Raw genomic sequence first — 72,089 nt, forward strand, 5'->3', positions numbered from 1 at the left:
GGAAGTTCACTTTTAATGATTCTGTACTACCAGTCCTTCTATGATTTAAAAACTAACATCTTTAATTTTGCATGAAGTCAATGGTATTGTATACTCAGGTACAGCTTCAATCACGGGCTTATGTACAATTCTGACTTGTATACCAAAAAAAAAAAAATTTCCTAGAATTATTGGCATTTTTTAAAGGAGATACTCTACCAATGCATCATCAAGAGGAAATAGAGGCCCTACACACACCCCCACAGCCCCACACCCCCACACATACATGCCTGATAAGCACTAAGGGGAAAAACATACTGCGTTTATGATGTCAGTTTTAGGCAATCAGAAATATAAACAATAAACTATGTTTTGCTACATTATGGCACAGCGTTGTAAGTATAATCTTAGGGATTTAAATTTTGTTTTTAATACAATAGTTTGAGGTGTTTCTGTGTTGTTTATATTGACAACATTTTACTTCCAGTAAGTTTTAAAAAAGAAAAAGAAACTCACCTGACTTGCAGTTCAGAAAGCTCTCGATAAAACATAAGACCTCTTTGGGAGCACAGCATACATGAATCAGAACCACAGGAATAAATTTCCTGTTTCTTACAAATGGGATAAAAATTGCTGTACTTGGATTATGGGGAGTGTTAACAAGACCTCAGAAACTTCAACCTGCTGTCCCAAAGTCTTTTCTTAACATAGGATTAAGGTCAGGTTACAGAGTGGGTGGCTTTCTGGAAAGAACTTGGACTTTGGAATCAGTCTACTTCCAGTAGAGTACAGAAGCATCTGTATGTACTAGTTGTATAATCTTCAACAAATGGCCTTGCTGAGTCTATTCTCTCATCCACAAAATGGAAAAAAATAATGCATTTTTTATGAGATTATTTTAAAGATTTGATGGCATGCAACATATAGAATTACTGGCATAGAATATATGCTCGATAAATCTTAATTTTTTTTTCTTCCTGTCTTCATTTTTTCATTTCCCACAAAGCAAAATAAAAGATAAAAGTTTAAACTGTATCAGGACAGTAAATAAAATAAAATACATTTTATTTTGTCTCATCATTCTAAGGTTAGTCAACTAAAATACGAAGTCATCATACCAATATATAATATTGTATAGTGAAGTCACTTGATCCACAGATTTAAATTATCTAAATTCAGCTGTCTTGACAAAAGGAGAGAATAAGCAACTCAAAGAAAAAGGGAGAACAATTTAATAACTGCAGAGGATTCTTGCCACCATTTTAATAACGGAGTATGAATCTCCTAACAAGCTAGAGATGGAGACATAATTTGGTTTTTCATTCAGTCATTGCCTACCACTGTGTGAAGCACAATTTTATCATTTCAAGATACTTGGTTTTAGTACAACATGCCCTCTAAATTCATGCCAACCATTTCATCTGAAGGAAAGTACTGATTCACAAGTCTTGAACATGACCATTCTCTAAGAGATTGTTAATGGTCATACACACACACACACACACACGCACGCACGCACACGCACACACAGAGAAGGTGCAAAAAATGTATATACATTTTAAGAAAGGAAAAAACTGTGTTAAAATTATACTGATGGTAACCACTTTGAGCACCTCTTATAATTGCAGAAGTAAAATGTGACTTGTATTCATCTTTTATTACCGGAATATATTGAGTATTACAATTTTAATACAGTTTTCCTTTCTTAAAATGTGTATACATTTTTTTGGCACCGTGTGTGTGTGTGTGTGTGTGTGTGTATTTTTTTTCTCAGTGATTTTAGAGCGTAACTCACATGTAACTTGTCACTCCTCTGTAAGATTAAACTTCATAGCAGAACAAAACAGTGTGTTGTTGTTAAGGAGCACACAGAAAGGGGAAAATGCTGTATAAGCAGTATAAACAGATTAAGATACTTTTTACTTATTGTTATTGGAAAAAAGAGGGTGGAAGAAAATTTGGGCTGATGAGTGGCCAATTTTTTTCAGTTAAAGAAATGTTTTTAGATTTTGTGGTTTGGAATTAAAATTGAAGGAGAATGTAGCCGTTCAAATTAAATATTCATAAAAATGTTGAAATAATTAGGAAGATGCCAACTAACTGAGAAATTTCTGAAGCAAAAATCAAATGTATTTACTACAGTTAGAAGGTAATGGGAAAGTAAAATAATACTTATGCATTTCAGAAAAAATGATCAAAGAGAAACGCATAGAAAAATACTTGGAAAAATATGATAACCAAAACGAATCACCCAAAATAAGCATGCATACATCCCACACCCACTTACCAATTACTCAAGTTTTCATAACTAAAGCAACTGGATGATTAAAACAAATAACAGGGACAAAAGATAATACTATTGAAGTAGACCAAGGGTTAACTGAGGTGCTTGAACTCAATGAACACTCTTTGGGAGATTGAGACCAAAGATAGAACTTTCTTTGAAGTTTGTTATCAGGAGAATCAGACAAACCCCTTGTTTTTTCTAAAATCTAGGAACCATGTTGCGATTTAAGGCAAATGTCATTAAATAATAGTCTTAGCTTGTTCTGGCTGTTACAACAAAAATTCCATAATCCGGTAACTTAAGCCACAGACATTGATTTTTCACAGCTCTGGAGGCTGGGAAGTCCAAGGTCAAGGTGCCAGCACATTTGGTGTCCGGTGAGGACTGGCTTCCCAGTTCCTAGACGAGCATCTGCTTGCTGTGCACTTACGTGGTGAAAGGGGACCAGGCAGTCCTCTGGGGTCTCTTTTATAGGGGGCACTCTCCCATTAACAAGGGCTTCATTCTCATGACCTAAACACCTCCCAAAGTTTCCGCTTCCAAATACTGTTGGACTAGCTTTCCACATATAAATTTGGGGCAGGGACATAAACATTCAACCTATAGCAGTCATTAATCTTTGATATTTAGTAGCATAGATCTCCAGACTTTTTCAGATCATATATTTGGAATCATTTTCAAAATATAACTCCTTAATTTCCATTAAAAGTACAACAGGGAATGAGATATTTCACTGTTTACTAAGATTACTGTTGGCCAGCCAATAGTAATCCCATGTACATGGGATCCAAAGTATACCGTCCTTCACTTCACATTCAAATCTCAATTCCAAACTGAGCCATAGTGAGATGTGGGTACATAGATCCAAAAGAGAATAATGTGCCAGCACCCCTCTCTAATAACTTTGTCCATTTAGGGGTTTGCTATTTCTTCAAGAGGATTTGTGCAATATTGTAAGCTTCTGGGGCTTACAAAACTCTCTATTATCTACAATTCCTTATTCATGCAGGACAAGGAAGAGGGTTAACAGAAAAAGGTTAACAAATACCTTCAGGGATATAATGCCAAAGAATACAGGGCCGCAGGTAACAACCTTTTCATTTATTTTAAGGCTGGGAATTTGGAAGAGAAATGAGATTATGGGAAGTGAAATGCCTCTATACAAAAAGGTACCATAGAACGGATAGGCGAATCTTAGACCGTGGCTCAAGATATTGTCATGATGTCCTAAGATAGCTGGTCAAAGAATAAGTAGTACAAGAGCTGTTTAAACTGATAATAAAATGTGGGAGAAGAAATGGGAGAAATCTTTAAATCTAGTTATTATAAAAAACAAAGAATGTGAGTCAGAAAGATAATAGTGGAGAAGATGCCTAGTAATTCATAAAAAGAAAGAAAATGAGAAAAGAGGTAAAAATCAATATTTGACATCAATCAGCATAATAATACTAGGGTTTGGGGAATCATCAGAGTAAACTTACAATCTTAGTAGAGAAAAGTAAATAGTTACTATAAATATTTAATCAGTTGTGTCATATGTCCCTTGCTTGGAATCTAGAATTGAAAAGGGCCTATCTTAATGAAAAAGTCCATAAAAAGTATAAAAAGCAGGATAGATCTCTGTGTCCATAAAACATGAACTTGTGGGGAAATCTATGAATCAGAGAATGGCTGAAAGCTGACAGCATCTTACTGGAAGCAAAGAAAAGGAGGCATACAAATAATACTTATTTATGTAAAATACTTAAAGCCGTTCAGCCAGAGAAAACAGAAAATACGTTACTGACATATATCACAAAACATATATAAGCAAAATATGGTAAGGATGGTGAGTTTTGGTTTATCTGGATTTATTAGTTTTTTACTGCTGTGTAACAAATTACTACAAATTTAGTGACTTAAAAAATATCCACTTATTTGCGTGGAGTTCTGTAAATCCAAAACCTGGCATAATGTTATTCTGTCTTCTGCTCAAGGCCCTAAATATTAAAATCAAGGTGTTAGCCTGACAAAGTTTTCATCTCCAGGTACTGAAAAAAGATCTACTACCAAGATCATTCAGGTTTTGACCAAATTAATTTTGCTGTGGTTTTAGGACTAAAGTCCTTGTTTCTTTGCTGGCTATTAGCCAGTGGCTGCTCTTGGATCCTAAAAATCGCATACTACATGGCCCCCTCCATTTTCAAGCCAGGAATAGCTCTTGGAATTCTTCTCCTGCTTTGAATCTCTAACTTACTTGTCTGCGAGCACACAGAGAAAACTTCACTTATGGAGGGCTTGTGTGATTATGTCAGGCCTGCTCTATCTTTAGGTCAACTGTGTCATAAAGTAATCTAATTACATGAGTAAAATCCATCATATTCATAGTCCCAGCAACTGCTCAAGGAATGAACATGAGGGGTCAGGAAATCCTGGGGCCATCTTAGAATTCTGCCCATCACAGTGGGCATCTATTACAAGTCCTTTTTTTTTTTTTTTTTTAGTAGCCCAAGCAGAGCAAACAATCCTGACCACATAATAAATTCCTGACTACTTCTTAGGGGAGGTAATAATCTCCCTTTGCTCTGCTCTGTTTTAGCTTTAGGATGCTGCATCCATCTCTAGTGCCTCCCGTAAGAGGGGTATTACCAAACTGAAGCATATCCAGACATGGGAAATGTTCTTGAAACTGTGGGAAAGAAGGAATATCTGAAGAACTGAGACTGTGGAATGTGCAGGAGAGGAGTCATAGAGACACAATTAATTGTTTTAATTGGGGAAGTATTATCACAAGGTCAGTATTTCCTCTGTGTCTTTAGGGTATATGATAACAGTGGATAAGTGAAAGCAATAAGGAAGCATTCCCGTTCAATACAAGGACTGAAAAAAAATTTTTTTAAATCGCGTTTTCTTGAAAATATCTGGATGTTTGCATAGAGGGTGCCAGCTGCTTTAGTCAAGACATTATTCTTTAGAATACAAGTAAATAGGAATTAAGGAGAAAAATAGACGTGTGGTCAAATTTGTGTAGGAAATTCTAGATTGAGCACATAAACAATGCTTGCCTCTTACTTCAGGATTTCTCAAAGACTTTATTAATGAAAGGGTATAGTGTGCCACATTCCCTAAATTAATTGAACACCAAACTTTTTATTTCATCGAGACACTCTTGGGACTAGTGTCATCCAAACTTCCCTTGGTAAACTGTGTCTTATAGGGAAGTCATGCACTAAAGAATGGTTTCAAATAACCATTGCAGTTTCTCCCATGATCTCATGACACATTTGAGTACTTCTAGAGCTGGATAATCTTTACCAGTGTGAGCTGAATATATACACAGCAGCCATAGAAAATGAGAGATGTCTATTTGAATGTCTGAGGGACTTAACTGGATTATACATGTTCTCATAGAAATTGGTTGGAGAACAATGCTTGGAAGCTTGCCTCTTCAAAGCCTTAGCTGCAAGAAGATTGAATGAAAGATCACCTGGGCAAAGTAAATTGTGAAGCACTAGTCCCAGATTCAATCAAAGTTATTAACAATGAAGCTAGAAAGCAAGAAATTGTTGTGATCCGCTACTCTTGGTTAATAATTCAGAAAAAAAGAAAGAGAGAGAGAGAGAGAGAGAGAGAGAGAGAGAGAGAGAGAGAGAGAGAGAGAAGGAGCAAGGGAGGAAGAGAGGGAGAGAATGAGGGAGAGAGGGAGGGAGGGGGTAGGGAGGGAAGGAAGGAGGGAAGGAAGGAAGGAAGAAAGGAAGGAAGGAAGGAAGGAAGGAAGGAAGGAAGGAAGGAAGGAAGGAAGGAAGGAAGGAAGGAAAAAAGAAAAAAAAAGAAAGAAAAGAAAAAACCCTCAATCTTTCTGATGGTAAGTGGTTGAAAGTTAGTGCACTTTATCAACCCAGGCACTGTGTCTTTGTTTGTGGTCTTGACTCTGCGTTGAGGAACTTCACTATTATAAAAATGTTAGAGGTTCTCCCCACTGTTTCTTCCACTATTACTCAACAAGTCCATCGTCCTTCTAGATAGCCCTGTGACCAAATGCAATTAAAACTTTTCATATATCTGGTTGAATATTTCCTATAGTGACTACACTGAGATTCATTTTAGAAAATGCTGGAGTCCAATAAATTCAGGAGATATTGTTATTTTACAATTTTTGTTAAAAATCTTGAAGAGAAAACATAACTGAATGTTCACGTCCTAGTACTCCAAAAGCAGACATCAGTAGAAAGAAAATTGTAAAAGACTCTTTTCTGAAGGAATATCATCATTCCTGAGCTAAAAAAAAAACAATTTTTGCATATCCTTATTTCCAGCTTTTCAGGGTAAGAGAATTAGGACCAAGAAGATAGCAGTGACGTGACTGGAACTAGCCCTACTCTTAGTCCACTTCCTTTTATTAGATTTTATTTTTCATAATTTTGTTCTATTATCTACAGCCTCATTATCGGTTTTGTCTGTGCCAAATATTATATCATAAATGCGGTGAATTTACATCACAATACTCTGCTTATGTTTTTCTTCATAGTCAAATGTCCAAGAGAGACATATGTAGTCACAATATTTCTGGTAGTGAGCCTAGATGTCCCTAATCATAAGTTCTCCATATTTATGTCTGTTCACTTACTTTGAATTTGTCTACCACTTTCAATACCACAATCTATGGAAAAATCATTGTTTGAAAAATTCAATTTCAGACCAATTTTCAACAGAAAAGTACTCCAATAACTATTAGGTTGGTGCAAAAGAAACTGCGGTTTTTGCAATTATTTTTAACCTTTTAAACCGCAATTACTTTTGCACCAACCTAATAAGTCTCATATATATCTATATAAATGCCATGGATTTATGTCCATCTCCACTAAACGTTCTATCATATCTAGTAAAGTAACAAGGCTGTCAACCCATTAATTTTAATGAAGAAACAATTTCCCTTTTAATATAGGCCTGTTTTTTGGGTAGCATCAATGTCTGTAATGTATGTTTCTTAGTTTGAGATGATAAAATTTAATATTCTTCCTGTTAATTATTGTAGGTTTGGGAGAGGACCTGAAGAGGGGAAGGGAAATAAAAAGAGATATATTTTAATAAGAAAGTTCCAAATAGAACTTAATTAAAAAATAACTTGGCCACTACTATAATATCCTTAAATATAGAACATCTCAATTTATCCAAAGACAGATAATATCTGTGTAAAAATCTCATATTAACCCACAAATGTCCTTCAACCTGTGCTGAGAAGCACCAACTCTCAGGCTGGGGGAAGAGCTTAGCCTCCCAGGTCCACTCAATTCTTGGCCTATAGGCTCAGATTGCCACCAAGGGAGCCAATTAGTACCAAACATGTTGGTGGTTTTTTGATGTAGGAAAATCTCCCCTAAGAACTGGACTGAGATGAGCCATCAAATGATAGTGATTTTCAGTCAGTAATGATCTGGGATTTAAATAGAGACTTTTAATTGGGTTACCAAGCAACCTGCAAATATTTTGGTGATACCTGCTGAGTCAATTGGGTAGTTTGTAACCCACTCTCCTCTGATTATGTTATCTTTGATATGAGTACATTACATATTATAAATGACACACATGTTTTTTTTTTCTTTGTCATTAGCCAAGAAAGTCATCATTGAGTCTTCTGTTCATTCCTTCTATTATGTTTCCATATGTCCAAAAAAAGCTTGAACAAAGAGTAGCTGTAGAGACTACAGAAAAAAAAAGTATTCATTAAGCTTTCTTCTTCTACCCCAGCTTCTCCTAAGTGGAGTAAGACCTCATGAAATCAGAAAGGCTACGAGGAATTGTTTTGAAATCGCAATTCCACTTAAATAACAAAGCCAGAATTTCATATTTGTTTCTTAGATCTGTTTTTCAAACATAAAATATGAAACATTAAGGATATTGTTATTATGAATTTTGTTCTACTGGAGAGTTATTTTCAAAGAAAACTTGTAGAGAAAAATTAATTCTGCCTTTCATTGTTTCCAGATGCCTCTATCAGTCCCTGCGGTCAAACACATTAACTTTGTTTCTGACTGCTACTGTCATTTCCTTCAGTCCTTCTTGCTCAGTCACCCATATGGGTCTTCCTTGGTTCCTTAAACTACATCCTTCCAATGTCTTGCCCCGCTTTGGAGTTGGTATTATTTTCCCCAGTATTACTGTTCTGCCCCTCTAGCTTTTAGATAACATTTCACTTTGCCTTTCAACTTGCACGTCTCTAAGTACAAGGTAGGCTTTACAGAAAGGCTGCTTTCTCCCTTTGACACCTATGTGGTATGACTTCCCCACTATAGATTAAGCATAGCCAGACCTTTGCTTCTCCTGGTTTTCCTTCCATGGACAGCTTTGCCTTTCTCCTTAGTTGCTTATTTGAACTCTTTTTGAGGGTGCATTCCTAAAAGACTGTGTACTCTGCTTGCCTGACGTTGTGCTTCTTTGAGTACATTTTCCTCTCCCTTTGAGAACTTAGGCACACAAATAACATCAAGAGACGTAACATTTCTATTGCTAGTTCTATTTTAAATGCAAGCAGTTGAATAAATGATAACTATAAATCATGGCCCTGTTTCAAAGATCACAGTAAAAGGACCCTGCAGTTCTCCATTGCATTTTACAAATGAGGAAACTGAGGAGCCAACACGTAAAAAGGCCAACAAAGGTTACATACATAGTACAAATGGCTGAGAATTAAATCCTGCCTAGTAAATTCTAATTGTGTGCTTTGTGCAGTGCATTCTGGTGCCTGTCATGTGATTACTGTATTCCTCACCCAGTTTCACTTGCTATAGGTAGTCAAAATAGAAGTCAAAGGGACAGGAGATTCCACATATTTTATATGGAGACATTTCACCCATAAAATACAAAATAAAGGATAATATTGTTGGGAAGGGCAATTGAAATGGAGAGAATGGGGGGAAAACCATAAGAAACATATTTTCATTATGAGTTGAAGCTCTAACATTTCGCTTACACAATAGCACAGACTGTTCCATGATATTGGGTACTATATACCTGTGAATCAGTGCCCTGCTATCTGCCAAATTGTCAAGAATTAAGTGAATGCACACACACAAACAACACACACATGCACGCACGTGCACACATACACACACACACACAACTAATAGGAAAATCTTTCAAAAGATTATCATACTGGGCCGGCCTGGTGGCTCGGCGGTTAGAGCTCCATGCTCCTAACTCCAAAGGCTGCCGGTTCGATTCCCACATGGGCCAGTGGGCTCTCAACCACAAGGTTGTCTGGTCAATTCCTCGAGTCCCGCAAGGGATGGTGGGCAGCGCCCCCTGCAACTAAGATTGAACACAGCACCTTGAGCTGAGCTGCCTCCCGGATGGCTCAGTTGGTTGGAGCGCGTCCTCTCAACCACAAGGTTGCTGGTTCAACTCCCACAAGGGATGGTGGGCTGTGCCCCCTGCAACTAGCAACGGCAACTGGACCTGGAGCTGAGCTGCGCCCTCCACAACTAAAACTGAAAGGACAACAACTTGACTTGGAAAAAAGTCCTGGAAGCACATACTGTTCCCCAATAAAGTCCTGTTCCCCTGCCCCAGTAAAAAAAAAAAAAAAAAAAAAAAAAAAAAAAAATGGTTATCATACTAAGAAATTTGGGGTTAGAGGGATATCTTTCTGTTTCTGAGTTTAGCACTGAGGCTTGGAAAGGTAATTAAAGAAATCCTATCTATTCTTCTTTATAAACTTTCCAAATGTGGCTTTTAGGTTGTACTCCTTAAAAGATCATTTCTAAGTTCATTTTTAGCTGAATGATCAAGAGGCTCCCATTAAGAGCCTCTGCAAAGACAATTGTTCAACATGAGGTTGCTGAAGTGCGAGATGCAATTTTGGGTTGAATTTTTCATTTCTATTGTTTCCCCACTTCTTTCTCTTCTTTGACCAGCCTGGAGCGTGATAAAGACTAGGTTGCGAGCTACCAGCTCACAATAAAGCAATATTCTAATCATCCTCCTTTTAGTCAGGGTTTCCTTTGACAGGTGTCAACTAGATTTAAAATGGTTGACTGCTAGGATTTCTTTCTTTTTATTCCCTTTTTTCTACATTGTCATTCCTTGAAGTAGAGTCAAATGCTGACATCCCTTTGTGCTTAACTAGACAAAACTATGAAAGAAATGTATGAATTACAGTTCTAGTGACACCGATGCTTAGGAGACATATCTACCTCTAATGACAAAATGTGCACTTGACATTGGCTATTTTGTGTGTGTGTGTGTGAACAGAGTTGTAAGGTTTGGTTTATGAAATCTCAGGTTCCACATGGTTCTTACTCATTCTTTCAGGTACTTTTACAAGTAGAGTATCTTAGTTAGTTATTCTATCTTTCTATGTCTTTCATGAATAAATTACAGAGTTCCATTTCTTATCAAAGAAAACATTCGACTCAGGGAACACAAAATATTTTTTTTAGACCATAAATTATTCTTAAAGAAAATCTTTGATGAGTTGGACACACTCTGTGGCATATATATATATATATATATATATATATATATATATATATATATATAAAGAGAATGTGTCTGCTTGGTGGCATTAGTTCTGAATGGTTATAGACAGACTTTCAGATTGTCATTGTATCTGACAGTCCTTAAAGCAAACTAGCCTGTAAAAAACAAGCAAGCAAGCAACCACCAAAAATACTCTTTCCGACTCCTTGACCAACAACTGTGAATGACAAAGTATACCCAGCTCTTCTCCTATGGTATTTTCTCCCTGCTTATTGGCACAGAATATGATTTTGTGGTAGAAGGTTGGAAAATGACCCCTTGTAATGATGGAATTTACATAAATAAATGCTGATAGCACAAAACAGATAATATGCTGTGGGTGTCATCACAATAAGTTGTCTCCTACTGACACAGAGTCTAAGTTGGAAGCACACAATTATGCAAATCAAACTAATGCCAGTTGCTCATTACTGTCATGGTGGTAAAGGCAAAAACATATCCTCCATAGATAGCTCCAGGCTGGGCCACAAGCCAAAATGTTTGGTTTTGCTGACAGAGTAACTGAGTCAACAAAAATAGGATATAATCGTAATACATCAGAGGAATCCACATCAGGGCAGACCTGAAGCTTAATGGACTGTGAATCCTGTATCTGTGCAGAGAGTCCTTTCACTGGTATTGACCCATGACATGTCTGCCTCCACATTTGCCGATTCTATAGAAATAGATTACAGAAGCAATTTGGGGGGAACCTGACATGTCTGCAAGACATTCTATTAGCTTTTCCTAAAACAGATGATATGACATTTATAAATACGTCACTAATGTCATCTATCCCAAGTTTAAACACTTCCCAGAATATTTCAGAGGACCTGTCGCTGTTTGATCTTCATTTGTCCTAAGTTCTCATTATGGTACTAGAGATGTTTTCAAACAATAGAAAGTTCATTTGCCACATAAATATCTTTCCTATTAAAAAACAAAAAATGAAACAAAACAAAAAACAGAATCACTATTACTAGGAGAATATTTAACCCTAAGGAGTAGATAACTAATCTGATTTTCACACAGATAAACCTGGGAGCAAATGTGGCCATGTTGTAAGAGGTTGGTTGAGCAATTGTTGCTGACCTACCAATTTAATCCATCTCTCTTCTGAATGACAACATCACATATGAGTATGTGATGGATTGATACCATGAATGACCCAGATGCTTTCCCCTCATGGTATCCAAGTCCTTTGCCATGAGACTTGCAGTCTTTCTCACTAATAAGTGAGCATATTTCCTTGCTACCTGGTTCTGAATTTAGTCATATGACTTGCTTTGGCCAGTGAGATGAAAGCAGATGGAAAGCACTTGCCACGTCTACATATGCTTTCCAGCCACTAACTGGGATAAACATGTCTGGTCTTGCTTGCTGGAGGGTAGGAGAAACACAGAAGAGAGCTGATCTGCCCTGTGGAGGCCAGCTGGACCAGTGAATGATCAGCCAACTCCAGACGCCTGACTGAGCTCAGACCAGAATGACCTAGCTTAGACCAGCTTTAATCACAGATTCATAGACTAATAGATGCTTAATGTTTCAAGTCCTTGAGTTTTGTACTATTTGTTAAGCAGTGTTATCACATTAATATATGAGTTTTCACAAAGTTCTACAAGATTAAAAATATGCAAGAGAAATATACTATAAAAGTAATAAAAAAGAGATTATTTGATCACCATATTTAAAATATAAACATATAGGAAAATGCAATCAAAACCACAATGAGATATAATTTCACACCCACTAGGATAACTATAATCAAAGACAGAAAATAACTATGTTAGTGATGCTGTAGATTAATCAGAGCCCTTACACATTGCTGGTAGGCGTGTAAAATGGTGCAGTCACTTTGCAATAGTATAGTAGTTCACTGAAATTTTAATTATAGGAATTCCACTCTTAGATATATATTCAAAAGAAATGAAAATCTACCTCCATTAAAAAGTAAATCTTGTACACAAATGTTCATAAGAGCAGTATACAAATTGTCAAAAAGTAGAAACAACTTATATGGGCATCTACTAATGAATGAAAAACAAAGTTTGGCATATCCATACAATGGAATATTATTCAGCAATCAAAAGTAATTGAATGCTGATATATGGGACAACATACGAGTCTTGAAAATATTATGCAAAGTGAAAGAAGCCAGTTACAAAAGACCACATACTGATAATTCAGTTTATATAAGATGCCCAGAATAGGCAAATCGAGACATTGCATAGACCTGGGGTATAGATGATGGCCGGGGTGTTAGGGGTGGGGGATGAGGAATAATAGCTTATAAGCAATAGAAGTTTCTTTCGGGGTGATAAAAATGTAAAATTAAATAATGGTGATGTTTCCACAATTCTGTGAATAAGCTAAAAGCCATTTGATGGCAAACATTAAATGGGTGATTATTTTGGCATGTGAATTTTATCTCAATAATGTTGTTTTTAAAAACATATAAACACAGATCCCATCTCAGACCAAAGCATAACTTGGTTTTTATTTTAAACTTTCTATCCTTCTCAAATTCCTGGGCCTTCATCGCTTTTTCTTTATTTGATAAAAATGTTGTTATTTATTGGAAGATCTTTGTAGCCAAATACACAAAGAAACAAACTCGTTGTATTGTTTCTTAAGAACCACATGCTTATCTACTATATTTCACATATTTTAAAAATGAAATAATGGAGAATTTTTGACATTCAGTACTAGACACTGATTTTCACAGAGCTGTTGCTTTGCTCTTTCTTATCTTGTTTTCTGTGATACTTACTCATGTTTCACTTGCTCTTAAAACTAGTATGTGAGAAAGGACACCACTTGTCATTTCTTAGGGTTTGCACCTGGAGGCCAAATTCAGTGAGTAAACCACAGTCAAGCTGGTGTGCTTGGAGCTGCTCCTGACTTAATGATCACTGCTTCTCTTCAAATACCAGGTTTGAGGTTTAACTTCCTGTGTCTTGTGAAACTAAGTAAATGAACATCCACAAGACTTTCACCTGCCCTGAGCTCTAGGGCCTTCCTTCCAACCTAGAAGCCTTTCATACTCCCCCGTTCCCTACTCCTACAGAGGCCACAGCCTTCATTCAGGCCCGCATTAGTTTTATCTCCATTACTACTTTTCCAGAGTGGTTCATTGGTTTCTAGTTTCCCACTCCTCTTGTCCACCCTCCGAACTGAATCAGGAGTGATGGATGTGAAGTGGATATCCTGATCATTTGACACCCTTACACACAAAAAAAAATTCTCATTGGCTCCCTTTAGCTCTTGAGAAAACCAAATTTTCTTAGTGTAATTTGTAAAGCCTTTTATGAACTGACAATCATGTGAAATCTTGCCAGCCCTCCTCTTTGATGTAGTAATCAACTTGCTGTTCTTCCTCATGCCTTTAAATGAGTGCCCCCTTGTCCTTTTGAGTGGTAGAGGAAGAGAGATTAAAATTGATAATAGATAAATATACTAGAGAGGGATGGGGAGTTGCTGTTGAATTGGTATAAAATTTCAATTATGAAAGAAGAAAAAGTTCAGAGTCATTGCACAACATTGTGTTTAAAGTTAACAATACTAAACTGTACATTTTAAAATGTGCTGGAGAAGAGATCCAAGATGGTGGAGTAGTGAAACATTGTGCCCATCTCTTTCCATGAACACATTAAAATTACAACTAAATTATAGAACTATCAACCTGGAGAACCATCGAAGTCTAGCTGAACACAAGTTTTATAACTAAGGATATGAGTAAGGATATAAAGAAGAAGCCACACTGAGAGAGGGACAGAGACATAGAATGGGCCAATCCAAACCTCTGTGTGGCAGTTGAGATCGGGAAGGATATTTCAGCTGTGGAGGTTACCTGTTGAAGAGAGAGGGACTCCAGCCCCACACCAGCCTCCCCAGACTGGAGTACTGCTGCGGGGATGAAGAGCCCCCAAAATATCTGGCTGTGAAAAACACTGATGATTTCAACCACCAGGATGGGATGGCAGGCTGTGGGAAACCCAGACGTCCTCTTAAAGAGCCCACACACAGACTCACTTGCTAGCAGACACTCACCTTGGGCTCCAGCAGAGGGACAGTGACTTGAGGGCATCAAAGGCAATGAGAGACTGAGGTGTGCGGCTATAGGGCCAGGTCTGGAGGACAATTGCAATTTTCCCTTGTGAGGTTCTCCTGAGCAGCTGGCAGGTGGGGGCACCATCTTTCCGATGTTGAGCCCTCACCCACAGGCCAAATCTGAATCTGACTGGCCTGGTGAGCTCTGCTGCTCCACGGTGCTGACTCACTGAGACCCCATCCTACCCAACTATGCCAGTGCCACAAGCTCTTTTTTGGACAGCAGTCAGCCTGGCCTGCATTGTACTCTTCCTTGGAAAGCTATCACAGCCCACGGACCCAAGGCAGGCACGGACTTGCCTCAGTGTGCACTGACACTTTTGCTAAGTCACTACAGGCTTAGTATTGGCACCAAAACAGAATCTACATTAACCTGGTGAAAGCAAATTATCCTACTCTGATGACTCATTGAGACACTGCCTCACCCCACTTGTGTACAACACAAGGCTTTATGTACAACACAGAGGCTGAACCTAACAGAAGATGGCAGGTGGCAGCAGGCCTTGTGTTGTCCTGGTTTTGGCAGAGGTATCCTAGGCTCTGTACTGGTGGCAGCCATCCTCACTTCACAGCTTGCCCTCTCCCATGCACCTCCAGATTTAGCACAGGCATCAAACAACCTCAGATCACTTTGTAGCTCTTACCAGGTAGTCCCCAGACTATCACAGGCAGTAGCTGACCTGGGCCTGGACCACAGCCCCTCCCAAGAGGCCCCAGAACAAATATACTTGGAATTTGGCTTCAAACCACAGCAGAACACCGCCCAATTAGCCCCACAAGCAGCACACCAAAATGGTGGTCTCAATAAGAACCAGAGCCTGCTGGGACAAATCTCACTCCACAGGTAAGCACCCCCACAGAGAAGCCCGTAAGCTATGGACATGACCAAACCCCACAGCAGTCAGCCTGAGGGTCAATCCCACCTACAGATGAGCCAGTAGCAGTCAAGGCTAGACTATAATAGAAGAGCCCACATAACCCACACAAGCATCACTCCTGGAACACCTGGCACAGGTGAACAGGGAGACTGTGCCATTGGGCCCCACAGGGCACCTACTATAAAGTCCATCTAGCCAACACTGGAAGACATAGAAGATCTACCTAATACATAGAAACAAACACAGAGAGGCAGTCAAAATGAGGAAACAAAAAAACACATTCCTAATTAAAGAACAGGAGAACACTCCAGAAAAAGATCTAAATGAAATGGAGGCAAACAACCTAGCAGAGACAGAGTTCAAAACAATGGTTATAAGGATGCTCAAGGAATTTTGTGAGAACTTCAACAAAAAGACAGCAAGCATAAAAAAAGACATAGAAACCATAAAAAAGAACCAGTCAGAAGTGAAGAATACAGAAACAAAAATGAAGATTGCACTAGAAGGAATCAGCAACAGAAGCAACAGAACAGACGAAGCAGAGGATTTTATCAGCAATTTGAAAGACATGGTAGCAGAAAACACCCAATCAGAACAGCAAAAAGAAAAAATAATCCATAAAAATGAGGCTAGTTTAACAGACCTCTGGGACAATGTTAAACATAACAACATTCACACCATAGGGGTACCAGAAGGAGAAGAGAGAAAGCAATAGATTGAGAACCTATTTTAAGAGATAAGGAATGAAAACTTTCCTAACCTGACAAAGAAAATAGACATAGAAACCCAGGAAGCGCAGAGCATCCCAAACAAGATGAACCCAAACAGGCCCACACCAAGACACATTATAATTAAAATGACAAATGTTAAAGAAAAGGAGAGAATCCTAAAAGCAGCAAGAGAAAGGCAACTAGAAACTTATAAAGGAGCTTCCATAAGATCATCAGCTGATTTCTCAACAGAACCTTTAAAGGCCAGAAGGGATTGGATTCAACGTGATGGAAAGCAAGGACCTACAACCGAGGGTACTCTACCCAGTAAGGCTATCATTTAAAATGGAAGGACAGATAGAGAGCTTCTCAAATAAGAAAAAGCTAAAGGCGTTCATCACCACCAAACCAGTGTTACAAGGAATCTTAGAAAAACTTCTTGAAGACAAAAAACAAAAACAAAAACAAACAAACAAAAAAAACAATTAAAAATATGAATAATAAAATGGCAATAGCTACACATCTGTCCACAATTACTTTCAGTGTAAATGGATTAAATGCTCCAGCCAAAAGATATAAGAAGGCTGAATGCATTAAAATCAAACAAACAAACAAAACCCGTTCATAGGCTGCCTACAAGAGACTCACTTTAGATTGAAAGACACACAGAGATGAAAAGTAAAAGGATGGAAAAAAGATATTTCTTGAAAATGGAAACAACAACAAAAAGCTAGGGTAGCAATACTTATACCAGACAAAACAGATGTTAAAACAAAGGCTATAAGAGACAAAGAATGACCCAGTAATCCCACTTCTGTGTATTTATCCAAAGAAACCCAAAATGCTACTTTGAGGGGATGCATGCACCTATATGTTCACTGAAGCATTGTTTACAATGGCCAAGATGTGGAGTCAACCTGGTGCTGATGGAAAAATGGATAAAGAGAAGGTATACATATATACAATGGAATATTTCTTGGCCATGGAAGTGAATGAGTTTTTGCCATCTGCAGCAGCATGGATGGACCCAGAGGGTATTGTGCTGAGTGGAGCAGTCAGAGAGAAAGACCAATGCAATGTGATTTCGTTTATATGTGGAATCTAGAGAACAGAATAAACAAACAAAACAGAAACAAACTCATAGATACAGAAAACATTTTGATGGTTGCCAGCTGAGAGGAGGTTTAGGGGGTGGGTGAAAAAGGGGAAGGGATTAGAAAGTACAAATTGTTAGAAAGTAGTCATGGGGCTGTAGGGTATAGCATAAGGAATACAGTCAATAATATTCAATAACTATGTATGGTGTCTAGATTTATCGCGTGACAGAATGGAAGGAATTTGGGGGGCAGGGTGGAAAAGACGAAGGGATTAAGAAGTACAAATTGGTAGTTACAAAGAGTCATGGCGATGTAAAGTAAAGCATAGGGTATATAGTCAATAACATGGTAATAATTATGTATAATACCAGGTGGGTATAAGACTAGTCAGAGGGAATCACTTATTAAATTATATAAATGAATAACCACTATGCTGTACACCTTATATTAATATAAAATAATACTGAATGTCAAAAAAGAACACTTTTGTATCCACCACTGAGATTAAATAAAACATTACCAATAAAAAAAAATGTGTCAAGAGGGTAGATCTCTGGTGTATTTTAGCACAATAAAAATGGATAAGTATATCAGTATTTATATAGATGCACATAAAGCTTCACTGACCTCTCTTCACCAGATAACCCCTGCTTGTCCTCCGGAAATTCCTTGAGTTCTGCCTCTGCCAGGAGACCTTTCCTAAACACATCTGAGCTAAGACCCTCCTTCCATGTTTCTAGAAGCAATGTGTGCACATACCACACAGCATTATAATTTCTAAGTTTGTTTTTTTCTTCCAAACCAAGTTTATAACAAAGTATTACCAGTCTACACAATGCTTTTCTTTTTTTCACTGTAATTCAATCATTCGTGTATTTATTCCCTTATCCCACATCTTCCTGCCACTTTCTCCCCTTTTAGACATCTGCTGCAATATGTTCTTTGGATTCATAAATGTGTATGGGTTCTTGATTTTAGATAAGTCTTCATGAAAATAGTGTATGGTTATGTCTGTGTGTATTTTTCACACAATTGCTCTTATACTGCCTGTCTTTGCCACTGAATCGTAAGCTACTTGATGGCAGGAAAGCAGCCTCTTTCCAATCTGACACCTTATAGTGTCTGATACACAGTAAGAACTCAATAAATGTTTGTTCAACCTGTGTATGAGACAATAAATTAATGATTTAAAAGGCCTAAATTATAGCTGAATATCTAATGGTCTTTGGTGGACTTTTCAAGTGTCATATCTTCTGTCTGTGAGTTGACCATGAAAACTTGACATGAGAGCTAAAATCTTAAAATACGAAACCATTTGAATCTCAGCCTCTTCTGCTACCCATTTATTCGTTCTTCGAGGTGTTGCTCCAGTACACTCTCTTTACTGATGCTAGTAGATATTACAGACCATCTTATAGACAGTGACTTAAATGTTTGGCAGATTTCTACTTCTTTCTCAAAATGGCTGACGATTAATAGCTGTTGATTAACCTCAGAGGGAACCTGAAGTTTCCAACCAAGCCGAAGCCAGTTTCCTAAATCCCATTACCCACTAGAGGACTGCAAATGCTCTTCCCTTGACTTTAAACCATCACTTGGTTTTATAATCCACTTGCCTATGGTTTAGAAACCGAGGACATCAGCACTCCTTTTTACTGTCTCAGTGTAGAAGCAAATGTGTTTTGTTCTCCCCTTTCAAAAATAAAGATTGTATTTTAAAATCATTCTCTCCCCTAGGGAACCACTCACTCCTAAATCTCTGACAGGCCATGAGGACCTCAAAATTAAGAAAGATGTCCAGAAATGTGAGTTTGTGCAGAAAGGACTAGAAAACCACCCAGACATGTAACGACTCAGTTATGTGCCTGGCTCCTGTCAGGAGAAATGTGTCTGAATTTTTAGGCTTATAATAGACATGTGCAGCTAACTGACTTTTATCTTTCCTCTGTCATATTGATCTATCAGTGAATCTATAATAGAAGATGGGAGCCTGGAACAGTAAAAAATAATAACCATTGAGATGGATAGCCCAAACAAAAATGTAGTTTCACGGGGACACTTAGTGCATAGAACTGTAGATTCATGTCAAGGGGCCATAAGTATCCCCTTCAAAGCCAACTGTTAAAAACACCTAGTGCACAGATGACCTGCCTTCAGAATATGATATGTTTCTTTATTGATTTTCAGAGTTTCAAAACAACAGGAAATAGCCAAGCGAAAGTTTCTTTGCCGAGCACTAAAAGTAATTTACCTTCTTCCTTTGATTTCAGCTTTAGATTTTGCTTTATGGTTCAAAGTACAAGTGCTTATTTTTAAAAATTCATTTCTAACATATGGTAGAAAGCATTACTGGAGACCCAGGTAGTGTGGAGCAAGAAATGAGCCACAAAATGAAACCAAACAAACCCTCCAAATTGCATTAATGGAGTTAGTGGTAAGTGAAGCTTATCTCTTACGTACAGGCCCATTGATGGGAGAGCAGGGTATTACCATTATCAGAGTATTGTAAAGAAGAGATTGAAGAGCCTCTAAAATGATCAATACTGTGGCTTTGAAGTCATCTGGTGTTGGCTTCTGATAGTTCATCTTTTGTATATCTCTTTGCATGACAACTTTGGCATATAAAACAAAAACTGGCCTTCCAGGACAGAAGAAAACCAGTTCACTTTTTAGTGCAAACTGGTACCACTTGCATTTATTAATGTACAGCAAAAGCTAAGCATCACACTAATACTTTACAATTTCTAACTAGACCTCTTTTTTCAGAGATCATGTACTTCATATTCACATATATCTCCTGTATGCCAAATATTGAGATGCAGGAAAAATTTCATCTATTTAATGCCCAAATTTGATATTTTTCCCGACTGTTTTCTTCTTTTGGGACTTTAGGAAGTTGTATCTGTCAGAATTTTGGCAAGAAACAGATAGCACACTTGAGAGCAGTGATTAAAGAGAGGTTTAATGAGGGCAAAGGGTGGGCATGGTTAGGGGAAACCAAGCAGGCAGGCATTCCTGAGGCTCCCAACCACCACCTGGGCTGAGTTGACAAGATAAGGGAATGTTAATGGAGAGGGTGAGGCCTGTGTCTGAAGGGAGGGTCGCCTGGGAGGAGCTGTGGCCAATGAAAGAGGACATCAGACACTGCCAACCCATGAACCAGTGGGAGGGAGACAACAGGACAAATTCGTCAATTTTTCTTTCCTCGTGTCCTCTGCTTTTCTACGAGGGTCTTCTAGTGGCTGAGCCTCATGGAAAGCCAGGGGAAAAGAAACTTAGTTTCATAGTCCCTTTAGATCAGCCTGCTGGAACACAGAACAAGGGGAAAAACCTGGAGAATCATCTAGAGGGGCCAATACCCCATCACAGGGATAAATAGAGTCATATTTTATTTTAGATGTACGTTTATGCTTATAGCGTTGTCAGTATAATTGCAGTTCTTCAGCTGCAGTACAAATGGAAAATGCAACCCTCACACTGTACAAGGAACACACCCCAGCCAAGTGAAGAGGGTTATTTGGCTTCGAGAATTACAAGTATGAAATAATATCTATAAGCATGGGAGAAACTGTTAGATCTTGAGGAACAGAAGAGAAACAAAATTAAACAAAAGAGTAAAAAGAGATGGGAATCCATTATCCTCTGCCTTCTACTTCTTAGCAAATACATCATTACAGCAAGTAAAAATACTACGATAATGTTCTCAGGAGCCATGGAAATGACTGACCACTTCTCCATCGTCCCCTATTACCCCATGAAAAACACACAAACAAACAAGTAAACACCCAGAAACTTTTAATTCAGGCTATGGAAATATCCCTCTAGTTTACAAGACAAACAACAGGAAACAGAATTTTGCTTTAAAGACATTTAACCATAGATTATGTTTTATAATAATGCATTATACACATCAAAGAAGAAATATCAGTGTCATATGTTTGCCAGAACAGGGTTAAAACGTATATGAACTCTAGACTATTTTTCCTAAATCACACTCTTATAAGGAGCCCATTTATTATAAATATTTGATTCTGTTAGCTATTAGTTATGGGCTAGATTATTTTTGTTTTGTGTATTTATTTATTTTTTCATTCTTAGATGCTTTTATTATGTCTTCTGCAAGCAAATGATCTGGGTTAGAAGATTAGAAAATCACAGGATCTCACTTAAAATATACAAATTTATCTATTTTCATTAGGAAAGTGAAATTCTGGGCCAGAAAATTTACATTTTATATGGAATCCAGGTCTTATGTTACACATATTTGTTGTGTTTTAAAAGACAAATGTAATAGCTATTTTCCTATGTAGGTAAATTATCTACCTATGCATTATCTACCTATCTAAGAATATAAATTTATAAAAATTCAACTGTAAAAAGCCTACTTGCAGAATCCTCTCTACAAGTTCCTACTCACTGGAGAAATATTTACAATTCTTAAGTCCTTTAGGATGGTTAGTTCTCACTTCAGATAAAGCAATAAGTATGTGCTGCCTAAGTTTGCTTTGCTTTTTTTTCTCTTTGCTTATAGTCTATCTCATCAAAAAAAACTTTAAAAAACTCTAATATTTTACAAACAGCTTCTAATGGCTTGATTTTTTGTTTGTTTTTTTTTTAGGTAAGGATAACAGTAAGTAAAAATATAGTTATAGGCTTCTCTTAAAGTATGTTGACATTTCGTTTCCAGTAGAAAAGTATAATAATGGGTATCCACAAGTTAGCTTTAAGGAAAAGTACTATCTCCAGAGTGGTAAAAATATATGTGAAGGACTCATTCCAACATATGACTACACACACACACACACACACACACACACACACGCTGAGCTGGGAGGTGATTGTGATGAACAGGGATAAGATTTGAAATCAGAAAATCTGCATTGAATCTTGCATTTACCCCTTCCTAGTTATGATCTTAAACCTCTCCTACTTCTTACTCCACCACCAACTTCTCTAGCCACTCCCCCAAATCCTGTGCTCCTATCCATAATTTATATATTTATAATTCCCTGAATTCTCTGTATGACCATCTATCATTACTCATTTGCTTCCTGAGTATTGTTGCCCTAACCTCACCTGTCATTTGATTTAACTAGTGTGTCCCTTCTTTCAAGACTCAGCTTAACTTTCACTTGCTCTGGGATCTCTACCTGAATTCCTGCCGGCTGAGCCAGCTGACCCTCACCTCTGTCCTCTTATAGTCACCATACATACCACAGTGCTTCTCCCGTTTTCTTGTGATTTTCTGTAACCTTGCCTGTCTTTTCCAGTGAATCAAAATTCCTTGAAGGACATGGACAGAATCCCGTTTTCCTTAGTATGTCCAACGCCTTATAATATGTGTCAGATTATAGAATTTCAGTGAGAGTTTGCTGAATGGATGAATAAATCTTGAGCTCACTCAGTTTAGCTCTTGATTCTGGGTCTCACCAAACCTTTGGGTATGTGGACTGGCCAAATAATTCTCCAGGTAATCCACCAAAAGAAAACAGTTTATTCAGGAAAAGAAAAAGAAAGGGAACCACCAAGGAGTGCAAGCACACTCGCGGCCAGACTGTCGACCCACCATCCATGTGGGAAAAGGGAGCAGAACCCAACATAACTTCTTCTTTTAGTTACATCCTTCTCCCAGAAGTTGCCATAGAGTTCAACAGGAAGTCAAGACTAGAGAGTTAACAAGGGGCCCAGCTCCACCCATAGTCCTTCCAACTCTATGGTTAAGCACCTTAACATGCCAGTTCACTTTTAACAGGTACTAGCATTCCATAAATAAATAAGGGAAAATAAAATTCCAAGTGTTTCCCATAAAAATAACAAAGCAAGCAAAAGAAAGGGTAGAACAGAAATTGATACCAAATTATTTGACTCCAAAGACCATGATTTTCCAAGCCTCTGTTTCTCAAATAAAGGGAGCAACAAAAACAGTCCACTCAACAGAGTTGATAAATGGAACAAGGGAAATCATGTCACTGAATAATATGGAACCGAGGAACGGAAAAGTCTAGCACCTTTACTTTTAGGAAAAAAAATGTTTCTAAATAACACAAACAACATGTGAATTTGAAAGTTTACCTAGCCACACCACCTTCTCTTAGCCCACACTAAAGATTTTCTTTAGAACCAGCCAAGCTCTTTCTAGCCACCTTAAATCAGTTTCCCTTAGCATTTGTATTAAGTACAGTTGTGCTCCTAGAGTTTCTGTATACCAGCACTGACAAGAAAATGGATAGTCGCAGTAGCATAATGAAGAGTATGAAGCTCAGGAAGGCTGCTCAGTCTATTAGTCTGCAAGATGCCATCAGCCTACAATTTAAAGAGAGAAAGACACCGGAAGAGTAAGTTCAATCGCCCTCTAATTAGCCCTAATTAGCAGATTGAAAGCTGTTTGTATATAACAAAAGATATCTATTTTTGTGGTTCAGCAATTGAAACGAATAGTCCAAGTGGATAGTAGCTACTTAAAGTAGGAAGCAATCTTGGCACAAGTATGTACAATTTCATTGCTGTTTTATGGGACAAATAATCAATTTAGAAAAGTATTTATTTTTAACCAATTGAATAATAAGAATAAAGAAGAATTCAACAAATGCGGATTACTCATAGCCACCAAAAGGTCGTAAAATCTAAGGCAATATGGCGATTAGCATAACCAGCAGTTTTACAGAAACAATTTATGAATCAAGTGTATTTTGTCAAAGGCCTATTGAAAGGAGATACTTTGGAACCCCAAAATACATTATTTCATATGAGTAATGTCACATCTAGTGACAACTTAATTTCTAATAGCTCCGACTGGTGTCTAAACACAATTTTCAAACAAGGATACTTTGAGAACTTGCAATCTAAGTTGGGGCATGTCAGAAGCAAGCCATCCTAGCAAGAAGCAGAATATCTTTTCCCTTTTCCCCAAGCCTCATGTCTGTAAGTTAGAAAAACGAAATGGAATTTTCAGGGGCACGGTGTTTGGATTGGAGGCGGGATTTGGGGTGGGGCTCTGAAATGAGACAGAATCAAATGTAAATTAAGAGGTGAGCAAGGAGTGATGGGAGCTACTTACTTCCTTTTTCACCATGTAGCCATCAGTAGTTTTCACCTGATTCTCAGTCATTTTCTCTCTCTCATAACCACATTCTCAGCCAACTCAGAATAGGCTGGACTTGAATATCACTTTCTCCACTAAATTCTTTCTTAACCGACATTTTGTGGTTGAACAGATGAATCCCAGATGTGAGAAGAATAGTTCGCATTCACAGAGAATGAAGTCCTGGCTCATTAAAAGAAAGATATTATTCCTTCCTAGCTCAGAATGCCAAGATAGCATTTTCTAGAGTTGAGAGGGAGTTGGGCACTTTCACAAAAGCCATAAGGAAAGTTCTTGGATCATCCAAAAAGTCATAACAAGAGAATACCATTTAATATCCCACCCAGTTCCCAGTGCTTCCTTTCAAACTTGTCCTCCTCTTAGCCATCTCCCACATCACCTGTTTGGAGACTCATACCTCATGTTGACACTCATGTAACCCCCTTATTTAGTTCAAAAAATCTGGAACAGAAAAAGCCGTGGCAGAACCTCTATATCTTCAGTGAGTGTTGGAATGAGAGAGATTAAGGATGAAAAGGAAGGCAAAATGGATGCATGCCTAACATTCACTCAGGACGTGTTTACAGTACTCAAGTGGGAGGAGATTAACCCTGAAGTTACTTGAGGAAGAAAGTACCATCATATGCTGCAGCCACTATCAACTTTGTAAAGGTTGAGAATGTTCTGAGCTTGTTCCTCCAATTATAAACTCATCTCCAGCTCAGGAAATCTCAAGAGCTGGCTAGCTGCTCTGTTGCCCCTTACAGCTGGTCTTGCTCAGAGCATCGCTAGAAGTGCTGAGTTCTCACTTGCTGGCTACAAAGACATTCTCAATGGAGTGCCTTGGGGGAAAAAAAACTGTCCTGCTTTGCCTCTCGTTTCTTAATAAAATTCAATTATTTAAAATGAGAAAGAACTTGACTAAGAAGACGTAATAAAAAGGAATCATTGCAAAAGACATGTTCTTAACGGACCCACAAGCTCCACTTTGATTCTCCAATTTTCTGGAATGCAGACTTTATTGTAAAATAACAGCACAAGGAGAGTAAACAGTAAACTTTCCAATATCAAAGCATGCCCTGAGATGAAAATGTGTAAGGGAAGGAATTTACATGTCAGGCTTTCCCTGAGTGGATGTAACACAGATTCCCATATGAAAATCTGGTGACTAATTCTTTTTCCTGTGATTAAAAGCGGATACCTTAAAAATAATTTATAGGACTCCTGACTATTTTTCTCCGTGTGCTTAAGTCCATTGTCTCACTTGTATGTTATTTGTTTATTCAGGAGAATTTTGTTGGAAGAGGGTTGCCAGATAGATCTGAGCTATGACCAACCTCATGACATCCAAATATATATGAATTCTTCTGAGTGTGTAAAAACACCAGAGCATTCATAACCCTAATTAATGGGGAAGGGTAATGTCCAGTATTAAAGAGGAAAGGCTGAATGAGATTCGAGGTTTGGTAGAAAGTGATCAAACCCACAGATGTGTCTATCACTGCCTCAGTTTTTCATGCTTCACGTGAATACCTTTGGGTATCTGAAGCAGACAATGACTTGTTTAAATATTTCATTTCACTCCTGTAGGCCTAGTCACAAGTTATTTTTTTTTCCTACTTTAGAATCTACTGGATTGCTATGAAAGGACGCTCTGATGCTTGGAACAATAATAACAGAAACAAAAATTTTACGCTTTGTTCTTTTACAGGCTTCCTCAAGCCCTTGGAGCAGGTGCTTTAAATTAGGCTGCAGAAGGGCCTGGCTTTATTATACTTTGGTAAATAACAGTCACTGTTGTCATCGGGGTTTTCCGTGTTTTCAGAAAATGTCACTAGCCACATGTCAGCAGGGTTCTTTGTCTAATTTCTACAGCTAAGGTGGCAAGAAGGTTATTAGAAGTAATAGCAAATTTAAAGTTTTCTTAGCAGTAAACTGCAAAAGCTAATGGTGATGCCAACACTAGATAAAATCATTGTCACAGTTAATTCTGAACTCCTTATTTCAAGCTTAATAATAGGAAACTCAATGGAAAGGATATTACACGCCCCATATCACTCATGAGTGCCGCAGGCCTGAGTAACTTGTTATTTTGCTCATGAGTGAAATAAAATGCAGATTACACTGGCAGCTATCAGGGGCATTGTTTTAATTGAGGGTGTACGCACGGTGATGACGGCGCTCTGAGTAGGTTCTCATTTTTGTCGATGTTTTGTAAATGTTACAAGAATGCTCTGCTCATTTGTAACTCCAACTTGGCACATCACCTTTCTATTATTATAATTATTATTGTTGTTGTTGTTATTGTTATGATGATGTGCTTTTAAAGTTATCTTTTGTTTCAGCGCTAGAAAAATGAAAGCACGCTGGGATAGTATTTGGTGGTTTGCATCACCGTTTCCACAAAAGTGCTTCTCCAGGATTCTAGAGCCTTTGTCTCTAGGCCCTCAGTCTACCGACGCAAACAATAAAATATTTGTGTGGCTCTGTTTGTTTCATCCCAACCCCGTATGCCAGCACACAAAAGCCTTCCACTCTGACATATATGGCCAGTCCTCTATGCTTTACTAACACATAAATAATACATGATGCAGTCCTCTATGCTTTACATGTACTAAGAAAATAGGTGTTTCTGGGAATCAATATCACATGGGATTTTGTGTTTTTTTAAAAGTATGTTGTTCTTTTCTTTCAAACAAGTGGAAGTGATTTCTGATCCCATGTCACAAATCATCCCAATGTGTGGCCTCATGTGCCTGTGAGCATTCTTGCTTTAAGGGGCACTTTCCATTGACCAGGCAGGGACTGACTATCCATAATTAAACAGGTCTAACTTCAGGCTGCAGTGTGTGTGCAGATGACTGTTTTTAAGCAGGTCTTATTTCCTTTGACGGAACCTGTAATCCTAAGACGTCCACAACCCAAATCATGTGTACTTCTCTAAGTTTCAAAATTCTTTTTGAAATATTTGTCTGCTGATGCACGGTATGGACAGAGCTGCCTATAGTTCCATTTCTGAGCAATTATCACTCCACGGCATGTTGACTTTATCTAGTAATGGAGAGCTAAAATATTTAAGGCGATAGCCAGTATGCCTAACAAAGCTTTTGTCTAAGTTAAGGAAGCAGATAGGGGCAGGGAAAACCAGTCAAATCTCTACTGGAGCATTTAAGTTGATAAAACATATAAAATCTGAATTCAAAACCTGAGCAGTTCTGACTGACTTACTCGTTAGCAGGTGAAATTAGCTCCCAAATTGCAATCTTGATTGGTTCAATAATGCTGCTCCACTAATAGTGGGATGAGTTTCATTTTCAATAATTTCCTCACTGCTGTTTGTCTGCATCACATTTCCTTTTGCAGGCTCTGTCCTTTAAATGGCATTTCCTTTCTGCCAAAGCACCAAGCTGCGAAGTTATTGAGAAATGTTTGTGTTCACCATAAGTTGATGCCATTACTAATAAGTCCCATCAGGAGGAGGAAAAATGAAACACCATATTCCTAACTTGTAAACAAACCATCCTAAATTCCAGAGATTGCTAATACCAGACATGCCAAGTACAGGGCCATGAGAACTTGTAAATATGCACTACTGCAGAAGATTCACAGGGCAGCGATGCAAACTGTGCTCATATCCACTTACTTCCTCTTCATACACACCGTTCTTATCTTTGACAATGAATATGGTACCGTGGCACTGGAAATCCCTTTTTTATTAAAAAAATAAAATAAAAAAAACACAAAAAACAGGAAGGATGACAGCCAGTTAAACAAGAGACTAGGATTTCATCTTTTTTTGTTGTTATTTTGCAGTCCCAGATTTAAGAGAACCATCAGTTCTTCCAAACAGACGCATTGAATGAATTGTACACACCCGATTTTGCACGGAGGCCATGATTTGGAGTCCCTCAGGACTTGTAGAAATTTTTAATGGTTGTGAGAAATTGTCTCATACGATGGATCATAGACTGTTTTCAATGATAGTCAGCTATCTATCTATATAAGACAGATTTGGCTCTGCAAGTTCTTTCACCATTCGTAAGTATTTTTGAAGATTTATTAACACATCAACATAATAACATGTCAACATAAGTAGCAAACATTTTAAACTTAAATGATATTTTCAGAAGAATAACTGTTTGAATTTTTTCATGATTAAACATTAACTCCTTTAGCAACATTAACTTCTTTAACTCCTTTAGAAACTTTAAGCAGAAGTCTTGCTCTTTAACTCATTTTATGAATCTTAATTATATGTGATTTGCTTCAGAGTCAAGTCTACATGGAGTCCTCACTATGCCACATGGCTCATCCAGTTATTGAATATGTATGCTTCTTAGTGTGTACCTGTTAGTAACTTTCCTCTAAGATTATACTTTCACCGTGGAGAAAGAGCAGTGACCAAAAATAACCAAATATCTGCCCCAGAGGAGTATACATTGTGGCAGGGAGCTACAGTACAGCATGTAGTATGTTGGTTAATGCTAAGTGTGATGGAGAAAAATAAATTGGAAAAGAGGAAGTGATCAAGGAAAGCTTCTCTGAAAATGCAGTATGTGAGTAGAGTCCTGCAGGAGTGAGAAAACAAGCTATGCAGCTGATGGCTGGGAGAGAATGTTCTAGGCAGAGGGAAAAGCAAATGCAAAAGCCCCCAGAGAAGAGCTTCTCTGGAGTGAAGAGCAGTGGAGAGGTCAGTGTGTCTGAGGCAGAATAAGTAAGGAAAGGAGAGCTGCAGTTGGTGAGGTCAGAGATATGGTGATGGTAGTGTGTGTGTGTGTGTGTGTGTGTGTGTGTGTGTTAAGGAAAGTGGTGGTCCATTGAATGGCTTCTACCCTGATTTAGATGGGAAGCCATCAAAGGAGTTTGAGAAGAGTGACATGATCTGCTTCATGATTTATAAAGGAGCATCCAAGCTGCCTTGAGAATAGACCTTTGGGAGTAAGAATGGAAGTAAAGAAACTAGTTAAGAAGCTTTTGAAATAATCCCAATAAGAGGTAATGCCAGTTTGTACCACCCATAGAGGTAGAGTGAAGACATTGGATTCTGGATAGATTTACAAGTTGGAGGAGACAGGATTTGTAGATAAATTGGATAAAAACAAAATGTGAGATAAAGAAAGCCAAAGATGATTCCAAGCTTTTAACCTGAGCAAACGGAAGGATAGAGTTGTCATTTACTAAATGGAAAAATATTTGGGAGAAATAGGTCTCGTACGGGCAGGTGAGTCAGTAGTTTGGACATTCAATGTCTAGGAGGAGGGGTTGAGTAAGCAACTATAGATGGGCGTCTGTAGGTCAGGCAAGTCCTTACTACAGATACCTTATGCCTTGAGTCTATGAGGCCATGAATGCAGACAGAGAAAAAAAGTCCAAAGACTGAGTTCTTGGGCACTAACGATTGAGACTTCAAGGAGATAAGGAGAATCTAACAAATGGGACTGAGAAGAAGTGATCAGTTAGGAAGGAAAGAATCCAGGAGAGTGAAGTGTCTGAGAAGCCAACAGAAGAAAGTAACTTAAAAAATGAAGGGTGATGATAAAAGGTATGTATTTATTTCTAAAACAAGAGATCATTCATTTATTCCCAAATAACATGGCATTATAATGTATCAGTGAATATATTTAAATGTATTTAAACAAAAAATTCTACTTTGGAAAATAAATATCTGAGTTGTATCATCCTTAGTTAAAACATTCAAAATAATGATAGTGAAATATCCTCTTTATTTAGAACAATGTCATGAGAATTCAAAAATCTGTCCCAGTTCTGTTGAGATTCCAAAAACCTATTTTTCAAATTTCTTTAACCTTTTTTATATTTTGATGTATATGAACATCAATCAAATATAAGCACATATATATATATATATATATATATATATATATATATATATGCTTGCTTTGGGGTATTCAGGTATAGTTTTCAATGCTTGACACTACAAAACTTCTCCAATTTTAGAATTCCTGTTAACTATTTGCTTTTTGTTTGTTCTTTGTTTAGATTCTCATCCTGAAGATCTCATCTTTGGAATTCCTACTTCTGGCCTGGTTTGTGGGTGTCTGAACTTTGTAATATTTAGGACACAAAAAATACTTTGTGATTTTGGCATTATTGATGGTCTATAATTTTATGCATCAATTTTGGAGTTGTGTCAGTATCTTTATAACTCGAAGTATCACCAAATAGGAGGCCAATTTTTTCTAAGAGGCTGTTTATGTTTCATCTGGTTTTGGTTTTACTGAGGACATCAAAGTGTGTGGGAGGCTAAAATAGGAGGAAATAATTTGGCAACTATCCTATTAGTTTAATTCCAGATTAAAACCAACTGCATAATTCAGAACCCAAGTTGAGTCTCTGAGCAGCCTGTCTTTAAGACTCTCCCATTACAGAAGTCCTCTGTTGAATTTCCTCTCCATGTTCCCCATGGGCATGTGGACTTGTTTCACGAGGCAAATTATGTCTTCCTCCTGCTTGAGTCTCTAACTTATTCCAATTATTGGTAGCAGACTTTAAGTGACAGGATAAATGGATAAATGAGGAACATAGCACCACAGAGACTCACACAACTAACCATGCCCCACCAGTCCCTCTGTTATTAGCTCCCTTGTACTTCTCTTTTGCCTCAACTACTTTTCAATACTCCTGCCTCAAGCCTCTAAGATCCATGAAAGCTCAAATCTTATAGGCTACTATATCCTCAGTACCTGAGACCCCGTCAGTCACAGATACTTGCTGAAGGAAAGAGTGAGAGGCCCAAATTACCTCCGTGAAAAGCAGCAGGAAACATTTTGTAGAGAAGGATGACAAGGTATGAATATCTTCTAAGTCACAATCATAATTTGTACCACTCTATAAAATTAAACACTTTTTTGGCAAATGAATTAATGAATGGATGTCATATAGTCTATAAGCAGTAGAATTCCCAGTACTGGGCAGAAGTGAAAACACCAGATACAAAGCAAACAGATGTTTGAGTAGCCAAAAGTGTGGAACAGGAAGTAGCTTCATAAAAGATTATAAAGTCAGGTGATCTAGAGAGTGTCAAGTAATTCACACATGTTCTTATGAGAGCCAACTTACTCATCTTTACCTTGTTTCATCCAATAATGGTGACTTACATCTTCATGGCCTTAGTGAAAAGAATAACATAAAATGATATTTTAAAAAGTAAGGACCTTCCTGCTACTAATAATACATAATAGGGTCAAGCTCCCCACAAGTTTTACAGGCTCTTGTCAAGAAAATACCTCATTAAGGTTATGCCCTCTAAGTGATCAGGATGTAAGTTTTCATTGCAATACAATGTTTTTAGGCTAACTGATGTCAGAGCTCCAGAGACTGAAGGGAGACACAAGATGAGAAAAGGAGGCAAATGGTGTGACGTGGCATTTACAGAGGTGTGAGAGTCCCATCCCCTGAAGGTTCCCAGCTCCCCAGTGCCTTCCCATTGCTGCTCGTGTGGTCAAAGTCCATAGTAGACTGTGCCCCAATGGGTGCTGTGCTAGCCAGGTGGTGGGGTAGATGGAAGAGAATGAGAGAATTAAGAAGTGAAATGGAGATCAATTAATTACATGGATAGACGATAGGTAGGTAGATAGATAGACAGACAGATAAACAGGCTTATTTCTCCTAGATACTGCATTATCTTGAATACTTCCCAGGACCATGGGACAGCAGTATTATTAGCCCCATTTCTACATGAGAGCCCAGAGGGGCTAAATATGATGAGATAGACACTAAAATCTCTATTCTATCGGGCCCAATTGCCTCTATAAACTTACTTCTTATTGTATTACTCTCTTCCTCATTCATTCTGCTCTTGCTACACTGGCCACCCTGATACTCCTCAGCTGTGTCAAATAAACTTCCACAGGGCTTTTGCACTTATAGTTCCATCTGCTTTTAATGTTCTTTTATTAAATATGGTTGTTATCGTTCCTTATATCTTTCCTCAAATGTCACCGTTTTTTCACTTCCTCTTGATACTCCGATACCCCATTCCCTGCTTTACTTTTCTTTAAAACCCTTCTCACCATCATTTCCCTCCCTCAGGAAAAAAAAGGGACTAAGACTGCAGCTTGCATGTACATAATTTATTTTTGGAAGTAATGGTAAGAAACAAAAGTGAGAAAATGAGAAGAGAGAAACAGGAAAGAAAAAAAATGCTAATGTATCAGTGCATTATCAAGTTGGTGGCTAATATGAGTAATTAGGACTCAATATCTTTAGGGACCTTCTGGGATCCTTGTATACAATACAGTTCAGAAATGTCTACCTGAGTCATACTTATTGTAGTGTGGTTAATTAGTCCCACAGGTGTTCCACACAAAATAGCCCTGGGGCAAAATTTGGGAATAAGTGCTAGCTGGTTACACCTGCAATCAGCTAGTTGCTATATCAATAGATGGGATAAAAAGTTTGAACAAGAAAATGTGAGCTGGGATATAAAAGGCTTCTGATAGAGCCCACCTCTTACATCACTCAGACCTTTCACAGAGCCTTCAAGGCAGTGGCCAGAAGCAATTTCTGCAATACATTCAATATAGAAAAATTAGTGGAAAAAGCTAAGGTCCATGCTTCTGCTACTGGTCTCTGGGCAATAACTGATATTAACCATCTTTTTGCCTCCTCCCATCCCCATTCAATTCTTCCCCCATTCTTACCACTCCAGTTGGTCTAAAGTTATTTGTCTAGGGGAATGACCCAGACTTTCATCTCCAGGAGGTCAGAGTCTTTAACCATTATATCCTGGTCAGGCTATTGTCTTTACCGTGGTCGCCATTCTATTATCACTAGGAAGTCTCCAGCGAAGACCCTGGGTTCTAAAATGCTCTTCTATGGCACCATTATGCAGCAACAATCAGCTGCTCACGGTAATCAGGTTCCATTATCCCCACCAACATAATGAATTTCTTTTCTGCCTTTGGGGCCACTTGCGTGAGAAGCCCAAAATGACCAAGCAGCAGTCATAGGTTCAAGGTTATGAAATACTTACTATACCCCCTAGTGAATGCCCTCCTGACCCTGTGGAGACCAGACTCCTAATCTAGCAGAGTCTAAATTGTGGGCATGGGAAGCACAAATTTTCCACAAGTGAGTCACTCTGAGTGACAACAAAGGGGCCATTCTGTTTCTTGGTTCCTGGACTCATGCATTCTGGCTTTTGGGTCATAGCACCAAATATGCCTACCACAAATATACTAACCATTAGTTTGGGTTATGTACACATCCACAAGGAGAATGAACATTCCAACCCTATAGGGTGTAGTTCTTGAATTTAGGCATTAGCTAAGACTTTAGTATGCCTTTCCATCATTCTCTGAGGCAACCACACGACTGGAGGGCAAAAATGTGCCTTTTCACCATTATATTTCAAGAACATAAATTAGTACCTGGCACATATTAGGCATGCAATACATATCTCTGAATGAATGAATGAATGAGTGAATGAATGAATGAATCAATCAATCAATCAGTCAATCAATCTCTAAATTATCTGGGAACATTCAAAATCACAAAATAAAGAGATTGAAATTCATTGTAAACAAATGTCTCATATAATTAAAATGTGAGGAATGGTCTCTTAGATATCTATATAATTAGTACAAATGCTGTTCAAAAAATAAAAATTGAACAATTTACACTTTTATAATATATGTAGAACTAATCTATTAGTGAGAACATCACATTTATTCGCTTTAGTGTTCCCACAAATCATAAACTTGACAATGTAGGAGTACAAACACGCTTATTTTTCTTTGTCATAAATACTAATGAATTTCATGTGTAAAAACTTCATTAAGAAACACTATGTTCAAGAATAAATTGTCAAAGCCTTACTCTACCAAATTAAATGCATGATAAAATATTTAAAATAAAATTTATTGCATCAATTTTTAAATAAAGCTAGAAAAAGCTATTAATGTATCTTAATAGCCCCAAACCCTGTTGTTTTTTTTTTCACTTTCCTAGCATATTTCTCCAATAGTATATATATTTGCCTACTACTACTAAAATATCAGAAAATAACACCTGCAGGACTAAAATGAAGTTTTGCAGAATTACAGGGGAAGCTGTAAATGTGTAATGTTTTATACTAATTTCAGTTTAGCACGTGATATGTCATATTGGATTTCCTGCCAGAGGGATTTCAAAGTGCTTGGGAAAATAAAGTCAGTATAATTTCACTTTTGAGGGGAGTCATTTTATTATTAATTATGAGTCACTCATTGAGCTAAGTGTTGGAAAAAATCAGAGAAGATTCATTTTTTTGACCAATTGTAAACTATAAATTGGTGAGAAGGCACAATGGAAACTATTTGCCTCCCAAATGTTAATGCTTATTTTAGCTAAAATGTGGACATATATCGGCTCTGTACATATTTCACCAGAATCAAAATTCCACAGGGTTTAAAAAATATATATATATTTTTTAAAATCTTGGATCCTTGGAAGAGAAAGATATAAGGATTCATACATAAATATAAAAATAGCCTATCCTAAAATATGCCTACCACAAATATAAGAAATTCCTAAAGCTTGTTTCATTTTTTTCTACTTTTTTAAGATCAAAATGCAATTGTCATATTCAAATGAGCAGCATGGGTAGTCCAACTAGAGAGTGAATGTGAAGCCCTTACCTTGTCTCCTGCCAGTTTTGCACCTTTAAAACCAGTAATCTAACTTAGAGTGCTATTGTCCCAATTAATAAAGTTATCTACACAGTTTTCAAAATGGTACTTCAGTGTGACTGAGTGTCTATGAGTCTGTTAATATTAAAAAGATAATTTCAAAAAATAGTAATAACAATAATTAAACAATAATTTAAGGCACTAGCACTCCCTTTCTGAAACAGGAAAACACAAAACTTGGTGCTCTATATTAATTCAGGGCCATACTAATCTCATGAAAATGGTAAGATTCATCTTTCTTGGCTCTTGCAAGACACTAGTGTTAGTGTGTTCACCTATTCAAATGATAGTCCGGCTTTTAATCTAAGCAAATAATCAATGAAAATTGAAAGCTAAGCAGAATGGAGAAATTCTACGGTCCAGCACATACGTTAAACTCCAGTCTATTTCTTTGTATGATCAAAGTAACTTTGCTCAGTAGAACCCCAAAGTATGCTATTGGCTCTAATAACCGAAGAATTTTTAAGTTATGAAGGATAACTCCCATTTTCTTATCCCTGTCCCCTGTCTTTAGTTTCAAATGAGCATGCATTTCTAACTTCACTCATTAAGAAATGTTTGTGCTTTAAAAAGTTCACGTTGACTCCAAAAATAGTGACAATGGGAGCACTCTGAGAAGGATGTTATTATAAAGTTAATAACTCAGCTTCAATGATCAGCTGTCAATTGTCCCAAGGACTAAAGGATTCTTCTATTAGTGTCAAAGGATACGTGATGCAAAATCTGTAGAATCAGCCCTACTAGAATAAGTTTGAATTCTCAAGCTTCTGGGCCCCTTTTTCTTCAAACATTATATGCTTGGAGTCTTTTTTTACATTTTCAAATGACAGAATATCATTCTAAGGTTTACTGTAGCTCTTCTGAGGGCTTCTTACAAAGAATTCACACATTGCAGTTATACTTCAAATTAGAGATTTTAAGTTTCCCTGCCCGGTCAATTATAAGACCTTAGCCTTACCAGAGAACACAAGCTCTTGACTTTGCAAAGGTCTGAGTCAACAGCTTGTTGGGCTTTGAAGAACCTCAGCCTTTTTCTGCAGCTGGGGCTTTTTTTCCTTTGGCGTGTTTCAGGACCCATGCTGTTTTTCATTCATCTCCATTCAGTGGGTTTCAGGTGACATTTTGGGGCTGGAAACATAATGTGTCAGAAGATAGCTGAGCTTCCTACTGTGTTAGTTATTGTTTCCTTTGTCAGGAGGTAAGTGAGCACAAACATTTTCCAATTGCTCTGATTTTCAGACAGGTTTAGATCTACTGAGCCATCACTGATGCGTACGCCTATACCATTTAGAAGCACTTGATATAGATTTCAGAGGTGATTTCTAAGTCCAGTCCTATACAAATAAAGGCACTCTCATTTATCCTTTTTCCAGAAGAGGAATAGATTTCATGTCCTCTCCTCGGTTTACCCTGTTCAATATAAAAGGAATAGAGGTAGTGCTTATAAAAAAGTTTCTCATTTGGGTTCAAAACTGAAGCTCACCTTTTTGCTAAAGGCAAAACATTATCATGATCAACAGAATCTGCCTCTTGGGATTTAGTTCTGCAGTCTTTCCTGGGTAAAATTCCCACCAGAATCAAAATGAAGTCCTTAGTGAACACTTAAATTATATTACAATATTCAGTTTCATAATTTCCACCAAGCCTTTGCCAAAGGCATTGAATGATTTATGATAAACTTGAAAACCTCAGTTCCCTCTTCCCAGGGTGTCTTCAAATATTTCTTTGACGAATTCTGCTCTTGATTCCTTGTTGAACTGAAGTAATAAGAGGCTTAGGGCCTTTATGTTTTTCCTCAAACTTTTTCTTTTTAACTTCAGAATATCTGCAAGTGAAATATCTGAGTACATCTTTTTAAATGTGCCTTTTAAATAAATTTACGGTTAAGTATTATCTTACTCCAACAGAATGTGTATGACTTATAAATTCCCCATATCATTTTAGTTATAAACACTGTATTATTAGAAATTACTCAAATTCATCATACTTCAGCTTGATGAGTTAGCTCAGTTAGGTAGAAATATAAGTTCTGATAAAATATCATATTTGTTGATATTTGATTCCCTTGTCACGTAAGATGTAAATGCATACTATTAGCCATACTGAGAATTGGATGTATGAGTGTAGATAGATTGTAGAATTTAAAAGTTTGCTTTGTGTCCTCATATGGAGAAACTGAATCCTGAGCAAATTGAGGGGCCCATACAAAGTCACACATTTCATTAAGCACAGTGTGGATCTTATTTTCTGTTACAGACTATGGAGTCAGAAAAAGGTGGTATTAAACATTGCGAACCCTACTTAGCAGCAATGCCTTGTATAAGTCAAGGTATATGCTACTGAACTAGGCCACAAGTAAGTCACTGAGCTTCACATTCTTAATCATTAAAAATGTAGATAACTGTCTTCTGAGATGGCTGACAGAATTAAAAGTTATATATGTGAAAATTCTGACCTAAAATGGGCATTAAATGAAATGGTAAAGGTTATAATTATTAGTATTTTATGCAACTAACCTTCTACATCATCTTTCTGCCCTTTTCTCTCTGATTTACTTTTTACACCATTTTCAGAATATTTCTCTAAAGCACAGGTCACAGTATAATTCCCTTTACTTTGAAACCCTTAGTGACTTCCTATCATCCATCAAATTAAGTTAAAATGTATCCCATAACATACAAGGCTCTGCACATCAGGCTACGGCTCACCTTTCCAAAATCATTTCAACTTCCTTCCTATACTTATATTACTTTCAAGTGTAGTTAAATTGCTTTCCATTCCTCAGACATTTCCTCACATTGCCCTAAACAAAATGGCATCTTGACTATAAGGGCTTCATTCATTCTTCCAAACCAGATGCACCATTCTCACCTTGGTGGGGAAAAGAAAGAAACCAGCATCTACTAAACATACACTGTGTACCCAGCACTTTAGACATGTTATTTCATTAGCATATTTCTTTCAGCGTATATCATACTCTATGTTATCGTCATTTTTGTCCTTCTTTCATTTTGCCTCAATTAGTGTTCATTAAAGGAAGGAATTATATCTTATTCTCTAGCATAGTACCTTTCCAAGAAGGTACTAGAGAAAAATGCTAATTGAATTACCTTGAAATATAACTGGCAAAAACAGCCAGAATGAGGAATTAAGAGGTATCTGAAGCAACTTGGAAAACCATGGCAGCTTATTTGGGATAGAAGAGCCTTCTGTCATTAGTCTAAAATTATCATCGAATTTATACATTTTTTAGAAAAAGAGAGTTGGGTACAAAATATTATATGAAACGTTTTCAATTGGAAGAAAGTATCAATCTTCTCTCCTCTTCCCCGGACATAATAAGTTATACAGTTACATAAAGAAAAAAGAAAAAAAAAATCAAAACCCACCAAATCAGCACTGAAAAACACATAGAACTATTTGTATCATCATCATGTAATGAGGTAAAGCTGCCACTTTTAAAATATACATCCATTTGTTTACTATTATTAAAGTTGTATAATTTGAACATAAATGTTAGTATATAAGTGATTGCAACCGATAGAAAAGCAAGTCACATTACTAGCAAAATACACTTTAATTTTAGGAAATAATTTCCTATTACTGGTACTTAGAACCTCTAAAATTATAGAACAACCATTCAGTCCTTCAATATTATTAGGTACACTAGACTATAAACTCCAGGGCAAAGAATATGGCTGTTTCACTGAACAAAAGTTGACTCCCAGAAAACAGGTTCTTTTAATAAATCATACGGGTTTCAAAATGGAGACCAGCCTTCATTAAACCTTAATAACCTCCAAAATGGAAACTTATAAACTAACGGTAAAAATAGTAAAAGTTCACACTGGGACAGAGCAAACCAAGCAAAATGTAAGGGAAAGGAAATGGAAATGGAAAATTAAAAGAAAAAAGATATTTAGAAGGGACCCACAGTTCATCTCAGTGCAGAAAAATGGATTCTATCTTTTGAAGAGATGGGAAATCAACTGACCCCTTTGAAGAGAATCCCCCACCTTGTAATGCCCACCCCCAATGGAGGCATTAAGGCATGCAATTACTCAAAGAAACAGTGAGTTTAGATTTCCTTCTTGAGAGCCCTTTATCTTTCTTTTCTTGTTGAACCCAAGTCTCTCTACACCCTGGGAGAAGCTGGACATTAACTGTTTCAGCTCATTAGGGTACCATTTAGGAAATCACTGCAGTGCTTTAGTTTACAGCCTACAAGTCAGCTACCGGGAGAATCGCGACAAATGTGTTCTATGCTTCTAAAATTCGGGGAGGAAAAGAAGAATGCTTTTGTTAAAAACATGTGAAGTCCACCTTTCACATCATCCTGTAGGAACAGAAGGTCCCCTTTTTTGAAATTGGGTAATTCAATTACAAAGTCATTAGACCTCATCGTAACGTAATTCAGGGGGAGTCCCTGTTTTCATGAAAAGCCTTTTCTGTGTTCATCCAACATATATTCTAGCCTCTTGCACTCAGTTTTCAAGGTTTCTAATTAAGCCCCAGAGAGGATTATAGAGTTCACTGAACTGAGTCACTGTGCTACAACTGGGAAAGAAGAGGCACTCCTATTTTATCAGAAATATAAACACTTTAGTTTTATTTCCTCTGCCACACATGTTATCTCTTTGTCCTGTCACAACATTTTTTATAGGTTTTTATTTCAAAGGATTACCTTGAGATTACTGTCAACACAAGCTAAAGTCTCCATACAGAATATACCAAGCGGTTTTGCCTTCTAATAAATTCACTGAAGACAGTATAATATCATATATTGTCATTGAAATTATCTCCCATAACTTAAGAACAAAGAGACAGTTATTCAACAGTACTTTTGTCCAAAATTCGAGGGAAAAAAATGTATATGGGTGGCAAAAGCACAATTTACCAACTTGATTCTTAACTCAAAAATTTAACCTTTTAAATTGCTTCAGAAGTTCCATTATTTTCTGCTGTTCCTTAAAACATCTGTAGGCAAAATGCAATGTGCTGGGTCACAATTCATAACTTGGCAAGAATATGTTGCTAAGAACATAAAGGTCGTTCGTTCCCTTTCTTAGGCAAAGAGAAAATGCTTTAGTTATTTTTCAACTCAAATAAATGCTTCATAACCATGGAATTAAATATTTCTGAAGGGTTCATTCCTGAGGTTTCTGGCTTGAATTAGATTTTTCTCAGAACTACACTTCATGTCATCCACATGTCTTAAGAACTGGTGCCTTCTGCTCAGCTGTGCATTTTTCCGCAGACGTGCCGGATGTCTATGCAATAAGCACTCGGAGAGTTCAAAGAGACACAATGCATTCTGTGCTTTCTCTTTCCACCATTCCATGTAAACACCATTAATAACCAGACCTCTCTTATGCCAAAAGACTCTGATAGCTTGACTTTCGTCTGCTGATTGTTTGCGCTCACTCTCTGCCTTTATTGTACTCAGTAGAGCCATCTATCTGGGGCCAAAATCCAGCCGCTTCCCAACACACGTGCTTCTACAGGAGCACAGACACTGACCAGACCCTAGAAGAAACATGCATGTCACCCCTGTCTCTTGCCCTTGTTGCCACATGTCCCCCCTCCCCTAGGCTTTACACATTCAGGAATTAAACAAACATATCTTCAGAGTCCCATTTACCAGGGATTGGAGTTCATACCAGGCAAGGGCAGGAAACTAGAAGAAAGACTAAAATCTCTGTTTCCAAGGAACTGATATCCTGATGGGGACAAATGAAGACATAAATACGTAAATAAATAAGATAATTTTGGAGAGTAATAAGCTGTTTGAGAAAGAAACCCCAGGATAATGTGATAGAGAGTGACTTGAGGATACGCAACACCAAACGGGGAGCTCATGGACGGCCTTTTTGAGCAGATGGCATTTGAGCTGACACATGAAGCAAAAGAAAAATCTGGACAGCCTAGACACCAGATGAAAAGGTTTCAAAACAGGGAACAATAAGAACAAAGCCCCAAGGAGTGTTACAGCAACCAAGAAAAGTCTAGTAGGATAGAAGTGTAAGAACACTCACAAACTAGAGAAAATTGTGAAGCACATACAATTCTAAGCTTGTGAAAGTTCCTTGTGATTCTTCCATATTTCTCTGAAGCATATTAAGTAAAAGTGCTTTGTAATAATTCCCCACCAACTGTGACTTCTTGGGTGCAAACTGAATTTTTACAACTTATTTGAAAGGTTGTTTAACTTCTCCATTACTGTTCTTCACAGGAATAATAATACCCATGCCATATAACTTTTATGAAACTACTATATATGGCAGACCCTACTTATATCCTACTCAAGAGCCAATCTCCCCTTCCTTTAATCAGAATCTGTATGCAGCAGCAAAATATATGCATGCATGCATGTGTACTTGAATATCTTCATCATCATCTATATGACTGATGTGCTGCAATTTATTCACAGTATGTATTTACAGAAGAGGAAATGTGGGGGGTGGAAAACGCTAAATTCAGATATTTCAAAGTCAAGCTATAAAGGAATTTGAAGTTATTGAATATAAAATATTTTAATTCCTTTAATGACATATCCAGTCATTATTTTATTTGATACTAATTATATCATCAGACCTATATATCACCAGTCCTAAGATTTTGCACAATTAAGGATTACTCATTTGCAGACGTAGTATCCTGCCAGAAAAGCAGAACAGGGAGAGAGAGTCTATTTCATGTTTTTCTTCCACCAATGACAGTAGCATCTGGCCTGTCTTCTGTTTTATAAATAAATAATAAACACATTTTGCAGATATGTAAGAATTTGTAAATTATCTTAGGGAGGTGACAAGAGCAAGTAGATTGACCTGGCCTGCAGCAATAAGAAATAAGGGGCTGTTTGTGGACTACACTTGTAGCACGGCAAGTCTGAGAGAGTACCTCCATGAATAAAGTCTTCGACAAAAAAAACCAAATGTCTGCTGCTCAAAGACCGAGTCAGTGTACACCACCTCCCACTGAAACTCTCCAAAGTGGTCCTTAATAATTAACTAGAGAGCACTATCAGAAAGAAACCGTTTCTATATATTAGTGAAACTTACACTATTTCACCAAACTTACTCTATTGAAATAGAACTAATTGTTGCTTTTGATGAAGCACCCATGTGTCTAGATCATGCTACACAGTATACACACATTATCTTTAATCTTTATATTACTTAATAATACGGCCAATAATTTAAAAATATATATAAAATTAATTGACATTATGGCATACATAGGAGATATTCAAAGGCAGTTGAATATGTTTTCTATATTGCGTTGAGCTAGACAACTGTAATCAAATTGTTCTTATACACTACCTACACTGAATTATGGGTTCATGTGTGTAGATGCTTTGTCACTGGGACACTTGTTTCTTCAGGCTGTGTAACCATGTCAGCGGCAATTTTGCACATTGTTTTTTTTTTTTTTTTGAGGAACTGCCAGGCTCTGTCAGGGTAAGATATGTCAGATATACTCAGTATGATCAGATATAGTGGATGCACTCACCCAGAGGTGTACTCACTCTTTGTCTTACTGCTCCAAGTTTGTGTCTACAAATATAAGAATTCTGATAAATTCTATTTTATGCAATTTCAATAGATATAATGGAAATATAATTGTATACACTTCAGGTATATGCCTCATAGGAGAGAAACTCCATTTTGACTGCTATCTATGCAATCTTAATTGCAAATTTCCTCTTAAAATTTTACATATCTGATGTTTAGAAGAATTTGCCAAAGACTAGCTTCTAGTTCCACATAGTTCAAACTTTGTTTTCCTGCTACTACCCAAGTATTTTTTATTGTTGAGCTCTGTAGTTCACATTCATGTCACAACATGATCTCTACCCCAGCACCTTTCTATTAGGATGCCAGGTAAGTCACCATAGCAGGTCCTAGAAGGCGTTCAAACCCAGACTAACAATAAATTAATCATACTTTGCAGTGACTGAAAACAGTCAAACTGTGCCTCCGACTTAATTTTCCCTTAAAATGCAAAAAAAAAAAAAAAAAAAAAAAAAAAAGGAGGTGGGGAAGGAGAAAAAGAAAGACGGAAAGAAAAAAAAAATGCCTCCATTGTAACCCTACCTGACATGAAAGGAATATGACAGTGGGGAGGGCAGAGGGGAAAGAAACAGTGGTTTTCATATTGTGGTTAAAATATTTTACTTTTACCAATTTTACAGCAACCTATGATCAGGTAAATAGATTGCTGGGTCCCCTTCTAGGGACCTTGAAAGTGGCTAATGCAAGCGAGGGGACGTGAAGCTTAGGCTGCTTTATAGTAAACCTGCTTCAAGTGTTCAATTGCGTACATGTTAACAAGAAGGAATATGGAAGCTGTCAGATTTATCTCACCAGGGGCACAGTACCTCCAGCCAAGACTCTTCAGTTGCACTCACCAGGTTAAATCCAGGATGCCCCGTTTAAGACTGACATATTAGAATATATATCCAAAACTTAGTAATGATTTGAGTCTATAGAGCACCAGGGAGAATAAAGATCTCTTAATGTCCCACATAAAACAACCCATTTTAATTCTTGAACATTTGATGGCAGAGGCTGAGGGGGCAGGGGTGAAATAGAAATTAATCTTTATGACTCTCTAACAAATAACAAATGCCAAAGACAATATTTCATGCTTATTGAGCCCTTCCCCTGCGCTGGTACTGTTACCTCATTCAATTTGTGAAACCACGTTTTGAAGTAAGAACGTTATTACATCCATTTTTTTTTTTTACAGTCAGATTTGTTACAGTATAATTTTTTATTCTTTTAGTAAATAAAACCTTGAAATCAGGTAGTGTGAGTCCAACTTTGTACTTCTTTTGTAAAATTGTTTAGCTAGTCTTGGCCCTTTGCTTTTCCATATAAAATTTTAAATCAGCCTGAAAAGTTCTACTAAAAAGCCTTCTGATATTTCGATTGGAATTGCACTGAGGTTGTAGATGAATCTGGGGGAAATTAACATTTTTAAAATATTGAGACTTCTGAACCATGAACACATTTTACATCTCTGTTTATTTGGGTCTTCTTTAATTTCTCTCAGCAAAACTTTGTCATTTTTAGCGCACAAATTTTCCAGTTATATTGTTAGATATATCCCCAAGTATTTTGTATTTTGAGGGGTGGTGGATCAGGGGTGTTACCTGTCCTTTTCCAGGGAGCTTTTGACTTTTGCTTCTTTTGAGAGAAATATAAAGGTGCCCCACTGAGGGGAGTTCATTTAGATCTCCTCCTTTCCCTAAATATTTCTTGTGAGCACCAGTGAGAGCCTGTAGAAAATACTTTTGAGAAAGTACAGACTCCACTTATATCTGGAACTCCTGGGGATTTTACCATCATACTAACCCACACTTGGCCTTTAAAAATGTGTTAAAATTTTGACTATTTTCTTCTTACCTACTGTTATTGGCAGTCGCCTCTTTCTTCCATGTTCTTCCAAAGGTGAAACAATTTATTTGTTTCACTCCTCTTTGGAGGGCGTTTCTCAGCCTTTGGAAATCAGTCCATGTGATTACAAGTCTCATCTCTCTAATGGTCTCAAGAAAAACAATACTTTCATGGATATTTTTACTCTTATTATTATGGTAAAGTGACATTCCCTTGCACCTTTCTGCATTCTAAGAACAAGAGTAGCCAACCAGGACCATTTTATATGAGATAACTGAGCATTAGGGAGGCCAAGTAACTTGCCCGATATAGTTCTATTAAATATCATGGCCAACACTCAAACTCGAGGTTTTCTGAAATAAAAGTCTAGAGTGCTAAACATCATACTAAAATACATCCTGTAAGATCATTTCACCAAAAGATCATTATTTTAGCTGTCTACATGATTCTAGTCAGACCCAAATATTTTCCTTTTTCTTTCAATGGAGAACTAGAAACAACGCAACAATTATCTGATGAGTCATCAAGGATTCAACCCCACCTGAGTCTAAAGTTATTTTGATATATATATACATTTTTTTTTTTTTTGAGTACACCTAGAAAATCCCCACTCTTGTCAGAGGCCTGAGCCATTTTGGGAAGTCAATGCTCAGCATTTCTGCCATTATTAAGTAGGGTTGGATAATTCTAAAAATATATTACCTGCTATCTTTTAGAAACGCTTGGGCAAGCCCAGTGAAAGCATCCTATAACCACAGAGCTTGGACTTGAAGGGGGAGGGGTGGCAGCTGTAGGGCAGAGGGATTGTGCCGCAAATTGGGAGAGGTGGTCAAGAGGCATCTTTGCTCAGGCTGCTCCAGCAGGAGCAGCCTAATCTAGGTCGGTCGGTTCACACGAGCAACTGAATCTAAGAAGCCTCTTGTCCAGTTGCTTGGGGAGGAATCAATGTCATTACCAGAGAAAGTATCAAATTAAAAGACAGAGGCAAAGATAGAAACTAGAACACATACAAGGTCAGGAAAGGGAACAGAAATGGGATTTTGGAAGTGTGGAAAAGTAATTTGGAAGAGTACTATAAATATCAAATACATACCTGTGCTTCCTTGTAGTCACCTGCAGAAGCCATTCTGTGGCTTAGGAACCTGTGAAAGTCTGACACGCAGCCAAATGGCCCTCACATCTTGGCCAGACATGGATTTGTACAGTATATTTTATCTCATAAACCACTTACTCATGTTATCTTATTTAAGATCCATAGCAATCCTCTGTAATAGGGAGGGAAGGTAATGCTAGTTACATTTTACAGATGAAAACCCTGAGACAGAATATTTATATCAGATTTTCCAACTATATGTCCACTCATAGATAACAATACAGACAGCTATGCTATACTTTTTATCATCTGAACATGCATATGTCTGTGTGTATGATTACTTCCCAGGTACATACAGAGTTACTTACATTCTCTGAATATTGCTAAGATATTTATAAATGGAGTGACAGAAAAATCACAAGAAAACCATTAATGATTTATTCCATTTCACAAATTGCAATATGATGAAAGGACAGAAATTCAAAAGGGAAGAATCTTCTCTAAAGCTCAAGCAACAAATTTTTATGTGATGCTGGTAAAAGCGAAAGATGTTACAGCTTTTGGAGGCATAAATCAAAACGTTCCCACCAACACTTGCAATCATTTTGTGGTTTTATCAACTCATTACTTAGAAGATGGATAGGATTAGAGAAAAGAAGAAAGAACAGCAGATGACAAGTGTAAGGCATTGGTGAATATTTGGAACATTCTTTTCTGAAGCACCTAAGAATTTGCCTATGTCACCTATTCAACTGCATTTATGAGTTTATGAGTCTGTCTTCCCTAGTACATTGTGATTTTCATGAAGGCAGGGACTGGGAAAGATTCACTTTTTGTATTCTAAGTGCCCAGCAAAGTGCCTAGATACAGTAAATATTCAATAATATTTAGTAAATAAGGGAATGATGTCAGATATATATATATATGTGTGTGTGTGTGTGTGTGTGTGTGTGTATATATATACACATATATACGTATATATATACGTATATATATATACACACTCACAAACATATACTCACATTAATAAAAACACCCAATTTCATATGTATGTTCATAATTTCATACATATGTACTCCATATATGTGTATATGCACATATACATTTCTATATATATTATCAAACATATATTTTATATAATATGGAATTATATGAGTGTTGCCGTTATGAGTATATGTGTGTCTGCTCACATGTAAGTGTGTTTTATGCATAGGTGTGTATGTATAGCAGTTTTGATCTTTGTATTTTTCACATTCATATTTTTAAAATCAAATAAGCTTTAGTCAAAGTGAGCTATAAAAGTGAGAATAACTGACGTTCATCTTGGCCTGTAAGAGTCAGAACCGAATCTGATTCATCTCATGTCAAAGCTAATACAAACGGCTTTACAATGCCTGCCACTTTGCATTGCCTGATCACTCCTGGAACCCAGTTGATTGAAAGTTACTAGAAATTTATCATGAGGCTGTGAAATCCTGAAACTAAGAGAACTCCACCCTGCAATTAGCTAAAATAAGTCTCTGACATAATGCGCACGTGATCCTGGCTGGTGCCTGGGCTTCCCTGCAGCCTGCCCCTGCCCCTGTGATGATTTACTTGTACCATCTTACATAGTCCGTAGCTTCACTGAGGTTTTGTTCTGAGACACAGGGGAGCATCAAATAAAGTCTCTTTGGGAAAAAAAAAAAAAAACTGTAGATGCATCAAATATGTTTGATTCTCATTCATTCATGCATTTCCTCATCCTCAAACATGGAGCACTTGCACGGGACAGGTACTGCATCAAGCACTGGGAGCACACAGGAGAGTAAAGCGCAGTCCGTGTCTAACCACGGGGGAGATTCCCATGGAGGTATAGGGTGCTTTCATAGTGGGTTTATATATGTTACAAAAAGATGTATAATGACCTAACACCCAAATTTGCTTAATAATTTTGACCATTACAAATCCAGTTTGTATCTCAAACTAAAAAGCTCTGCACAGCAAAGAAACCATCAACAACATGAAAAAGCAAAATGAATGGGAGAAAATATTTGCAAATCATATATCTTATAAGGGGTTCATATCCAAACTATATATAAAGAATTCACACAACTCAATAACAAAAAGGAGAGAAAAAAAATCCAATTTAAAACAAAAAAATAGGCAGTGGATCTAAACAGACATTTTTTTCCAAAGAAGACATACAGATGGTCAAGAGGTACACGAAAAGGGTGTTCAACATTATTAATCATTTAGGAAAATGCAAATCAAAACCACAATGAGATACCAACTCACACCTGTTAGAATGGCTATTACCGAGAAAAAAAAAAGGAAAGAAAAGAAAAAGAAAAACAAGAAATAACAGGTGTTGGCGAGGATATGGAGCAAAAAAAACCCGTCTGCATTGCTGGTAGGAATGTAAATTGGTGTAACCACAATGGAAAACAGTCTGGAGGTTTCCCAAAAAATTAAAAATGGAACTACCATATGACCCTACAATTCCACTTTCGGGTATATATCCAGAAAAAAATGAAATCACTACCTTGAAAATATACCAGCACCCTATTTTTATTGCAATATTATTTGCAATCATCAAGACATGAAAACAACCTCAGTGTCCATCACACACATGCACACATACACAATGGAATATTATTCAGCCATGAAAAAGAAGGAAATCTTGACATTTGCTACAACATGGATGGACCTTGAGGACATTATGCTAAGGGAGATAAGTCAGAGAAGGACAAATACAGCATCATTTCACTTATATGTGGAATCTATCCCCCCACAACCAAAAAACAAAACAAAACACTGAACTCATGGATACAGAGAATAGATAGGTATTTGTCAGAGGCAGGGAGTCAGAGGTGGATAAAAGGGACAAAGAGTGTCAAAAGGTACAAATGTCTAATTATAAAATAATTAAATCATGGGGATGTAATATACTGTGTGGCAATGATAATAATACTATATTGTATATTTGAAAGTTGCCAGGAGAGTAGGCATTAAAAGTTCTCATCTCAAGAAAAAATGTATAGTGATGGATCTTAACTAGACTTATTGTGGTCATTTCTCAATATATACATGCATCGAGTCATTATGTTGTACACTGAAACGAATACAATGTTACATGTCAATTATATCTCAATAAATCCAATTTGAAAAATGAACCAGAATGTAAATATATGACATTTAATGACAAATAATAAATTCATAAATTTTTTAAAGAACCATTTCATCCTCTGAACCTCACTGTGGTCTGAGTTCAAAGGTGATGTGAGCATGCTTCAACCATGACGAAGCACAACAGAAACTGTACTCAACTTTGCATTGACTATAATAGATTTTATTTCCCTCACGTTTAAGCTAACTCCAGAACTCCAAGGCTGGGGCTTGACATGGGTACACTGTAAATGAAGTGCTAATGAGATGGAAATTCTCCCGGTTCCTTTTGAATCTCACTGTGCCTCAGTGTTGACCTGCCTAAAATATCTAAGAGCTAAGAATCATTTTGAAATGATCCCTACCTCTAGAGTCTGAAAACTTTTCTGGGAATCCCTTTCTAACAATCTTGTGGGTTATTTTGGCACTTTGGTTTATAATACTAGCTGGACCTCATCTAAAGTTCTAAAGGCCATAAAAGAAGAATGAATGGTCAATGTAAATAAGCCAAACTTGAGAAATGTCAGACATTGCTCCACAGAATGTTTCTGTTAATCTGCCTTGTCTATACTCGTTTAGCTCCTTCTGGCTAGAACTGCTTTTCTGCTATAACTCCTTCGCAAATAAGATACTTTTATTTTCATCATGCACAGGATCTTTCTTTCCAAAGGCTGTGGTGCATTATACTGTATTAAAATTAAATTCTTTAGATATGTTTTGTGCCTGAATGCTGATAAAAGTATGATATAGATTGTATTATCCTAATCAAATGTTACTTTTATTTGTAGATTTTAAGGACAGCTACAATTTTTATTTGACAGGTTCCAATCGCTCTGGTTGGCATACCTGCACATTTTTAGTGTATCCTGGGATCAGGCATAAATCAAGTGATTTCTCTCAGACAAATAAAAATGGTGGAGTAATATAGTTCCTGGAATTTAACACTTCACGGTCAGGAGGTCACATATGCTAAGTTGCTTATTTATACGCCTCTTAAAGTTTAAGTCTGTGGGCAGGAGACATGAAGCAATGTGACTTACTATATCAATGAAGAATGCATTCTTTTTCTCCACGTAGATAAAATTAGCAGTGTTAGAACAGCAAGTCAAGTAAGAATGTCAAAGAACAAGGCGTCTGCCATTTCTTGGAAATGATTCTCCTTTTTATTACAATCATCAGTTTTAAACAATGAGATTTATTAATTTTTTTTTTTTTTTTTTTTTTTTTAAGGAGGAAGAGAGAGTTAGTGTGCACCAATTCTGATCTACCTTTCAGTTAGGTTGGGACCAGTGTACTGTGAGTGCAGGTAATGCAGGTCCCTTCCGGGGTGAGGCATGTCCACAAGCCCACGGGTCTCCCCAGCCCTCTCTCTCACTGCCAGCAGTGACCTCGGAGACCACAGATTCCTGATGGTGATTTTAAAATGGAGATTGCCATTTTACCCACGTTTAACTAGGACATTTGACAAAAGATGGACATTTTCACAACTTTTTATATAAATGACTATAATAAGACCACAGATAGTTATAAACAAAGTTTTGGGAGAGAACTAATTCATGCCACGCAAATGTGTAGCATTCCTAACAGGTAACTAATACTAAGCACCTTCTTCTACCTTATCTCCTTTGCATGTTTAAAATTACCTCCATTTAAAATGTCACTGCATTGTTCGGATCATGATACCAAGGCTCAGAAAAGTTTTCACTTGTTCAAGGCATATAGCTAGAAAGGAAATGTGTCAGGATTTGAATCCAGATCTCCTAACTAAGATCTTTAATTTTCTTTTCTGAGGTGTGCCTTAGAAGTCTGTGACGATCATACTCCTCTAAACCGCAAGTCATTTTTATCCCAGTGCTCTGGTTTCTCTCCTTAGAAATATATATATATATATATATATATATATATATATATATATATATATATATCCCTTTAAATGCCCCTGGAATTTATAGGTGAAGCACTGGTAAATTAATAAAGGAAACCATATCAATGTCCTAAGAAGGGCAGGCCAGGGGTTGTGGTAGAAACTGTGGAAGCAAGAAAACCCCTGCAGCTTTATCACAGCCTACACGCAGTTACTTATTCCTTCATTTAAAGCCTTGAGCGCTTGTCCTTTACCTGGTGGCCTCACTAGCTACCAGCAACAGTAAGGGAGCAGGCAGAAGGAGGGGCTTCTCTCCCCTCCCTGTTAAGGAGATCAGCTGCATTGCTGGAGGGCGTGAGGGGGGAATGAAGCTCTTTCTTTCTATGAGCAGAATAATGTTGAACTTTCTGAGAACTGGCATAATACAGTCATAATGCAGTCTTGTTTTTGCATTCAGAATATTGTATTTTCATAGTCCTTCAGAATAAGTTAAGGATGGTTCACTACATGTCACAAATCATGGTTTAAATTTCAAAGCTTTAGATAAAAAAATGACCTTACACTACATTTGTAGATGTCACTCTCAAGCCATCCCAATGTAGTTTCCATGGGAACTAATGTACATCAAAGGAGAAAGAGAGAGAAAGAGACTGTAAGACCAAATTTTCAGTCACCGCCACATCTTTCTTTGGGAAAACCAAAAGTAGCCCCAAGTTAAGTGCTGAAGAAATGAGACTCTGCATCTCATTTCCAATGTGAGTATAACTTTTTCTCTTAAAAATCTAATCTCTAGTATGATGCACATAGTTATGCAATTTTTTCCCAAAGATTTCTCCTATAATATTTATAAATTGTAGTCAGAGCCTCAGAAGGCACATGTACCTATTTAGGAGGAGCGTCATCATCATCCATTATTATAAAATTTTTTTCAGAATTTTTATCATCATGTAGATTTACCATTTGTTGAGAATCCATTCTATACTAGGCACTCAAATGGCACCATGAATAAAAATTTGCAGTCACTGTCATATAAGAACACATGTCAAGATTGTATTCTATTGGTATATGTACAGTGTCTTTCTCCCCTAAGATTCAGAAGGAAAACATTTCCCTTAGCCACAAAGGACCATGATTTTTCCAATTTGCTATAATGATATGCCAGCTAAAAGAATCACATTGGCTATTACCTATGGTCCATCCTATATCTTTGCATGCATTTCCATGTATCTACTAATATATTATACATGATGTGGCGGCAATCATTTTTAAGCAATACTTTTCCTTTTCATTATAAAGATCCAAATTTAAAAGTTAAAGGAAATAAAACAGTTTCATTTATAGTTACATAGATATATTATTGTTAGTTTTTTGGAGGGAAAGGAGACAACATGCCATTATACGGCACTTTGGATTCAACTTATGCCTATTCTAGTGACTGTTAGATTACTTTAGGTAAGATAATTAACTTTTTAGGACCACTGCTTCTTTACCTTTAAAGTGAAGATGATAATTACACCTATCTCACAGATTTGTTTTAAACATTGGAGACAATGTATGAAAACATAGGGCATGAGGAGATCATATATGTTGGGGGGAATATGTAGCCTTCTCCTTTCCTATAACTTCCATGTAGAATAGCTCCCTGGGCCTCGCTCTTCACTCTTACTCACATTTTGAGAAAATGGTATGGGAGCACACAGGTGGGTAGGGAGAAGTGACATATCTGACTGGAGAGTTTGGGAGGAATTAGGCATTAGTGACTCTCTTCTTTGGAACTAGATGTCTGCAGAGATGCTCATGTTCTCAGTTGTGACTGAGATTAGGTACAAACACTGAATTCTGAGCCGGAATATTTGGAAGACTTTTATTGCCAAACACCTAAGCAATATTCTCCAACAATTTTATCAGAAATAAAGCTAAAAGTTTAACCTTTGTCTATATGATCATTATATCTACCTTTGGTTCTGATCTCTGGTGGGAAGAAAAGGTTATTTACTAAACCTCGGAACTACACATTATCTAATTCTGGTTCAACAAGTGACTAATAAGAATAAAAGTAATGGTAGTTATAAAGATAACAGCCAATAAATATTAACCACTTAATTTGTATCAGTCCCTGCTCTAAGGATTTTTAAAAATTTTATCTTCACAATAACTCTATAAATTAGGAACTCATATTCTTTTTAGGTGAAGACATTGAAGGAGAGTGAGGTTAAATAAAAGACTCAACATCATATAACTTCTATATGAAGCAGGTATTTTTTAAAACCTGACTCCTTAATTACTATGCTAAAAATATCTGAATGAGATATTTATTGACAAATTACTACCAAGTTTGTGTAACTCATGAAGAGCACAAGGGGAAAAAAAAGGAAAGTTAATTACCGAATAGTTTATTCTTCTATAGAATAATATATCCAACGTCATTTATTTAAAGATAATAGGTACCAGGCATTAGGATATTTGAAATGAATAATGTGATAGCTCCTATAGTAGCAGCATAAACAAAGGATTATGAAGAAACCTAGGAGGGGTTGATTCATTTTTAGGTGAGCAAAAGCAAGAAAATATATAAGGACTTGCGTGACATAATAGTCATAATGATAGGTTCACAGGGTCTATGATAGAGAAAATGAAAACAAACGCTGAAAAGAAACATGGAACCTAAACTGAGAAGGGCTTGAAGTTCTAAAGAATTTATCTGAAATAAACGGTGAGTTGACAGATTTTTTTTTTTTTAATTCAACTCTGCATGATCTGATATGTGTTTTAGAAAGCTAACTAGATGATGCAAGGAGGATGGATTAGAGAAAGAAAACAGTGGTGGCAGGGAGATCCATTAGGATATGGATTCTTATGAGTTGAATAATGTCCTCCAGAAAGATGTGTTGAAGTCCTAAACTGTAGTACCTATGAATGTGACCTTATTTAGAAATAGGGTCTTTGTGGATAGAATTAAGATGGGATCATCAGTGTGGGTCCTAATCCAATATGAATATTGTTTTTATACAAAAAGGAGAAGGTAACGATACAGGGAGAAGAACACCATGTGAGAACAGAAGCAGAAATTGGAGTTATGCAAATGCAAGCCAAGAAAAGCCAAGGGTTGTCACTAACACCAGAAGATAAGAGAAAGGCATGGAACAGATTCTCCCCTACACCCTTAGATGAAGCAGGGTCCTACCAATGCCTTGACTTTTGATTTCTAAATTCCAAAACTATAAAAGAATAAGTATCTGCTGTCTTAAGTCACCAAATTGTGGTAATTTTTTTTTTTTTTTACAGTTGCCCTAAGAAACTAATACAGGTATTAGAATAGTTTCGTCAAGAAATATGAGCAATTAGAGGAGATCCAAAACGGCAGAGTAGAAAAACACTGCCTGCTTCCTTCCATGAACACATTAAAATTACAACTAAATTACAGAATAATCAACATGGAATACTATCTAAAGTCTTACTGAATAGAAGTTTTATAATTAAGAATATATAGAAGCCACATTAAGATTGGTAGGAGTGGTGGAGAAATGAAATGGGCTAGCCCCAAACCTCCATGTGGCAGTTGAGATCCAGGAGGGATATCTCGTCTGCAGAGGTTTCCCCCAGAGGAGAAAAAGACCCCAGCTGCAAACCACTCTCCCCAATCTGAAGTACTTGTGCCAGAAAGAAGAGTCACCACAACATCAGGATGTGAAAAACAGTGGGGAATCTGACCATCCAGGTGGGACAGAAGGCTGCGGGAAAACCAGACATCCTCTTAAATGGCCCACACACAGATACTCTCATTTGCGGCACTCACCTTGGTCTCTGGTGGATGGGACAGGGACTCAGGGGTGTCAGAGACATACAGAGGCAGACTGAAGTGTGTAGCTGCAGAGCAAGGGCTGGAGGACAGTCAACATTTCCCCTATGTAGGATTCTTGTGTTGAGCCCTCCCCTAGAGGTCAAATCTGAATCTGATTGGCTAGTGAGCTCCACTCACTCAAAACTGCTGACTCACTGAGACCCTGCCCCACCCAACTCATCCAACACCAGAAGCACTTTCTCCATGAACGGCTAGCCCCACTCAAATTACACTTTCTTGGAAAATGATCAGAGTTCACGGGCCCCAGGTAAGGGGCTATTGGCCTGAGTGTGGTCTGAGACTTGTGCTGAGTATCTCCAGGCTCAACACTGGCACCAAACTAGAGTGTATATTAAACTGTTGAACACACTCTTCCCACTCTAGTGACTCCCTTAGACCCCTGCCTCACCCAAATTGTGTATTGAAGAAGGCTTCATCAGTAGCTGAATGTGGGGACAGAGCCCCAAAATCAGTTTCCAGGCTCTCAGCCTCACATAGAAAGGTGCTGGCTCAGGTAGTAAATGGCCGTCGACTGTGATCAAATGGCCATCAGCTGTGGCTAGTTGGCTGTCAGCTGTAACCAGTGAGCCATTGGGCACTAATATAACTGCCGTGGCTAGGCTAGCAAAAAATGGGGGCTAGCAAGAAGATGGTGGCTGAGTCTGCAAGCAGCGCAGTGAGGGTTGAGAATTGTGTGGCTCCTGTTTCCTGTGTCTCCAACCCAGCCTCCAGCGAGAGTATAGTGGTATGACTCCCCTATCTATGGCTCCGTGGGTGTTCCTTTTTGGCCTAGCCATGTCCTGCGTTCTTATGTGGGGAGCGGGACCAGAGACCCTGCAGGCCGCCCCACATGACACATGGCGAAGTCGGCAGGATCCCCCGCACTACACTGAACCTTAACAATTTTGCTGCAACTTTCAACCATAGTCGAATGATATTTTCATGCTGCTGACTGTGGCATTCGACTTTACCCCATGAGCTCAAACTATAAAAATCTTGTCTGTTCCCAGAAAGGAAGTTTAGGAAAACAGATGTACATTTTTCTATATTTTTGTGTTTTTCAAAAATGGATAAAAATAGGAAATTTTATACTTTAAAGTAATCATTTATTTTAATAAAATGTAGCACCTTAACTGTATTTACTTAAAAATGTAAATACTGTAATTATTTTTGTGGACTGTTTACACATTTTGGAGAATAAACTTGAAATTAATTACTGCAATGAAAGGGTTTAAGGGAGCTGGCAGTTGACAGCAGGGGTATCCTGGCACTTTACGGAGCTGCCACAGGCCCAGTACTGGTGGCAGACATCCTTGGTAAAAGCGTGGCCTTTACCATGTGCCTCCAGGATTAAACAAGGCAGCAAAAACTGCAGATCACTTTGTTGCTCCTACCACATAGTCCCTGGCTGGTCACAGGGAGTTGGTGACTTGGACCTGTACTGGAGCCCCTCCCGAGAGGCCCCAGGAACAACATATTGGAGGTTGGCTCTGACCACAGCAGAATACCACCCAATTAGCCCCACAAGCAACATAAACAAAGGGCAGTCTCAACAGTACCACAGCCCATTGGGGTAAAGCCTGCACTGTAGGGTAAGCCCCCTGAACAGCATCCTGTAAGCTGTGGATGTGGCCAAACCCCACAGCTAATCAGCCTGAGGGTCAATCCCACCCACTGATGTGACAATAGCAATCAAGGCTCAACTATAACAGGAGGACACACACAACCCATACAAGGGACACTCCTGGAGCAACAAGCTCAGATGACCAAGGAGATTGTGCCAGGGCCCCAGAGGGAACCTACTACATAAGGCCACCCGGCCAACACTGGGAGACATAGCAGATCTACCTAATACACAGAAACAAACAGAGAGGCTGCCAAAGCAAGGAAACAAAGAAATGAGTCCCAAATGAAAAACAGGAGAAAATTTCAGAAAAAGAACTAAACAAAATGGAGGCAAGCAATCTACTAGAGACAGTATTCAAAACAATGGTTATAAGGATGCTCAAGGAACTTAGTGAGAAATTCAATAGAGAGAGAACAAGCATGAAAAAAGGACATAGAAACCATAAAAAAGAACCAGTGAGAAGTGAAAAATACAATCACTGAAATGAAGAATGCACTAGAAGAAATCATCAGCAGACTAGATGAAGCAGAAGATCAAATCAGCTATTTGGAAGAGAAGGTAGCAGAAAACACCCAACCAGCACAGCAAAAAAAAAAAAAAAAAAAAAAAAAAAAGGATAGTTTAAGAGACCTCTGGGACAACATCAAGCACAATAACATTAATATCATAGGGGTACGAGAGGAGAAGAGAGAAAGTGGATTGAGAACCTATTTGAAGAAAATCATGACTGAAAATTTTCCTAACCTAGTGAAGGATATAGACACACAAGTCCAGTAAGTGCAGAGTCCTAAACAAGATGAAACCAAAGAATCCCACACCAAGACACATCAGAATTAAAATGGCAAAGGTTAAGACAAAGAGAATCCTAAAAACAGTAAGAGAAAGGCAACTAGTAACTTATAAGGGAGATCCCAAAAGATTGTCAGTTGATTTCTCCACAGAAACTTTGCAGACCTGAAGGGATTGGATTCAACGTTATGAAAAGCATAGACCTACATCCAATATTACTCTATCCAGCAAAGTTATCGTTTAGAATTGAAGGACAGATAAAGAGCTTCCCAGACAAGGAAAAGCTAAAGGAGTCCATCACAACCAAAACAGTATTACAAGGAAAGTTTGAGGGACTTCTTTATGATGGGGGGGGAGGAAAGATGAAAAATATGAATAATAAAAAGGGAATAGCTATATATCTACAATTACTTTCAATTTAAATGGATTAAATGTTCCACTCAAAAGACATAGGAGGGCTGAATAGATAAAAACCAAAACCCCTTACATATGCTGTCTACAAGAGACTCACTTCAGATGGAAAGATACACAGAGACTAAAAATAAAAGGATGAAAAAAGATATTTCATGAAAATGGAAACAAACAAAATCTAAGTAGCAATACTTATCCCAGTCAAAATAGACTTTAAAGCAAAGGCTATAACAAGAGACAAAAACGGACCCTGTAATCCCACTTCATAGTATTTATCAGAAGAAACCCAGACACTACTTGGAGGTGACATGTGCATCCATATGTTCCTTGCAGCATTGTTCACAATGTCCAAGATGTGGAGACAGCCTAGATGTCTGTCGATGGAAGAATGGATAGAGGAGATTGTACATGTATACAATGGAATATTGCTCGTACATGGAAAGGAGTGGGTTCTTGCCATCTGAGGTGGCATAGGTGGATGTGGAGGGTAATGTGCTGAGTGAGCGTAAGACAGAGAAAGACAGATGCAATGTGATTTCGCTTATACAAAGTGTGATCAAAGAATACAGTGAATGCTGCTGCCAAGTTCCATCCAAAGGAAAGGCAGGGATCTTCAATATAGGAAGCAGCGAGTGGAACCTCAGTAACAGTGTGTGACGAGATTGTTCAGGGTGCAGTCAATCAGCTGTGAGATATGGTTGAAAGAAGATATGTTTCTTTGTTTCGTTACTTTTGTTTTTTGTTTGTTTGTTTGTTTGTTTTTAATTGGGGAATATTGGGGAACAGTGTATTTCTCCAGGGCCCATCAGCTCCAAGTCGTTGTCCTTCAATCTAGTTGTGGAGGGCACAGCTCAGCTCCAAGTCCAATCGCCGTTTTCAATCTTAGTTGCAGGGAGCGCAGCCCACCATCCCTTGCAGGAATTGAACCAGCAATCTTGTTGTTGAGAGCTCGCGCTCTAACCAACTGAGCTATCCGGCCGCTGAGAAAGTGTGTTTCAAAGTGTGCCATAAATCATGGATCACGAACAATACATTAACATGAAATGGACAAACAGTTTCATTCTCCACCATGACAATGCTGTGTCACACATCACTTCCGGTGCAGCAGTTTCTGTCAAACAAAATCATTACGGTGTGTCCTCATTCACCTTATTCACCGGATATGACACTGTGTGACTTCTGGCTCTTCCCCAATGTGAAAATGACCATTAACGGCAAACATTTTGAATTCAGGACATTGAAGCAACCATGACCGAGCAACTAAAGACACTCACGAAAGAGGACTTCCAGAACTGCTTCAGAAAGTGGCAAGAATGATGAGATAAGTGTGTTCAAAGTGAGGGGGAGTATTCTGAGGGGGGTTAATGCCAATGTGTCTTTTACTGTAATAATTTTTTTAAAATTTAAACATTCACACCTGGTGTATCTTTTGATCACACCTGGTATGTATAATCTATAAAACAAAATAAACAAAACAGAAATTAGTTCATATATACAGAGAACATATTGATGGTTGCCAAATGGAGGGGGTTAGGGGTACATATGAAAAAGCGGAAGGAATTAAGAAGTACAATTGATTGTTACACAGTAATCATGGGTATGTAGGGTATAGCATAAGGAATACAGTCAACAATATTGTAATAACTATGTATGGTGTCATATTGGTACTAGATTTGTTGGGGTGATAGAGGGAAGGGGGTTGGTTGGTGGGCAGGCTGTAAAGGTGAAGGGAGTAAGAAGTACAAATTGGTTGTTACAAAATAGTCTTGGGGATGAAAAATAAAGCATAGGGGATACAGTCAATAATATGGTAATAACTATGTATAGTGCCAGGTGAGTACTAGAATAGTCAGGGGGATCACTTCTTAAATTATACAAATGTGTAACTACTATGCTGTATACCTGAAATTAATATAAAACAATATTGAATGCCAAGTGTAATTGAAAAATTAAAAAATGGGGAAAAGATTGAAGGGGAATAAGAAGTTCAAATCTCCAGGTATAAGACAAATAAGTCATGGGGATATAATGTACAGCATAGGGAATATAGTCAATCATATTGTGATAGCATAATACAGTGTCAGATGGTTGCTGGATTTATCATGATGATCACTTCTTGAGGTATCTAAATGTAGAATAACTATAGTGTACACATGAAACTAACATAATATTGTATTTTAGGTTTATTTTAATAAAATTTTTAAAAAAAGAAATAGTGAACAATTAAATTAAGACCATGGCAGTAAAAATGGAGAGGAGAACGTGTGTGGTGGGCCAAGGCTAGGTTTGCTGTAGGATTAACAAAGCAGGAAGAAGTAGAAAAGTTATGGTCGTATCACAAAGAATTCCATAAATGGTACCATGGTGTACCCTTGAATTTTGATTGGACTCTTTCCATAGCCCTCTAATAATGCTTCCAGGTCCCATTAGGGAAGGGCATGTTAAGAAGATATAAACTTTGGGAGTCCCAGTTTCTCCAGTAGGTAGGCCAGCACTAACAGCTCTGGAGGTTTGGCTAATCTTGGAGGTGGTTTAAGAGGGAAAGTGCACGGGGCCAGCCCGTGGTGGTATTGGTTATTGTTTGATTTTTCCATCTTCCCATATTGCCCCAAAATTTTAGTAAAGTGTGCTAAATGACTTATTGGAAGTGAGAAACCACAAGCAATACATCTAAGCTACTGATTCTAGAAGATGGCAAGTAATAGAAAGAAGTGAAATGGGAAAGTTGCTCAAGTCCACAGCCAGTGAATCAGAGAGAAAAAGACCCAAAGCAGAAGAACAAACTTCAATAAAGTTATATTGTTACTTGGAGAGATGGTCTTTTGTTCTTTGTTCTATTACTGGTCAGAAGACAGGGAGAAAAACTGAGCCTGAGACGACAGCTTTGCTAAGTGCCCTTAAGGTGGTACATGGGGATCAGCAACAAAGCTAGACCACTAGAGAGAAAAAGAAATAAAGAGAGGATTGGAGATGAGAAATGAAAATGGTGAAAAAATAATTTTTTTTAAGCCAAAAAGAATCAGAGAAGAGCAGAAGTGCCTGTAGAAGAAAGCATAGCAGGTAGGGAGAAAGGGCTGTTAACCTCTTTGAAAGTCTGACTAGTATAGGAGGCTTTGCAAGAGATAGTCATTGCTTTCATTGGCGGGTAGAAAAACTTTCCTGTCTACTGTTCCTCTGGATTACAAATCACTTGCCTCTTTATGATTTCTAAAGGGAACATGACTTCAACCTTCTTAAAAGATTCCCCTAAAGCATTTTCTATACTCAATATGGGAAAACCTGTGCTTGTTGTTGTGCGTTTCATCTGCAGTGACGTGAAAATTTCCATCATCCTTTTCCTTCCTGCGCTGATCAAGTAAGGGGTGGTCAGCAACAAGGATCAGTGGCAGAGGGATAATACAGGATAAGATGAGGGAAACCTTTAAACCACCCAACTGTGCATGCTATGACATTGAGGACTCTGATAACATTCTAACAGTAAACATCCTCTTTGGACGAACAAATGTCATCTATTATCTGAATACGTTGTCTATACACAGACATTATAGAGCTAAGTGGAAACAAAAATAATAGCTTTCTTTTTTCATTTAACAAATATGTGGTGAATTCTTACCATAACAACTATAAGATAACATAAATAATCATTACACATCAGCTTCTATGCTAAGTGCCTTGTATAGTTTATGTCATTTAATAATAATACTATGAGATTTACGAATAATAGTATTTACGAATAATACTATGAGATAGGTGCTCTTGTTATGTTCACTTTTCAGATGAAGAATCTGAGGCCCAGTTAGGATGAAGCAGGGTGAAGTTTGGAACTCAGATAACATGAGTTAAGAGGTCATGCATTGAACCTCTTTATAACATCACGCTGCATCATCTGGTGTGTTGGGCAAGAGGATTCATGGCTACAAGGTTTCAGAGAAAGGAAAGGTTGACAAGGCAGGCTTCAAGTAAGAGGTGGTACGTGGTCTTGGCCTTGAAGGATAGGTAGACTTCAGTCAGTGGAGAGTGAAATGCAGGGCTCCTAGGTTAGGGACAGGAAAGCACATGACTATAGTGCAAAGTTAACCTAGGACAAGAGTTATTTTAAGATAATGGGGAGAACTACTTTGACTGGAATGGAGATTCTATGAGAAGTAAAATTAGTTAGACAAAATAGAACTGGATTGTGAAGATGTTGGCTATCAGGCAGAAGTGTGTGACATGGTGGAAAACAGGAAACCACTGACGGTGTTTGTAGTCTAGCTAAAGTGTTGAAGACACCAACAGTGTTATGAAGAATGGACTGCACATAGGGGAAAGTGTGGAGCCCAAAGATTTGTAAGAAGGAATGATATGAAAAGTATTTTAAAGGAAAATGGATAGGACTCGCTGACTGTGATATGTTAAAAGAAAGTGGATGAGCTCACCGTACTAACTCCATGACCAAAATTGATTGATTATGTACTGTATGCTATAGTAGTTTACAAGTAACCATGCATTGATTCTCATAAAAGAACCAGGATTTAGAATTAAATTCAGGCCTGTTCTAATCCTAGAATTTACATGATTATTTACTGAGGTCAACAAAGACGTGATTTTTCAAATAGTGTTACGGGGGTATTATGATACCATCAACAGGGTTAGTATGGAGGTTTAGGGGCAGGGAGTGACAATTGATTGAAGGCAGGGACACTAATCAAGTATAGTATAACTTATTAGGTAATAATAATGTTAATAATAATAATCACAGCTAATATTGAGTGCTTATTATATGCCAAGAAATGTTCTATGTAACTGAGTTATGGCATGTACAAAGAACATTGCTTGGTATATAGTAAGCACTCAATATTAGCTATGATTATTATTATTAATAATTACAGAACTCTATTAAAAAATAATAGAGCTTATATGTACAGTACTTACAGTGTGCAAGAAACTGAGGTAAATTTTTAAATGTATTGACTCATTTAATCCTCACAAAACCACATGAAGTAAACACTAACACTTTATCTTTACTTTATAGATGAGGAAACTCTGGTCCATAGAAGTTAAGTAACCTCCCCAATGTCACAGAACTCATGAGTAGCAGAGTCCAGATTTGAGCCCAGTCTCTCTAGATCTAGACTCCATGCTTTTAGCAACAGCTCTACGAGACCATGAACTTTAGGGTCATGCAGGCCTGGGTTCAAAACAAAATTTTTATTGAGATATACTTGACATATAACATTATATTAGTTTCAGGTGTACCACAGAACGATTCAACATATGTATATATTATGAAATGATCATCTCAATGAGTCTAGTTAACATCTATCACCACATATAGTTAAAACTGTTTTCTTGTGATGAGAACTTTTAAGATCCACTCTCTTGGAAACTTTCAAATATATAATACAGCATTATTAACTATAGTCACTATGTTGTACATTATATCCCCATGACTGACTTATTTTATAACTAGAAGTTTGTACTTTTTGATCACCTTCATCCATTTTACCCACACCCTACCCCTTACCTTGCAACTTCTGAGAACTTAAGTACGTTTCTTTTGTCTTTAAGTCTCACTTTTTTCATAAGCAAAAATATAGATAACACTAGCACCTTCCATATAATGAAAACTATGAGAATTAAGCTCCATGACCCTTCTGCTTAGCACAGTCCTTTAAGGTAGAAAATATTCAGTGCATGTTTTATGAATGAGTGGGTATATGAATACAACACTTATCATCAATGCTGAACAATGAACATTATGTTGTGTACTACTTTATAGTATTTAATTTTTCTGCATATCTACTTTTCTTGTCAATCAAGCCAGACCAATTGCATCCTGAGAGCGAGTCACATGCTTTTTACTTCTGTAGTTACCCCGGTGCTCTGAACAGTGATGTGCGCATAATGAGCTGGTCAATAACAATAACCTCCACAAATGAAGCACTCACTATGGGCCAGATGTTGCACTACGAATTTAATCTTCATAGCCATCCTACATAGGAAGTACTAATAGGAATTCCAGTTTACAAAACAGGACTATCTCTTGCGGAGAGAGAGTGGTTCTGCAGTGGTCACATAAGGAACCCACGCAGAATCAGGAACTGAGTTCAGCTCTATTTGTCTCCAAAACTCTTGAGCTTACCCACCATGCAATCCTGCCTCCCTAAAGCTTTGATTAAAGAGCAATTTGACAATTTGTCAGGGCTCATCATCACCTGCCTTTGGAGAGGAACTTCCTGTATCTGCGGCTCTGGTTTGTTTGGCACACTAGGCTCAGTCAACCTCCAAGTTCCCAGCTTTTCTGTAGGTCCCTCCCTTTAACAGCTCAGGCACAGCCCACAGAACCAAGAGACAGAGAAGACACAAAAGTGGTTGCTGTTGTGAGTGGCCTGCCAGGACACGGAGGCAGGAACACTCAAGAGTTTCCTGTGTCTTCTCAGTCTATTATGATTCCGCCATTCTCTGTGCTTAATAACCTCTTGCTGATCCATTGTGAAAATTTAGTGCTCAATAGTCCTCAGAATTTTTTATTTCATACTTGTAGTCAAGTGACCCTGTAGCTGATCAAAGACAGCACCTTTAAAGCCCACAGTGGAAAAGACATGGCTCCTAACCTCCGGCAGAATTGTTTCTAATACTGCCTGCAAGCTATTATCAGTGTCTTTATTTAGGCTGTATTTCTTCATTTCAGTGTCTGTGTTTAGCAGATGTATAAAGGAGCAAATGGGTTTAATGATCTGGAGTGGCAAAGCAGTGAGATGTGGGCCTCCTCAGGGCAACAAACAAATCAAAAAGACCCTGGAGGAAACTTCCTGTTTCCTGGTGACTAGGAGTCAGATTTATTTTTACCTTTCTGTGAGTCAAGGATAAATTCATGACCACTTGTGTACTTTGAGTTTTTCCTTTGATAGTCTCCTCTTACAGATAAGAGTATGGCAGAGTGGGGATGGAGAGGTGTGTTAATGGGCCATGTAGACAATTCTCTCATTTGCGGATTTACCTTGTCTCATTGTGGGTGGTACAGACCTACATTCCCTTTAGGGATGCTAGAGGTTTTTAATTAAACTGAATAGATATCCCGTGGGTCTGGACATCTACACAATCTAGAAACTGCATCCAGCATCCCAAGGAGCCCTGTAGGTGCCAGTAGGTCCATCTTGGAATCACTCCCCTCTGCTTTCACCAGACGCCATTCCTCACTCCTGCCTCAGCACTCTCACCAGACAGGGCATGAGCCCAGAGTCAGGCAGCCCCGGCTCTGATTCTAGGTTCTTTCTCTTATTGACTATATGATCTCAAGTAGGATATTTGACCTTCAAAATCTATGTCTTTATTTGAAAATGGAGACATTTTCAACCTTATAAATGTACTTTGAAGAGTAGAAGAGCTAAACATATAAAATTATTGGGTCAATAACTGTGCACATATTAAGACCCCAATGATTGGGTGCTCTTAGTACAGGAAACTGCAGTATTTTCCTCCAGATTATCAACTCTGCATTTCTGTTTGAAGGCAGCCTGAATAGACACAAAAGCAATTCTCACCTTATTCATAGTAGAATCAAAATAATCAGGGGAAAGAAAAAAAAAGTATTCATAAATTCTTTAGTCTAAGCTTTCCTTGTGTCCACCCTGAATTAGTTATGAGCATTAAGCCAACTTTCCTCATTTTCCTATTTTTACCATCTATTTAATGGGAACAAAAACATCATACTTCTCCAACAGTTCTATCATATGCTTAAATAATCTTTTAAGTATGATTCTCTCATCTTCCGTTTTTGCCTTTTACAAACAATACACCTCTCTAAGTATGGAGCAAAGGAATTTCCTTTTGATTCTGCCCCCAACCTCCTGTGTACACCTCATTTGTACGGAAACTCATCTAAAGCCAACAAAAAATGAGGATCCCACCAACTCTGATGGCCTGTCGCCAGCCCTGACTGCCCTAAAGACTGCCATGAGCCAAGTTACCTCTGAGCCTCTCTCACTGGGGCGGTATCGGGACTGTGTCTGATCATTGTGCCATGACTCCACATTACTGAGGCAGGGTGTGGGTGTGTGTGTGTGTGTGTGTGTGTGTGTTTATCCTTTCAATCATTACAGTTATTTCTGAGTATTTTAATTTATAACATTTTCCATTCTCACCTCTGCCCTTATCTCTAAGCAGATCCCTGGTCATTAAGACGAGGGGTGCAGGTAGCCTGGTATATTCGTGAGTGTATCTATAACTTTTTTAAATGCCAGAACAATCCAAGGACTTTTGGATTCACAGGTGCTTTAAATTAACATCTAGATGTGGTACAGACCCTTTAGAAGGTACTTAGAAACATGAAAGGCCATTCTGTGTCATCACCATGACCATGGCAGGGTGCTACTGGCTTTCCTGGATGGGGACAAGGGATATTAAATACCTTACAATTAGAATATTAATTAAGACAATAAAAATTGTCGTGCCCCAATACCAACACTTGCTGTGTTAAGAAAAGTATAATTATTTGTTCCATCTCTTTTCTTATTAAACAAATTACCAAATCTGAGAATCTTATTTAATCAGCCTCTTTCATTTAAACTCAAACTCAAATTCAAGTCTTGACTACTGAACACCTATACCTGTTAAATACTTTCTCATTCAATATCTTGTCTAACCTCCTAAAAGAACTCTTGGAAGCTTTTTGTCATCTCTCTTACTAATGTGGAAACTAAAGGTCAGAAAAAGTAAATGATTCAGATATCATTTCATCAAAAGTAAATGATGTCAGCTATTCTGACACTAAGCACAGTTCCACCACCTTATGCTGCTTCTATGATATTAATTTTTATAGCATTATCAGGATTACTAAAAATGCTCAAGGTTGGGTGTCCCAAAGGAAAGAAGACAATGTAAAGAAAAATAGAGTAAGAAAAAAAGTAAGGAAAACACAGTAAAAAATAAAAAAAATAAAAGCTGGGGTGTCTCAATTAGATAGATAGATAAGTAGATAGATATTTTACGTCGATATATAAAGCCTCTGAAAAATGTTTAGGTAAATTTATGTCTATGTTGACATTACAAAATAACAACTTTCAGTTGAAAACTAATTCCTTCTATATATTTTTCTCATATCTATTTTTGTCAAAAGGTTTCACTTGAATATTAAACTTTAATATCCTTATCTATTCGACCCTCTGAAATACTGCTGAGTAATATGACATTCACAAAATTACCACTGTGTCCACTTACATGATTTAAAATGTATTCTCAATAGCTGAAGTGTCCTCCTGGCTCTTTGAAGCTCAGCCATCCTGTTTCAGAGGGCCTTTTGCTAGGGCTTTCAAACCACTTTACAGACATGTCTTTATTCTCCTTTATTTTATAAATTGGGAAATAGATCAAATAGAAGTTAAGTGGCATATAGAGGTCAACAGCAAATTACTGGAAGAACCAGGAAGACGTCACCCTGGACTCACCTACAGTTATCACTCAGAGAATCTGACATATCTTCAGAAGGTGGAGTTAGCCTATGAATGTAGGAGACTGATAAAAAAGATAGTTTTTTCATGAGGCTCTCTCAAGCAGAGTCACAATTAACTCTGAGTCAGCTGACACTTCCTTTCTCCCTGCCCCAAAATATCTATATTGAAATCAGGGTTACTGCTTATCTTTTCTTTCTACTTGTTACAGATGCTAGGGATATGAAGATTAAAATATTGGAGTTTTGGGTTCAGTATAAATTCCTGTATTCAATTGCTTGATACAATGATTTTATAAGGAAACAAATAACCAAAGTATTTTTGCAGTTCTTTTGATAAAGGACTGCTCTTTACTGGTGCCCATCTCTCTGCTACCAATTGGAAAATAAAATTATTAAGAAAATGATCCTCATTTTTAAATTATTCATAAAAGCCCTAATGCGTGCTTTTAAGATATCTATTAAATAAATATCACTGTTGATAAAGGTTCACATAGCCATTTGGCTATGGCAAATCCAGTGTAAAAACTGGAATTTTCTTGATCAGCGATCTGCAAACTATGACCCTAGGATCAACTCCAACTTCTGCCTGTTTCTGTAAACAAAGTTTTATTGCAATACAACCACCTCGCTTATTCATCTGCATATTGTCTGTGGCTGCTTTCATGCGAAAACAGCAGAATTGAGTAGTTGGTGCAGAGACTCTATAACCTACAACATCTAAAATATTTACAGTCTAACTATTTAGAGAAAAAGTTGCCAACAACTGTTCTAGATTAAACAACATATCAGTCCTGGCTGGTATGAACAGTAAACTTGACTATGTCATAGAACTCATAACGTTTAATTTCCAAGGTCCCAAGCAAAACTTTCCAAGTGTCCTTCCTTCAGACCACCCACTTTGGAATCAGACACATCAAGTTTTGAATTCTTCTCTAAACACGGTCAGTTTGCACATTTCAAACCAGTAATGCTGATGATGACAATTTTGCTGGAAGACCACTCCACTTGTGTCAGGGGAAACAAACTAGTGGGAACATATTTGAGGACCTCAATTTTCCATACTTTTGCTCTAATTACTAGAGTACCGTAGATGCATATGTCTGATTTATAGTCTGCCAAGTCAAGATTTCTGAATTTCTTGGCATGAGTTTGGTCCTACAGTATTACTTTGATTATGGCTTCTTATGTCTGGCATAAATATATTCCCTTTGTGCATATTCTTTTTAGATGCAGTACAAGAAAAAGCATGACTCTTCCCTTTTTTTCTCCTCTCGCCTTTTTCTTTAGGAGAAGCAGCTGTGAAGTCATAATTATGTTCACTTCCCACTGGCAATTGGCAAGCCCTTTATTTTTATATATTTGGAACTCACCAAGAATAAAGTCCATTCTTTCCTTGAGGGGCTATTCTGCCATTCCATCTAGGATTTCACAGTTTGCCAATTTCTACAACATCTATTGTTATAAATAGCATTGTGCTTTAAAAAAGGGGGGCCTTATAAAATGAGGTGAGAAAAGAGAAACTCTCAAAAGAATACAAAAAAAATCAACATCATCTCTAAAATATTGCAACAAATTTGCTGGCTTTTAAAAACTTATAATTACTGTTGTTGGTTAATTGGTGCCATAGATTACGCAGTACTGACATGTAATTTTCTAAAACAAAGAGCTTTTTATTGTGTTACATTGTGCTGTGGATTTAGGGATGTTTTATTTTATTTTTACACATTGAATAACAAAGGGCAAAGGTCTTGAAACATGCAAGGATTTAAATAATTAATTGCATCCTAAATTTAGAAAATTATCAGACAATACAGAATGATTTATGGTAGGAATTTATGATCCTGCAAAGGCAAGTTATTAGGACTTTTGTTTATAAATAAGCCAACTTCTTTTGGCTCAGATCTGGATGCAAGCCAGAAATATTAATGAACATTTCTTCTGCTTCACATAGGCTTCCAAAAAGGTCAGAACCAGGGTACATTTTTTATGTTTTATGGGAAGATATAGTTAATGTTTGTAAGTCCACTTGGATAATAACATTGATTTTAATGGGCTGATAGATGTATTTGTCTTTTAATGTCCATTATAATAATGATTGCCTAGAGCCTATAAAAAATTCAACATTTACTTGTTGATTAGTCTGCTTTTTATTCATAGGCACAATTACTTCTTCACTGAAATTTTTAGGATTCACTAGCCTCTCCTCAAAAGGTAACCCTGTTTGTTTGAGAATATGAACAGACAGGAGGTTCATGATTCTGGCTTCACATTTTGTCCTGAAAAGCAACCCTGGATTTGGTATTTAACGTTATCTTGGCTGTCTAGTCTATGAAGAAATGCTTCAGAGGGGAGACAGATGTTTGTCTCAGACTCTATTGTTTAAAGAGCCAGGCTCTTTCAGTAACAGCAGGTGTGAAGGGCAGAAATAAATATCGGGAGCCCAAATGAAGGAATTAGTACTTTGTAAACATAGACCTCATGCTCCCGTCTGGATTGGATTGATGGTAATGCTGCAAAGAAAAATGTAGCAAAGAAAACTTGGGAATGAACCCAAAAGACACAGGGTCTGAATACACTAAAAAGAAAGCAAACTGAGAACTTTAAAGCCCAGTGCATCTAAGATGAGCTTCTCTTTTGAATTTTATTCCTTAAAGAGAATAACACACACAGAGATGAATTCATTGAATTTACATTCAATAATTGATGACTTTTGACATTTATTTCTAGTTTCCTTTCAGGGGAAATGGCCCAACTGGTTCTTTGGAATTATTTCATAATTAGACAGACCTGTGGGTGCACCATAGGTAACCACTAAATCTGAGGTCAAGTGTCATATAGCTTTTTAAAAATATATATATATGTATATATATTAACATAAAATCTCAAGTTTTGTGGTGATTTAATATTTTATTTAGAGAAAACGACAGAGGAATATAGGCAGTGTTCCTGTGAACATGAAAAACAGCCTCTGACACAGATGACAAGTCAGATGACGCTATTCCACCGACAGCTACAAACAGCAGACTCGTCAGAGCACCAATGAGCAGACGTAATAGCTGATAGATTGGTCATGCCACCGTGGCTTCACCTGAAGTCAGTAGATACCGCCAGAAGGCAAATGAAGAAAACATAAGTAAAGGCAACTATAAATAAAGTAAACAAAATAAATAAATGCCATTTTAAAGAAAACTAATAAAAATAGTGAGAGCGAATGACAATAAAGCATCAATTTTCCATTCAAATTACATCATTCACACTTTTATACAGGTGGGCTCTAGAATCGTAGCTATAAATAGTTGAATTGGAGTAGCAGTCATTGGTTAAGATCTATGAATAGTAGTATTACATGATAATCCATAAGATATTTTCCTTTCCAATCTCTGAAGTTCCCTTCAATTTTTTCATTCATTCATTCATTCATTCAACAAGCTTTTATTAAAAGTCTTCTATGATTCAGATTTGAGTCCCTCTGCTTAAGAATTAAATATTATACATGTAAAAGATCAATTTGAAAAAAAAACAATTGTTTTTGTTTTTTAATAATCGTTTTTGTTACAAAAATTGTAATTGTTTTTAATTTATTTTTAATATTTTATTTATTTTAGGCAAAAGAAATGTGGGTGTTTGTTTGTTTATTTGTTTGAGACAGATGAGCTGCTCTGTACATTTTTAAATTTGACAGGGACATTCCAGAATGTTTTGGGGGAGGACAGAATTTATATTTCTGTTAACTTCCAAAGATCAGGTATGTACCTCAATCCTCATTTGTTCCCATTACAAACATGTTAGGAATCCATAAACTTATATAAAATTTCAAATATTCTGAGGTTTGGTGAGCAAATCCATGACCATTCTGTTTATAACTTTATGATATGCCAAACACCAATTGATTTATTTTTACTTAAATTCCACAAATAAAGGCACCACCAAAAAGCAAGTTCACAAGGACTTTTATAACAATTTGTAAATAATTTTGCTTGAACCTAATGAACTCTCATATTTTCTTTTTTTATTTCTACCATTATTTGTTAAAATAAATGATTATATATTGAATTGTCATTACTTCATGAATTTATTTTGACTCTTACTTATAGTGCTTGGAAGAATGTTGTTAAAGTACAATTAAATTTTCTGGAAAGAAGGCTAGACAGTGTGACTGCATCAGTAGAAGCATGTCATGGCTGAAGAGCCATATTTTAGTGTGTAACCCAGTCAAGTTACATTGGTATATGTATTCCTTGGCCATAAAAACAGAGTGTTAGAGAAACAATATTTTTCTTTTCTCTAGAATACAATTAATTCAGCTGTCATTTAAAAACAAATGAACTGAGAATCAGAAAAAAAAATTAACAAAGTAAGAAGTCAAACCTTGGGCTGTTTATCTAGTGCAGAGTAAAATGTTTCTGTAAAAAAGGGGCAAATTTTTACTAAGATATCTGATTTGATTTCTGCTCAGAATAGTTTTTGGGGGACATTCAATTGGAACAGTAGAAAGAGGAAGCAAAAATCACTCATCAAATAAATATTATATGTCAGTTATATAAAGTGTCCCCAAATATTAAATACTAGAATCTTCATGAGGAGATTAGACTTGAGGAAACAGGTTCAAAGAACCTTGTGCATAGTCCTCTATGCAGTAAAAAATACACCAATAATTATTACAGCTAAAATTTCCTATTAAATATCAGGCCTTTGTTATTCTAGCTCTTAGAACAAATAGAGAGATCCTGTCTGCTGCCCAAAGTCACTCCAGATCTGGCCATTCAATCTCTTTGGTACACTACTCACTTCTGGAACAAGAGTAACAGGTTTTTTCCCTCTGGTCTGTCTCTTTGCTAAATTGTAAAGTAATCAGAATGGCGTGTACTTGTTTGCCAGCTTCCTTTTCTGTGTTTCTTTCTCCTCTGCACTCTCAACTCATTTTCCACTCACAGGTAGGCGTGACTCAAGAGAAAATAAACACTGCGTTTTCTATACCCAGTCTTGTGGGAAAAATTTAAATCTGCAACAGTGGTTTTGTGTACCTACAATGAGTTAGATCACAAGGGTCTGGAAACTCAAAGATGACAGTTTATACTCCTGAGCAAACCTGCAGTTTCAGGGATGAGATAGAGATGATCAAATAAGCCCAATGTGAGGTGCTATAAGTTAGGC

The sequence above is a fragment of the Rhinolophus ferrumequinum genome, chromosome 9, assembly GCF_004115265.2.
Source record: "Rhinolophus ferrumequinum isolate MPI-CBG mRhiFer1 chromosome 9, mRhiFer1_v1.p, whole genome shotgun sequence".
Taxonomy (NCBI): Eukaryota; Metazoa; Chordata; class Mammalia; order Chiroptera; family Rhinolophidae; genus Rhinolophus; species Rhinolophus ferrumequinum.